The 70,909-nt window shown below is 53.9% G+C and overlaps 1 protein-coding gene across 1 annotated transcript; it reads right to left on the bottom strand.

Moving 5' to 3' along the window:
- Positions 1–11,040: 11,040 nt before the first annotated feature.
- HS6ST1 (heparan sulfate 6-O-sulfotransferase 1) lies at positions 11,041–58,673 on the bottom strand. The gene is made up of 2 exons (XM_019718003.3): positions 57,840–58,673; positions 11,041–14,484 (listed from the first exon to the last, which is right to left on the bottom strand). Exons 1-2 carry the CDS (start codon positions 58,364–58,366, stop codon positions 13,776–13,778), a joined length of 1,236 nt encoding a protein of 411 aa, XP_019573562.1. The 5' UTR covers positions 58,367–58,673; the 3' UTR covers positions 11,041–13,775.
- Between the last annotated feature and the right edge of the window lie 12,236 nt (positions 58,674–70,909).

Raw genomic sequence — 70,909 nt, forward strand, 5'->3', positions numbered from 1 at the left:
TGCTGGGGCTACCATAACAAAATGCCACAGGCTGGGTGGCTTAAACAACAGAAATTTCTAATGGTTCTGGAGGCTGGAAGTCCAAGATCAAGGTGTGGGCAGGTTCAGTTTCTCCTCAGGCCTGTCGCCTTGGCGTATAGATGGATGCCCTCTCACTGTGTCTTCACATGAGCTTTCCTCTGTGTATATGCATCTCTGGTGTCTCTTCCTCTTCTTATAGGGACACCAGTCACGTTGGGTCAGGGCCCCACCTTTACGACCTTAATTACCTCCTTAAAGACCCTACGTCCAAATATAGTCACAGTGGGGGTTAGGTTTCCAACATATGGTTATTGAAGGGACACAATTTGGTTTCTTTCTCTCTCTTTCCCTCTCTTTCTCTCTTTTTTCCTTCCTTCCTCCCTCCTTTGTCCCTCCCTCCCTTCCTTCCTCCCTCTTTCCTTCCCTTCCTTCCTTCCTTCCTTCCTTCCTTCCTTCCTTCCTTCCTTCCTCCCTCTCTTTCTTCATTCCTTCCTCCTACCCTCCCTCCCTTTCAAGGGTAGAGCACTGCCTCCTGTTTGGGGTGAGTGTCAGGGCCACGGGCCTCAAGTTGTCTACGAGCACACTCATTTTGGAGGACTTACCACTTAGTTTTATTCTCTACTACACCCTAGTTAACAGGGGGTCCCATTGCATGCAGTGGCTGCTGTCTGTGGTCCTGAATGGAGGTGACACAGCGTGGAACAGGAGTTCTCACTTTCAGTTTCTGGTGAACTCTGAGGTCGTGTGCATGTTTTCTGGGTATGTGTCTGGGCCTTTGTGTTTTCCAGATAGAACATCAATAGTTTTCACTTGATTCCTGAGGCGTCTGGTCTAAAAGATGATATAGACAGTTGCTTAGGTGGCTGGGGTCCTGGGCCTTGGTCTCGTGGCTCAGGGCCAATCTCTGAAGGACTCAGGGCTGAGCATGTGACCCCTCAGAGCGCTGTGCAATGGGACGGTCTTTTCAGGCCTGTGATGCAGAGACGGGAAACTTGCCTGGAAGTGACATACCAGACCATTCGAAATCCATTATCTTATTTGATCCTCAGCAACTCGGGGCCAGGCAGGTGTTATTGCTAATAGAACTCCTATTTCAGAGGAGGACTGAGGATCACAGAGGTTTGGGCCCAGGGCCATTCCTCTGGGAGCTGACCCCTCCGGCCCCTGGGCCTGGGCGCTGCTGTGTGCCCCACACCATGTGTGGGCACGGAAGAAGCTAACTCGCTTGTTTTGCTGGCTGGCAGGTGTTCCTTATATTTCCAGGCATGAGTTAGAACTCATGAGGTTACTTCTATTTGTATCTCATAAGTCTATCTTGTTGGTCCATTTCATCACTAAAGGCCAAAGCTCAGGCACCTAGACCATTATGGCCACACTTTCAGGTCAAGAGTAAAGTGTTAATTTGAAGCACCCATTCTCAACCTTGACAGCCCACGGGGCATCTCCTGGGGGGACTACATGCTATCTGAAAAAATGGTGTGCCTGGGCCTCCCACCAGGCCCTACCGAAATCATGGGCATCCCAGTTTTTATAAGCTCACTAAGTAACTCTGATGGACAATGAGAATTACAACCTGCTGACTTAGAAACTGAAGTGAGAACAGAAGGGAATTAGTGAGTTTGCTAACTGATCTTTCTTCATATATCGGTTTTGATTAGGTTCATCTATGAGGAGCCAAGTCATAAACAATAGAAGCTGATACAAGATAGACTTTTGTTTCTGTCTCATAGAAAAGAAGTCTGGAAGCAGACAGTTTTAGGGCCAGTATGGAGTCCTCATGATGTTTCAGGCTCTTTCTATCTACCTTCTGGCTCCCTTCCCAAGATCACCTCATTGCCTAAGATGTGTGTTACTGTACCAACCATCACATTTGTGTTCTAGGCAGCAGGATAGAGAAAAGAAAGGTGAAAGGCATGCCCTATACTTTTAAGGAGGCTTCCTGCGAATCTTATGTATGATTTATGCTTACATTTATTTGGCCGAAAAGACATAAAAAACACTAACCACAAAACAAACAAAAAATAGTAATTTAGACTTTATTAAAATTGAGAACCTGTCTTCATCAAAGAAGTTCATCAAGAGAGTGAAGCCAAAGACTGGGAGAAGGTATTCATAATACATACATTTGACAAAGGGTTCTTACAAAGAGTATATAAAGAATTCATACAAAGTAATAAAAAGACAAACAACCCAATTTAAAAAAAATAAGCAAAAGGCACATTTCACAAAAGAAGATAGTCACAAGCATATGAAAAGATATTCAACATCATTACTTATCTGGGTAATAAGAATTAAAAATCACATGCGATACAGTAAGTGCTCACTTAACGTTACCAATAGGTTCTTGGAAACTGTAACTTTAAGCAAAACGACATCTAACAAAACCAATTTCACTAATCGTATAAACAAAAGTTCCTCTAGCATATTTCTGGTCACAAAAACCAAGCTTTTCAGTAAAGACCAAAAACACTTCTAATATTAAACATTGAAACAAATGTGAGTACATTTAAGAAAAATTAAAAAAAAACTATCAAATAGTAAGTTAATGACTTTCCAACCCACTTTCCAATCAAGTTCAGAGTCGCAAGTGGCTGGAGCCTCTCATGGCCGCTCAAGGTGCAAAGCAGGAATCCCGCCCATTGCAGGGACACACACACACACACTCACACATACTCAGTCACACACACACACACTCACATGCACAGACTCCCACATACATACACATACACACACCCCCACTCAAACTGGAATAATATGGACACTTCAGTTCACTTACTGTGCACATCTTTGGGATGTGGGAGGAAACCGGAATTCCTGGAGAAAAGCACACAGAGCTGGGGAAAATGTGCAAACTCCACACAGACAGTGGCCCTGGCTGGGAACTGATTTTTTTCTTCTCATCAACGTTATAATGAAACAACATCTAATGAGACAACGTTATTCAAGGACCTGCTGTATCACTATTCAACCACTGGAATGTCTAAGACGGAAAAGATTGATATCAACAAAGTTTGGCAAAGATATGGAGCAATGGAAACTGTCACCCACTGCCTGTTGGGGTAGATTAGTTCAAACACTTTGGAGAACTGGAAGTCTGTTATAATGTTAAAATATACTTTTATATGGCCCAGAAATTCCACTCTTTGGTATTTACCCAGTAAAAATAAAAATATATGTCCATGTAAATAGTTTGAGAACAACTGCATTCATAACTAGCTACAAATTGGAAACAACCCAATGTCTAACAAAAGGAGGATGGGGAGAGAAATTGCATACATTAGTATAACACAGATGTAAAAAAGCACAAAGGCCCTCACTGCAGCCACATGTGCAATAAGCCCAGCTACTAGCACAAGCTGCCCCCCACAAAGGCTCTGGGCTGGGCCTGGGACCCTCTGTAACAACTGCAGAAGGAGGTACAGGGAGCTGAGAACTGGAGAGGGCACAGCCTGCCCCCCCACTGGCACCTTCTCCTGGGGACTGGACTCCAATGGCCAATGTCTGCGAGGAGTTGCATGGAACCCCATGGCGTATAACATGTATAGCACAGACCACAACATGTGACACACAGTGTAGGAGATGCACAACATGCAATATAGCATGTGTACAAACACAGCATATGCATATAACATGCAACACACATAGGTGTGACATGTATGATGTGTAATGCAGAGCATGTAGCACACAGTGAATATTATGTGTAACATGCAGCACATCATATGTATAACATGTAACATATACAGCATACAATGCATTACATACAACACAGATAGCATGTAACACATAATATGGTACATGCTACAGGTACATAGTGTATAACATGCATAGCACATAACACACGTTAGTCATACGTGTACACCATGTAACATACAACATTTAATGTAGCATGTAACACAGTACATAATATGCATGGTATATAACATATAGGGTATGAAGCACAAAGCATATAACATGCATAGCATGTAATAGATACAGCATGTGCACATGTATAGCACGTAACACACATAACATGAACACACAGCTGTGGTTTGCCCGTCCACAAGGCACGTCTCTCCTGTTATCTCTAGCAAGTACAACCAGACTTGTTTTGCCCCACCCCACCCCCCTCTACCTATATTTTTTTTCTTGGGGCCTGGCCTGAATGAGCTGGTCTAAAGAAGGGGGTTTTGTGATGTGGCTATGAGCAGGGAACAGCCCGGGACACTTTTCTGTAGTAGCCCCGGAACTGCATGAGGTGGTCACTCTTGGCAGTGCCAGACTTCTGGCTCCTTGTAGGCCTGAGCCTCAGGCTGGGGGTGTGAGGAAGCTGGCTTTCCTCCCCTCAGCCCTCCTGTGGCTCCATCAAGGGAGAAGCAACATGGAAAGAGGACTTCTGGAGGCTGCTCTGGAGTCAGGATCTCTAGGTTTGTGTTCCCCCAGAGGTGGACCCAAGTAAGAATTCAACAGCAAGCAGTGTATTCAGGAGCTGATTCTAGGAAGCGCCAGTATGTACATGAGGGTATGAAGGACAGTGAAGGGCGGCTTATTCTCAGGTCCCACCGGGCCACTGGGCGTCAATGCCCTTGGGATTCCAGGAGACAGCTCCTCTTCCAGCCTGGAGCCACTAATCCTCCAGCTACAGATGCCGTCTCACAGGGAGGTCCAGGCAGCTGTGACCTACTTGCATCTCAAATCTCATCTGACTGCTCATTTTACGATAGAAACACATATCAAGGAGAGGAAGCATTTTTGCCCCAAAGCTGGCATGTGGAGGGGCTGGAGGTAGAGTTTCACACCAGTTCCCAGGCTGGTAAGTTCAGGACCAGAGTGACAGTCAAGGGTGAGTGTGAAAGGAGAGCCTGTGAGGACTGGCCAAAGGGAAGTGGGGGCATCACGGAACCCCCTTCCTTCCTGAGACATTAAAACATGAGCAGAGTTGGGGCTGAGGCAGGAGCCCATGGGGCCCCCGTCCTGGCTCAGTGCCCCTCCTGTTACTCAACTTCGTGTGACAAGGTCCTACAGTGAGCCCAGCTCTGAAGGGAGGCCAGACCCCGTGCAGGAAAAGCCAGCCGCGTAGAGCTCATAGTGGCCTTCCATGGAGTGGGTCCCCTAAATGAGCTAAAAAAGAACCAAAGAGGTAATTGCAGAGAAAAGCATGGCAGTCGTCCTACTGCTTGCCTGGGCCTCAAACAGACAGCACTGGTCTTGTGAACGATGTCGGTCCTTCCTCTTGCTGGGGAAACTCAGAAAGAGCCTGTCAGGAGGAGTGATCTGAGTCGGGCTTTGCTGGCAGAAGGTGGGAGCATCGGGACTTGATACAGTTATGTTTTCCTCATATCAACTTTCTCAACACTGTGCCTGAGGTCCTTCCTCACGGAGCCTCCTTTAAATTGATCGAAGGAAATGTTGGTGCCTGTGCTGGGGTAAGAATAACCATGTCCAGAGGCAGCTTCATTGAAATAAAAATAAAATTCTTCTGGTGAGGAAGCTTTTGCTGGGAATGTGGAGTGGACATACTTTTCTCTAGTGCTCCTGCTAAGTACTACGGAAAACACTGCATATTTCGTAGAGATAGAGATACAGATATATATATGTATATATAGTGTGTGTGTACCATATATATGATAGATATTATATTATACAACATATTATCTCTATCTATCTATCTATCTATCATCTATCTATCTATGATCTATCTATCTAGACCCTAAAATGTAGATAAAAGAAGACAGAACAATGAGGGACCTTGAGGCCCAAGGAATGACATGATATGGGTTACTGGGTTTTCTTTTTGCCTCATGTGTCCCAGAATTGGAGCAGAAGCAGCCAGCAACCCAGAGATGCCAATGGGCATAGACAGAAAAGCCCCAAGAACACCCGCTCTCTTAGCCAAGACCAAACAGAAAATTCTTAGGCAATAACCACTCACTCTAGGCAAATGCCACAGGAAGTTCTGTGCCCCCCCCCCCACTCCCACTGGCAAAAGCCAAGTGGTGACCCTGGATTCTACAAGCCCAGCGCCCCTCTGGGCGGTGTCAGAGCGGGCCCAGGAGGGGGCGAGGACTCCCAATCCCACTAAGCCTCCAACGAGTGTCAATAGTGAGGCACCCACATCAGAGGGGTCAAATGAGGACCCTACCTATACTTGGGGCTCTGCTGAAGGGTCAAACGGTTGTGTGAGGGAGACTGGGCTCACAGTGGGGAGCAGCATGATCACACTACAATTCATGCAGCAAAACGACATAAATGAATGCTCAAAGCCACGTCCCTCAGCCCCACAGCTCAGCCTGGAAGTTCCTGGGCCAGGCTGTGTGTTGGGCTCCCTTCCTGTTTCAGGAGCCTGAAGCCTGAGCTGCAGCCTGAGCGCCTGCACTGCTTCACGTGTCAGCTTGTCACACGGGTGGCTTTATTTTGAGGAACATGAAACCATAAAGAGAAGTACAAAGAATAATACTACAACAACCCCCCCCATAGACACCCAGCAGTGACAGCTGTTACTCTTTTATTTGCCTGTTTTCTAACTGTAACACGTAAAATGTTACAGATAAAGTTGGAGTTCCTTTATTCCTCCAACCTGAGTACCTCCCTGTTCTTTGAATTCTGAGAAAATCATGAATTTAGCAGTTATCTTCCATTTTGCTTTTGTTTTTATTTTCAGCTGCCTATTTCATTCACATGTTTCAAAATTCAAAAAGTGCAAATGGGTATTCTGCATCGTAGCACGTCCATGTGTATGACGCCAGGAGCCTCAGGTGGGTAAACCTGAAGCAGACCGTCCCCAGCAGCTGGCGGAATGAGCTGTTGTCACTTGAGCTGCTGCCTCCAGCTGTTTCCTTTGCAGAAACACCACCTTTGGTGTCCATGCCATGGTGCCCATCATTGTGAGGATTAGGTTTAGTTGAGAGTGACAGAAACCCTAACCAGCAGCAGCTTAACTAAGATACATATTTACTGCTCTCCTACGTGAATGAAATGTCTAGGTCGGCAGCCCAAAGCTGGTGGGGTGGTTCCCTAGTCATCAGGGACCTATCTTGTTGCTCTGCCGTCCTCAACACAGGCTTCTGCTTTGTGACTCAGGATGGCTGCTTTACTTCCAGCCATCACACCCTCATCTAGCCATTAGGTAGGAGGATGGAAGGGAGAAGGGCGCACTGCTTCTCTTTCAGGATTGTTTCCCGAAGCTGTGAGTGTCATCTCCTCTTGCACAGTTGGCCAGAATTTAGTGCTATAGCCACATCTCACTGTGAGGGACTGGTAAATGTGGTCTTGACCCTGGCTGGCTGTGTTCCCACTGACATGTAAGGAAGGAGGGGAAGACAAATATCAAGGGACAAGTAGCAGGCTCTGCTGTGATGCCTGAGTTTTAAATCCTTTGGAGTGGAAAAATCCACTCCTGCGTGGAGTGCCAGCTGAGAATGGGCAGAGACTCCAGGCCGGTCCTGGGCAGTACCTCTCGGCCCACTCTGGAAGCACAGGCTGGGCTGCGCTTTAAGCTGCTTCCTAAAGAACAATGTGTGAGTTATTCAACTGGAAGCCCTCTTGCTGGAGCTCAGGGCCCTTTGTAGCAAGCACCCGCAGTGTGTGCAGCTGTCACACCATGGGCCCTCCCTTGAGATGGCCCTGTGAAAGCACTGAACTAATGTGTTCAACAACTCGCCAACAAGCCTGCTTGGAGCTCCCGGAGCCCTGCATCCAGCCTTGTGCCTCCCAGGAAGGGCAGCACCATTCAGAACAAAGCTGCGCTGCTAACCAGCTGAGCCTTGAGGAGCCAGGCTGGCTCCTAAACTCTTGGAGAGGTCAAGTCTTGAATGCTTAGCTTTTGTTTAAGAAAGAAGTGTTTCCCACAGTCCCTACAATTCCTTTCCCAGAGAAATCCCAGAGTTCCCATGAGCGAGAGAGCAGGGCAGGAGAAGGGGTCTGGTGAGGAGGGGCCCATCGGAGAAGACCGTGAGAAGCTCCAGGGGCACTGGAGGTGGGGAGCCCTCAGGCAGACAGGAAGGGGAGGCACCCTGGGCCTCAGTTCTCAGCCCATGGCCTTTGCCAGGGCCTCTCAGCGTGGACGGGCGAAGGAAGCAGAAAGGGGGGATAACACCCAGCCCAGTTGCAGGAAGGTCAGCTGCAGTGGTGTGGAAATGGCAGTGTGGTAAATTTAGACAGAGAGCGGGCCCCCCGTGGCTGGTGGGTAGGTGGAGTGGGGGTTTGTCGGGGGGAGGTTAAGAACCCCATACCCATGGTGGTGGGGGAAGTAACCTGTGGCAGGGGGAGGGGTTGGAGAGAAGGGCAACAAGGACAAGAGAGCTGAGGTGGAGGCTTTTCATTAGAGCATCAGAGGGGACAGACTGGACCTAGGAGGGACCTCTCTGCCTCACCCAAGCCACGAGGGTGACACTGAGTTCTGACTGCCCTGGACACTGTGCAGTGGAGCCATGAGCACATACTGGTGGTCATGGCCAAGGGCAGATGGCTGTCTTGACAAAGTGGCAGGGGGATGGCAGAGGGGGCCATGTGTGAGCACCCTGCCACCCATCACTGGGGGACAGGAATGTCCCCTGGGCCCCAATGCCACCCAGAGAGGACAGGGGGAACCACAACACTCTGGTTCTAACCAGGAGAGACTGTTAAGTAAAATGGACAAATTTTAAAAAATCAAATCACACTTCAGAAGGAAAGGAAACAAAGTCAGGGTGTGAGCTATTTCTATAAAAAGGGCATGTTTGGGGGCAAGTCTGGGCAGTGCTGTGTGAGTTTAGACACCACCACTTGGCCTACCCTGGAACCCAGGTCCTACCTGAAGCCTGAGGCCTGGGTGGGCTGGGCTGGGAATGGAGTGGGGTGGGAGGCCCAGCAACGTCTGGCCAAGGTGGTCTTTTGTATCTGTTTGGCGGGACAGAAGGCTGAGTGACCCATCCACCTCCTAGGGGCAGAAAACAAGATGGTGCTGACCAGGGGGGATAGATGGGGCTGGCCGGTGGAGGACCTGAAAATTGTCAAGGTCATTTGAGGGAAAAAAAAGGAAAAACAGGATAGTCCTTAGGTGTGCCCATGGGAAGTTGAATCCCAGGTGGCTTTGCTCTGCTGGTGGGCAGAGCAGTGGATGTGACTGAGCTGGTCGTGGGGAGGGTCAGGACATTGCTTCTAACAAGTGCCCTCCAAGTAGCCTGTCCCTGGTCAGGGCTGGAGACAGATGAGGGATAGCACAAGGTCTGCCTCTTCAAGGCCTGGTTCTTTCTCCAGAAGCAGGTGGATCCTTACAGCAGTTTCTCATTTCACAGAGCAGGGCAAACAGCAGGCAGTGCCCCAGCCGGAATCCAAACTCCGATCTGACGACAAAGCTGTCCTCCTTAAGTTTTCTCTGTGCTGTAGCACGGAGGGGAGCCAAGACCAGGCTCCCCACAGCAAGACGTCTCCTGGGACCACGAGGTGTAGCCCTCCAAGCCAGGTCTTGTCAAGGGAGCTGGGTGCCTACCCTGGTCCACTAGGGCAGGAGTTTGTGGGGAGGGGACCTGGTCCACCAGAAAGGGTCTGCGCAAAGTGTCCCTATGACATCCATGCAACCAGTGCCCTCCTGAGGGCTCCGAGTCTTGGAGGTCCCAGAGACCAAGTGCGTGCCCCTGGAGAGGGCTGTGGGCTTCCCTGCCCTCGGGGTTGGCCAACAGCCCCCAGGGAGCCTGAGTGCTCTGGGCGCCAGAGGGCCGGCTCCTCTCTATGCCACCACAAAGGGGACCAAGCCCAGGCGGGGCAGGACATCCCCTAGGAAGAGAGAAGTGAACCAGGCAGCGCGCCATGTGAGGGTAAGTGCTTGGCGGTGTAGATCCAGGGAAAGCATGTAGGTGGCAGGCCCACCCCAGGAAGTGGCAGCTCCTGGTCACAGCTGGAGTCTCGGGTGTGAAGAAGGGACAGCAAGGGAAGTAGGAGGTGCAGTGGATGGGGCAGGGCAGCAGCTGGACACGAGGGGAGGGGGAACTGTCAGAACCAGAGACCCAAGGCACAAGCAGGCTTGCCGGGAAGTGTGGGAGGCCAGAGGGCCATGGGTGCAGGGACACAGGGAGGCTACGTTGAGTGCAGGCCTGGGCAAGGGCTGCGCAGGGACGAGAGCCGCCTGGGCCTCAGGCTCAGGGGACTTTGAAGTGCCTCCCCTTTAATACAGGTAGGAGGATGAAAAGCCCCACCTGCGGGGGGATGTTCTTAGGACATCTTGCACCTCTGTGTGATCACACACTGGCCCTGCAGAGCGGAATGGAGCTCCCCGAGAGTGGAGGGTCCTTCCATCATGGGTTCCTGAGGACTGGGCTGAGGGAAGCAAATGAGATGTTCTCGGAGTGGTCTCTGTGTAGGTCTGTCCACACTGGGTCCTCTTTGGAGTTTGTCTCTGCTCTTCCCTTGCTCTGTATTTGGATCTGAGTGTGAGGTATAAGGGGCAGCCACGTGTGCCTGTCTCCCCCATGTAAGAGACACAGCTTTGGTGACCAGAAAGTGGGGCTGCGTGGGTACTGGCTGTGATACTACTTCCAGGGTTTCTGCTCTGCCCTTTATTTGCTTGGGAGGCCTGCCCTTCCCTTTCTCTGCAGGCAGCGTGGGTCGGAAGCTTGACACACCTGGTTCCTTCCCCCAATTCTTTGTCCCACGTGGACTTTATGGGGTCAGATTCCAGGTAGAGATACTAGGAAGGTGGAGAAGGAGGGACCCCTTCAGGCCTTGCGGTCTGAACTACTCTGAACCACTGGAGGGAGAGGTCACTGAGAAAGCAAGTAGATGGTGTCTGCATGTGTCACCCCGCCTTTCAGCTGAGTTCATCTTCTCAAGTTCTGCAGGTAACAATTAGTAAATTGTTCTTTGTGGTGATGACAATCGCATCTTTTACTTTCACAAAGCACTACCTAGTGAAACAGTGCTAACTTGTCCCTCACGGCCTGAGGGAACCTCCCTCTGTCCCTGCATCCCGTCCTGTGCTCACAGATCATTTTGAAAATCAAACCAGAAGGTCCCTGCTGCGCCACGCCGGGCGGACTATGTCACCACAGACCACAGCACACCAGTGGCTCCTTTTCAGGGTTTATTTCATCTGCTAACATTCACTCTTGCCCTAGACAAAAACAATTAGATGATTATGACTTGCTTTTCCATCAACTCATTTTTTGTATGAATAAGCAAAAGATTTCTTCTCAACACTTTTTTTGTTTTGTTTTTTTTAAGAAGCTATAAATAAATAAAGCTTTAAACGCTCCTGGGTTCAAGTTAAACACTTCCAGTTCCCCAAAAGTTCAGACTCATTGCTCGCACAATTCTGTCATCCCTGGTTCCTCGTCCAGGAGGGGACATTGCAGGCCTGTGTGGGGAATGAGTGGTTCGCTCACTGCGTGTTTCTTCTGTCTTTTCAGCCCTGGGAAGGGCCCTGGGTGGGGCTGCCCCATGCTGTTTGTGGAGCCCAGCCCTGGCATTGGAGATGTTGTAGGCACAAGGAACCTTCACCCCAAAGCAGGTGGCCTAGTGGAAAGTGCCAGACTGGAGCCCAGAAGGGCCGAGGGGCACTGCATCTCTGGGCAGCTCAGCCTGGGTGCTGCCCGGAGGACTGTTTTCTAGATGCAGCAAAGCAACTGAGGAGAGACCCATGTTTCCGTGTGAATGGAGACAATAGGCCACATGTTAAAACATTCCAGTATGTACAGAACAGAGCCTATGCTCGGGCCCGCAGTAAGGAGAGCCATCTTCTCGGCCAGGCCTCAGGCAGAAAGGGCCTGAACTCTCCACTTATACCCTGGAGTCGGCCACTTCCTGATGGGAGGCCAAAGCCCCCAGAGCTCTCGTGAACACGCCCCCTCCTCCCTGGAGCTGCCTGCCCCAAATGCTGAGCATCGGAGCAGATCTCCACCCCCACGCTGTCCTTCACTTTCTTCTGAAACAGTCAGTAAGTCACCTGGGTGCTGCCTCCTTAGCACGATGTGCCCATTCCTGGGGGTGGTCCTGGGTAGGGCTGGCACGGTGCTCATCACGGCCTGCTGACTGCTTTGTCCTTCAACTACAAGATGAAGTGGCCAGTGTAGGAAGCTGCAAGGCGGGGCCTCATGCCACACGAGCAAAGACTAAAGCCAGTTCCTCCTAGGCAGCCACCTCATCTGACACCAAGATGGCTTTTCCTGAGCTACGGAAGGTTCCTTGCTCCCTCCCTCCTCACCCCCTGGTGGGAAAGCTGGGGTGGCAGAAGGAACCGGGGGCAGGGAGCTGCTGGTGGGATCTGCCTATGAAGTTTCTGCCCTTGCCGGCCCGTTGCCAGGTGGCCTGTGGCACTTGGGGCACGTGTGCTTCCTTTTCTGGAGATGGGGCACCTGTCACCATCAGTGTTGGGCTCACACCCAGCACCCCAGAACACAGGTCTTGGGCCTCATTCGGGGAGGGCACCCCCAGATAAGGCCCTGGCCTGGCCTTCTTGAGCATAGGACAGAATGGACATGGGGAAAGTGTAACATGGCTTCTCCACTCTGCAGGGCTGCTGGAAACAGTGCATGACAGGCTTGGGGGTGGGTGGTGGTGGGGAGAGGCTAGGGCAGGGAGATGCAGGGAGAGCTCAGGGTGGGCAGGGCTGTGAATCTGCATATCAGAGAGCCACCCAGAGCCATTCCTTCCCACCCTACTGAGAATCTGAAAGCCCAAGTCCTTTCTCTTGGCCATCCAGAGCCACCACGCTTGAGGTGTGGCTCATGGCAGCAGCTGTGGTCTGTGTGCTCCTGCCAGCGGGGGCTCACCTGGACTTTTGTACACCAGGTGGTGGGAGCCGTGGGGTACGAGCCCTGAATAAACGTCCAAGTGATGGCTTGGGGCTGGGGCTTTCCACTAACAAGTCCCAGGGGTCAGACAAGAGAATGGGGTAAGGGGGCCCTCGGTTTCCATCCCCCTTCCTGTCTGAGCTGGTCTAACTGGGTGGTTACCCCAAAGGCCAGCTCGGACATAACCTTTCCACTCCTGGATGCTCTCTGCCTGCCTATGGAAGGGGGCAAGGGGCAGTGCAGTGTGAGGCCCGTTCCCTGCCCCACCCCCCAGCCTCCCCAGCCTCCTCAGTCTGAGGACAGTGGAAAGTGGAAGGGGACAGGCCAGGAGGTGTCCTCTAATCTCCTGACCCAAAGCAGGAAGCCAGAGAGGGGAGGGGCTACCCATGGGCTGGACTAGTCTTCTTGGCTTCAGACGGTTGGCCCTGACATTGAAGGTGGGCAAGCGTGGAGCTCCATTCCTGACAATATCTCAAATGGCTGCCTGTGTTCCTGGGGAAGGGGCTTCATAAACGCCTGGGGCAAGGGGGCCACTGGAGGCTGAGGGGCTGCTGGGACGGCCTGAGCCTGGGGAATTCCTACCAGTGAGTGCCTGGAGAGGGGGGATGTGCAGAGCAGGCGTGGGACACACTCCTGGTCTTGCAGGGCCACTCCCCACTCTCGGCTTCACTGCCTTTCCTTGTCTTCAAACTCTCGGCTGTTGTGACAGTGAGGTGGGGGCCTGGAGAGCAGGGACGCCCCTTGCCCCCCGTCTGTGCAGGCCTGACTGGGGCGTCCTTCAAGCGTGCTTTCCTCTGAGCCAGTGGGTGGCACAGGTTGGTTTCGCCGACCCCGGGTTGGGGAGAAACGGTGAGAACCAACTCGGCTGGGCCACCAGTTTCACTCCCAGGTCTTTGTTCAGGACGCATCTGCCTGTGGCGAGCGGATCTGGGACTCTCTTTCTGTAGAGTTCTGGGCAGGCCCGCGTACGCCCGTCTGTCTGATTCCACCTCCCTGTGCCGAGCGGGGCCGCCACTACCACTTCTCGATGATGTGGCTCATGTAGTCCTCGGTGGGCACGCGGCCGGGCTCCTCGGCGTCCTCGCGAGGCGGTGCCTCTTTGGCGCGGTGCAGCAGGCGCTCCTCGCGGCTGCGCAGGCGCTGCTCCCTGCGCTCCAGCTGCCGCTTGTACTGGTAGCGCTGCTGGAAGAGGTCCCTGGCGTAGTCATAGAGCTGCATGTCCAGGTCGTTCAGCTCCTCGATACGCCGGATCGTATCCTCGTCCACCTCCACGCCTCCCGCCCTCGTGCTATTGTACTGCATGAAGGGCCGGATGAACTTGAGGTTGAACGTCCGCTCGAACAGGTACTGTGTCTTGCGCTGGAACTCCGTCAGGCCGAAGAAGGCCATGCCCCGCAGGTTCTTCTTGGCACTGTCCAGCAGCAGCTGGGCCCGCTTGCCCTCGGGGATGAAGGACAGGTTGTAGCAGCCCACCAGGCTCAGGTCAGCCAGCATGCGTACCTGGCGGTTGTTGGCCAGGTTGTAGGGGCAGTCCATGAACTCCTGCAGCGTGCAGCCCGACCAGTCCGTGCCCTCGTAGCAGGGCGGCAGCTCCTCGGGTGTGGGCGTGCGCCCGTCACACATGTGCAGAGACGTCTTCCACGTGGCACCCCGCTGCACGTGCCGCCACTCACTCAGGTAGCGGGACACCGGGTCTCGCAGCAGGGTGATATAGTAGAACTTCCTGCAATGAGATGGGGACAGGGGGTAAGGTCAGGGTGCAAGGCTGCTGGCTGTGCAGGGATCGTTATGGGGTGAAGGAGTGAGGGGGCTGGAACCCCAAGTCTGACTGCCTGGAGTCTATACTCTGGGAACACAGACAAGTGACTTCCCCTCTGATGTTTAGATCTCAAAATGGCCACTTCTGAATGAGAAACCTAGCCACCATCATGGTTGCAGTGTGACCATCATAGTGTCCTGCAGTGCCTGGCCTCAGTGCCCTCCCAAAAGCCCAGGAGCTTCCCTGGAGGCCTTTCCCCGAGCCCCAGGCATACCCTCCTGTCTGCTCACACCTCAGGAGGGACAACCTGGCTTTACCCTGATGCTGGTGGAGCAAGGTGGCCCCAGAGCCCACACGGCCTGGAACCAGTGGTTTAAAAAGTTGTTCAGTAGCAAGGCTCAGTGCTGCCCAAACGCTACTCAGCAGAAGTCACACATAGTCCCAGGCTGCATGGGCAGGCCTGGGTCAGGGCCTCCCACTAGACACACCTTCCTACCCCAGGTTTCCAGGAGGCCCAGTGGGGGAGGACCAGCAGACCCGCAGCCCAGGACCCCAGGGTGAGCTATAATCTGTAATTTGTATTGTCTCCCCAAAACTGTTCCAGTCCCACAGAGCTGGGCATCCCTCAAGATGTCACCTCCCCACCATAAGGGAGTAGCATCCGTACCATGGAAAAAAGGACTCAAGGAAGCCTCTACCCAACCCCCCTCCCGTGACAGGAGCCAAGTATGATTCATGTCCCTGCAGGGCATGCTATGACTGGCCCCACGGCACCATGACACTGTGAGCCATGGGGCGGACGCCAGATGTTCCTGTGACAGGCCTGGTGTATGTGGGTCCACCTGGAAGGGTCTACAGCTATTCTTGGAGGCCCATACTCCAGAGCTGGCTGAGCTGGCTGACTGCATGGTGGTAGGCCTCAGGCCAAGGAGAATGAGGGCCTGGGGTGGGCAGCCTGTAATGTCCTTGATTGAAAGCAGGCAGCAGAAGCCCACTGGGCTCCACACACCACTCTCGGGGGGAGAAGATCCAGGCTGGACCTCCCCCACCCCCTGCATGTCCCGGATGGCAACATGGAAGTGTACCCACACTGCCCCCTCCTCGTTGAGGCCAAACAAGAGTGCCCAATTCATTCACTCCTCACACTGCCCTCTGGGAGAGCCTAGGGGCACAATGTCTGCTGGCATTGCCTTGACCTGACCAGGGGTAAGGGGGCCCTGGTGGGTGGGTGAAGTAACTGGCAAGAGCAAAGGTGGCAGGGCACCAGCGGAGGTCACCCCAGCCTAAGGGGAGCACAACCAGAAAACCGCAGGCTAGCTGCTCTGAAACACCTCCTTTAGAAGGCTTGGGCTCCTGAACAGGAGAGGCAGCTAGCTGACGGCTCCAGGCGGCAGGTGGAAAGACTGGTCTGGCTATGCTCAGATTGCTGAGAAGAGACAGGGCAGCTACTGGCCACTGGACAGTCTCCACGGCACCCATAGGGGCAGAGCCACTCGGGGCTGGGCAAGGCAGAGCCAGGCTCTACCACTGATGGTCTCCAACAGACAGTGGGGCCAAGGCTTGGACAGAAGGCACACCAGGGGCTGAGGGCCCACCAAAGGCTGGGGGGAGGAAGTCAGAGCTTCTTTCTTAGCAAGGACTAAAGAGCAAGATGGGTATGTTGACTCCCGCCCCTGCCCCGAAGCCTGAGTTCTGTCTGCACTCTGCCTCAGGTCTGGGCTCCACCTCACCAGCTGCTGTCTGGGCCAGGCCGAGGGGTGAGCCCGACAGGCCCCCATCTGCTCTAGAGCATCCTCCCCATGTTCCGTGCTCCAGTCCAGGCAGAGGCCACTTGTTCTGGCTTCTGCAAGTAGCTCATGTTCCAGCCCCTCCAGAGAGAGTAACTTGTGGCCCAAATATGAACCCCGCCAAGCTTGTGTGGCACACACTTCAGGGGCTCTTGTCACCCTTGGTAGAAGAACAAAGTCCCACCTGTGCCGTCCCAGTCCCTCTACAACGACTGGGACTTCCTCTTGGCCCTCTCCCTGGCTCCTGAAGACACCCCAGGGCCTTTGCACGGGCTGTGTCCTCTTCCTTCTCTACTTCATCTGCTGGCTCTGGCTCATCCTCTAGACCTTAGCCAATGCCACCTCCCAGGGAAGCCTTGTGTTGGAGACACGGCTCCCTCTTGGGCGTTTGTCACAGCAATGACGTCACATTGACCGCTGAGCTCATCCTGGGGTAGGGAGTAGAAAGGCATGGACCTGGCTCCTGTGTCTGCACTAAGCAGGGCCATGGTGCCTCCCTGGGGACAAGACTGAGAGGGGTAAGAGGGTCCAAGAGAGAGATAAGGTGTCTCAGGGTGGTCACCTCACACAGAACCTTCAGTCGCCGAGAGGTTAAGCAGCTGCCTAGAAGCCCCAAACAGCTTCAGCGCTGGTGTGGGGCGGGTGGTCAGGCTCCTCTCTGCAGATGCTGGTTTGGTGGCCTCTGGCCAGTGAGAAAGCCCTTAAGTGTGGCCAGGACAAGGAAGATGAATTCATTGAAGGGCCAATTTCCTAGAGACCAAGTGTAAGACATTTATAAATCCTGCCACGACCACCACTTCTAGAGGCCACTACAGACAGGCAGACACAGAGTAACAGATGTAGGCCATGCCTAGAAAGACACAAACGAATCCCAAGAGCAAGATGAAGGCACACACGTGTCTGCTGCCATGCCCAGCTGGCTCCTGTGTCCTGCCCTCAGGCCCCACAGGGAGGCCGGGGCTACACAATCCTGTGAGGCCCTGACCTCTCCCACAGAAACAAGCTAGTGTGACTGTTTCTCCTGGACACAGAAAATCAAAGTGACATATCAACTGACAGAGAGGTTTGTCTACCTGGCCCCATCCAAGGCCACATGGGATCAAGGACACAGCGTACACAGTGGCGCTCCCTCCCCAGAGTGTGCTGGCAGCTGGCAGTGTGGTGCCTGAGGCCCCAAGGAGGCCAGGTTAGATCTCCCAGAAGCCCTTGGCTGTGAGGCATTCCTGTTGTAGGGTGTCAGCTCACAGAGGTAAAGGTTGCCCAGTGACCTACCTACAGCTAGGACCTGGACAGCCAAGACGGAGGGGAGCCCTGCCTGAGGGGGCAAGGCCACCTGTATTCCAGGTGCCTCTGTTCACAGCCCAGAGATGGCATGTGATTTGCTCTGCATCACACAGTGAGTTATATGTGAGGCGGGCTGGATGGAGTCCATGCTGGCTGACTTGAAGCCCCACAGGCAGCTGTGCCTGGTTAGACAATCGGACTGATTATGTCAGTGTTTGAGGGCTTGAGGCCCCACCCCATGGATGGGGTCGCTGAGGACGCTGTCTGCGCTGATGTATATGGAAGGTTCCAGGAGAGGCGTATGACCCTCTGGTCCCTGTGTGGACTCTGGTAGAGCCAGACAGGCTGACTGCGCCCCCTGGGCCTCACGCTGACCCCACAGCTGCTTGTGTGACCATGGGTGCTGAGTGAGGTGGCTTCCCTCCTTGCTGCATTCCCGGATACTAGCCCAGCTGGACAGGAGCAGGGGTTTGCCCACAGCTGGAGTGCCTAGGACAGGTGTTAGGATGGGGCGTGCCATGCCTTCTCTGCTCACGACCTTGTCATGCCCTGGGCCCCTGATTCTGTCCCCCAGACATGGCCTGTGGTGGAGACAAAGGGCCCAGGCAGATTCTAGAACCCCAGGTCACTGCCCACTTCCCGCCCTGCACCTGCCTGGTTGGGGTTGGAGCCCTTGTCGGGCACATACACCTGTACTCTTCCAGCCTGCTCAAGAGCTCACGCGCCCGACCTCCACATGCCTCGTCCACCCTTACCTCATGCACTCTGCCACCATGACACTGCAGGCTGTGCCCTGGCTACCCTCTGCCCAGAAGCCCCCACTCCCATCTCTCTCTTGGCTCTTTTGCCCATTAGACAGATCACCAGACACACTGGCTATTCATGTGCCGGTTTGTTGTCTGCCAAAAGGGGGAACGAGGTCCCAGTGTGGTGTGGGGAAGACCCCCTGATGGCAGACCCCCACATCTGGCAGCTTTCTGCCCCAGATAAGACCTGATGCACTCTCTGGAGGCACTCACAGCTCAGAGATGAGGAACTGAACACGGGGCAAAGCAGGTGTCCCCAGCCACGCCACCAGGCCAACCTAATCCTGCCCTATCCCCACCCACAGGAAACTGGATGGACTCTGCCCCAGAGCAAATTTCCTCTTCTACTGACACCTGGGGTTTCCCACAAAACAGGGGGCTTTCTGCCTATCACTCTCCCACGGATCTGTTCATCCAGGTGGACCAAGTGCTAGCCAATGTTTCCAAAAAGAGAGAGGGAAGGAGCTGATGAAAGAAACAAGAACTGCATGAAATAATTCATTTAGAGTGAAATGGCCCACCAAGCGCCCAGCAAATGAATGTGGGATCAGACCCAGGATGAAAGCGATGACCCGGGAAGCTTCTGGACAGAAAGACAGACTATGTGAAGAGGACTGGTTGTCAGACTGGGACTAAACTTCGTGACAGTAACACCATGCGCTAAAAATCAACGGGTAATGGCTCCAAAATGCTCAGGGAAAATGACCAACTAGATGTCATACCAGCCAAACTATCGACCAAGTGTGACGGGAGAGTAGAAACATTTTCAGACATGCAAAGAAAGGCTTAGGAAATTTATTTCCCAAGAATCCTGCTTTAGGAAGATAATGGAGTATGTATCTCATTTAGTAAACAAGGAAAAAACAAATGTGGGAGCCAGGAGCTTCAACCTAGGAGAGAGAGCCAGGATGTCACCTGTCATCCTGCTGGGCCTGTCAAGAGCAGAGGGACACGGGTTCCAGGAAAAGGGGACATGGAATTTATTCCTCACACAACAGAGCATTTGTGGAAAAGAATGAATGGTAGGTACAAGGCAGGTCTTTGGAATCACTTGGAAAAAATCAAGACCACGAAGACAGAAAACAAAGCAAGTGAAAAAAAATAGGGCGATCATTAATTCCAGGAAAAACAAAATGTTATATAAAAAATGAAGTATACTATTAGGCTCAGAAGTAAACAACGGTTTTAGGGACATCATAATGTAAGCAGTGATTACCGACTTAGTGAAAACTTGAGCTTTAACTCTACTTGGAGGATGAGTGGGGTATGGAGAAGGATGTATAAGGCATAGGAACACTTAATCTTCATTTACCCAAACAGAAAATAAATGGTAACGTTTAAATCAATAAAGCAAGAGATAGCACTGTGCATTATTTAGAAATAAGGAGGTAAGTGCAAGTGGGTCTTTGGGAAGGTTTCAAGGCAGATCTGTTGGTTTTTACCATAAGCCTCTTGGAACTATTTTTGGTTTTTTTCAGTGTTTATATATATATTTTTAAGATTTTTATTAAAATATAGCTAACATACATTATATCAGTTTCAGGGGTACACCACATCTACATACCTAAAGAAATGATCACCATTATAAGTCCAGCAACCGTCTGACACTGTACCACGCTATCACAATATTATTGACTATATTCCCCGTGCTGTACATTACATCCCCAGGACTTACTTGTTTTATATCTGGAAATTTGGACCTCTTATTCCCCTTCACCTTCCCCCTTTTTAAATTTTTCAATTGCAGTTGACATTCAATATTACTTTATATCAATTTCAGGTGTACAGCACAGTGGCTAGACATTTATATAATTTAAGAAGTGATCCCCCTGACTAGTCCAGTACTCACCTGGCACCATGCATAGTTACTGTGTTTACCTAAAAATAAGACCTAGCCGGACCATCAGCTCTAATGCATCTTTTGGAGCAAAAATTAATATAAGACCCGGTCTTATTTTACTATAATGTAAGGCTGGGTCTTATATAATATAGATAAGACCAGGTCTTATATTAATTTTTGCTCCAAAAGATGCATTAGAGCTGATGGTCAGGCTAGGTCTTATTTTTGGGGAAATAAGGTATTACCATATTATCAACTATATTCTCTATGCTGTACTTTACATCCCCATGACTGTTTTGTAACTACCAATCTGTACTTAATCCCTTCACCCTTTTCACCGTCCCCCAACCCTCCTCCCATCTGGGATAAATCGAGTACCCATATGATCCCACATAATTATTACAATATTGACTATATTCCTTATGCTATACCCTACACCCCCATGATTACTGTGTAACAACCAATTTGTACTTCTTAATCTCTTCCCCCTTTTCACTCACCCCCTCAACCCTCTCCCAGCTGGTAACCATCAAAATGTTCTCTGTATCTATGAGTTTGTTTCTGTTTTGTTTTTTGTTCTTTAGATTCTGCATATAAAGGAAATCACATTGCATGTGTCTTTGTCTGTCTGACACACTCCACTCAGCAAACACCCTCCCCCCAGGTCCATCCATGCCGCCGCAGATGGCAAGAGCCCATTCCCATCTATGGCCGAGCAGTATTCCATTGTACGTGTGTACCACTTACTCATTATCCGTTCTTCTATTGACAGACACCCAGGCTGCCTCCACATCTTGGCCATTCTAAACAATGCTGCAATGAACATATGGAACTATTTGTCTTTAAGTATAAATTATTTTAACTTAAAAAGTAAAAGTAACAGAAGACAATAAAAAAACTGGCTAAAACAACCATATGGGAAGATGGTCCACTTCATCAGTCACTGAGAAAATGGCATCTTAGGCCCCGGTGTGACACCTACTAGAGTGGCGAAACAGAAGGGAACACTGCCAAGTTTTGAGAGGTGCTCATGGAACGTGAACTGGGGACAGCCATTACGGAGCGTCTTCGCTGGGGAGCTGAGGGCCTGCGTCCAGGCTTGTCAGTGTGCGTCCACGGCGAGATGTGGACGAGACTGCCCGCAGGACTGCTGACAGCCCCAGCGCATGTGCGTGCTGACAGTGGTCATCTGCTCAGCAACAGAAATGAACCAACTACGGCTACTCACAACTCGTGTCAATCTGAACGAGATGTTGCAGGAAAAAAGCAAATTAGGAAAATTTAAGAGTACAACGATACTGTTTATCAAGTTACCAAAAATAAACAAAACCAAAGAAAATACTATTTAGTGATACATACATATATATGAAATTATTTTTTTAAAAGGTGATACATGTGAACATTCAAGTCAGAGGGTCGCCCTGGTGTGTTTGGGGGTGGGAGGCCAGAGTGGCACTAGGTCATGGTGGCTTCTTATTCTTACGGCAGGCAGTGAGGGCACGTGTGTCTACTTTTATATTTCTTATGTACACTACGCAAGTTCTTTTATGTGTCCCACTCTGTGCAGCCCATCTGGGGCTGAGCCGTGCACAGAGCACAGGGCGGGGGTGTCACGCTTTCCGTCCCTCTGCCTCCAGTACCAAAGCTGCATACAGAACTCAGGGGGCCAGGCAGGTGTCCCCCAGAACCCGGTCAGGTAGGGGGAAACGGGGTGAAGGAGGGAGGAGGGAGCTAGTGGCTGGCACTCAGGAGGCCCAGCAGCACACCACCAATGCTCAGGAAACATGAAGCAGCAGTGCCGTCAGGCCCCGCACAAGGGACAGTGGCCATGGTCACGCCAGGCACAGCCACGGAGGCCTCCCTCCCCTTTCAGAGGATGAGCCTCGGCCTCATAGGCAGAGAACAGCTCTCAGTCACCCCATTTCCAAGAGCTCAGGGCCGGGTGGGCTGGGACCAACAAGGGCAATAGGACGTGATGGAGGGCGGAGGGCGGAGGGCGGGGTCAGGGAGGCTTCTCAGGGACATGGAGAAGGGGGTTAGTGCAAGCACAAGGTGCACGCAGGGCCAGACTGGAAGGGGTCTTGTTCCTTTTACAGAAAAACAAGCTTCGATGGGTCATGGCACAGAGTGCAAAATTCACATGGGTTTCAAAGTTAAACGTGGGACTTCAAAGAAATTTCATGTTATAAAATGAATAATTCTAGTCTGCACGGGCTGCAGCCCTTTCCGCCCTCCCCGAGGACTCGTGGACTGGATCATGCATTCTCACAGGAGTTGTGCTTGGTATAAGCGTTCTCTGGTGTGACCTCAGCTGTTCAGAGTTTGTGTGCACGGGTTTAGTGCGGCCCACAGTCATGTAAGAGCCTAGTGGACAGGAATGTGTTTCGTTCTTGGGTGCAAACACTGCTGCCAGGGAAGGGCCAGCCCTGAAGTTTTATGATCCGAGTTCTTATGGGACCACTTGAGTGCTGGCCCCGGAGGCCGCTCCAGCGGCCACACACACAGCCAACCTCTGGGAGGGTTCTGCCAGAGGCAGCAGCTGAGCCTGCTGCTTCGTCCTTGGGAGGAGGGTGGGGGCAAGTGGGCAACAGCCGAGCCATGGGGACTGCACGGCCGGCTCAGATCCAGGGTTGGGACCAGGGAGATGCCACCCTCCCTCCTGCCCCCTGCCTGTGGGCACCATGCAAGCCGAAGCCCATAATCTTGACTGACAGCTTCACTGCATCACTCACATTGGATCAGTGATGTGGAAACCGGGTTCGCAGAGGCCAGGCGATTGGTCCCAGGTCACCTGCACTGTAAAGTGGGAGCTGCCGCCCACGAGCACGGGACCCCGTCCTCGCACAGGACACACGAGCGGCTGGAGGGGCTTCCTGTTCCTTTTCTGCCCCAAGGGTGTGCGTATGACCTACATGCCCAACACACCAACTCCTGACCTCCTGCTGAGCCCAGGACTCTGCTCAGAAACCAGACTAGGAGCTGGCTCACGCCATGGGAGGCCCAGGCCCGTGACAGGGGAGCAGCCTGATCAGCTTTCTGTTCCATTCTGGGAGGGAGTCTGCTCCAAGGAAAAGGGCCGAGATATGGCAAAGCCCTTAGGTTGTTCATTTTGTGCTTCACAGGATGCTGGCTGAGTGTGAGCTCTCACAGGCTGATGAAATAAAACGAGGTGGATCATAGACACACACAGCAGACCGTCCTGCAGCCAAGCGCAGAGACACTTGCAAGACTGAAGACAGAACAAGGCTCTGCGCCCACCTACCAGTGACAAATGCTGTAACCACCACCCAGGATGGGAATGTACTATTAAAGGCTATCTAGGATGGCAGAATTATGGATTTTTTCCAGCATTATAAAAAATTTCAAGCTTAGAGAAAAGTTGGAAGTTCACTGAATACCCAATGTGTCCAAATGGGTGATTTTAACATTTTCTTCTTTAAATATTTCCGTATTGTCTGCAATGAGCATGCATTATTTAAATAACTGAAACAGAGTGAGAAACGTTATAAAACATCTCTGTTGCCTAGAATGGGGTGTTGGGTGCAAAGAGGCCACCAGACGGGGCCAGCTTTGCAAGGTTTGTGTTCATTTGTCCTCTGTGACAAAATGCCATAAGGCTGGCACACTTCCCCCTCAATTCCTCTCCCGGACCACAGGCTGCACCCTTCTTCTCCTGGGCCACGGGCTGCCCCCTCGCCCCCTCTGCTGGGCCACGGGTTCAGAGGACAGGGATTTTGTGAACAAGAGTCTAACTCACAATTCTCTGAACTCAGACCCCAAAACAAAGGTGAATTTTTCTACCAGTGCCCTCAGCACTGCAGCTCCTGAATTGCTGGGGAGGACACAGTTATTTAGAAGCAGAATTACAGTCTTTTTTCTTTTTAAAGAAATACTATTGTATTACTTCTGGATACACAGTCACTGGGAGAAAACTAATGCCATGTGTCACAAGAGTCCTAGTCAGGGTCCATGGAGACCAGCTTCAAGCAGCAACAGAATACGTGGCCACTTTCTCCCCCAGGGTGAGCTCTGGGGGTCCCAGAGTGGCGAGGGGAGCTCTGTGAGGGGTACATGGGCCTCCTTCTACCCTCACTGTGTCCTTTGGTCTCCCAGGGCCCAGGAGTCCCTTCATGAGGACAAAGCCCACACTGTGACACCAGGACGCAAATGATTATTTAAATGCCAGACTCTGAGAAGAATCTGTGTATTCAGAGGGGGACACGGAGGACTAGCCATGGGGCGCCCCCATGTGCAGGACCACAGGGGCTGGCAGGGCTCACATGCGGGCACCCTGCCTCCCCGAACCCTTGCTCTGATTACTGTCCCACCACAGGAACCATGGGGCACCTCAGGGTAGGGGAGCCAGGACCCTCGCCTAGGCTAGCGTCTACCTCAGAGGAAGGAAACGACAACCTCAGTGGTGGCCCAAGCCAGGAGCCCACGGCAGACCTGCCTTGGTTAGCTTACTGAGAAGAGCCTGGTAAGTGCTGCCTGCTGCCCACCCCGAGCCCCTGGCCCCTTATGGGGGCCCAGAACGCTGCATGTGGGTCAGGCCAGCTCTAGAGAGTGCGGTTCATGTGCGAAACAACTCAGCAGAGTCCAGATGGGGATTCAGTGCCTTAGAAGGCACGCAAGTCTGACTTTAGCTTGATTCCCACCACTTGTATGTGGCTGGCTGCTTCCTTTTCCTTCCTGTGACAGGAAGGGGCCTGCAGGCATAGGTCCCAGGGTGAGGGCCAGGCTGGCTGTCAGCTGTGTCACCTCCCCTCTATGAACCAGGACCCTCTGTGCATCATGGAGAGAGCACAGCTGAGGGAACAGGGCAGGCAAAGGAGGACGCAGGAGAGACAGGCACCCAACAGAGTGAAGACCCCACGGCGCTGGTGGTCACCCCGCCCTGTGGGGGCAGCGCTGCTCTCAGCCCCAAGCACAGTGCCCCCTAGTGCCTGCAAGGAAAACCCGGATCATCAGGTGTGGAGCTGGCAGTGCAGGCAGGGGAGCCCCTCCCCAAACGCAGTGCAGAAAATGTAGCTGTAAGGCTGCCTCTTCCTGGGCAACAGACTGCAGAGCAGCTCTGAACTCAGTCATTATTCTTGATTAATTGACTCTGCTTCCAAATATGCCTGGTTGGGAGAGCAGCCCCACCCCGTGGTCAGGTGCTGTGTGCCCGCAGGCGTGCAGCTCCACCCCTCCCCCAGAGCACCCTGCTTTGGGCTTTCCAGAGCAGGAGAGCCTAAAGCTGCCACTTCCTTGGCAGGACCCCAGAATGGAAGTTCTGGGGTGGCCCCACACTTATCCTGCCAACTGGAGAAGTGGGAGGCTGACACCCAGAGAAGCAAACGGCCGGCTCAACCATGGGGGGTGTGCTTGGAGCCAGTGCAGAAGCTCGTGCCCCAGGGCACCACCCCTTCTTCAGGGACGAGCTGCAGGGTTGGGCACGTGGGCGCTGTCATCTTCCTCCAGCAAGGCCTGCACTCGCAGGTACCTGGACCCAGGCAGGGCTGGCGGCTGCTGCTTGGCCGACCTGCCCTTCCTCCCTCCCGCAGAGCAGGGACAGCCTCCTTGGCTCCCCCAGGGAGCTGCTGTCACAGCGGGAAGAGTCCAGCTACAGGGAGCAGAACTCAGGGCGCCCCAGGTGACACCACAGGCTTAGGAATCAGCACGGAAGCCCCTGAGGAGGAGGAGCCGGGGAAATGTTGTGCAGCCAGGTGTGGCTGAGTGACACATCAGGACATCAGGGTGTTCTTACACACACCCTTCCCTGTCCTCCTGCTGCCTGGAATGACGATGTGACCGCAGAGCGTCAGAAGTTATTCTGACCGTGAGGCAGAAGCCCTGCTTGTTGGGGTGGTGGGGCAAGAGCCTGGGTTCCTGGGGCTTCCTGTGGCCGCATCACCAGCCTGCCTATGCTGAGTCCTGTTCAAAGGGAGGGGAATAAACTGCATCTTGTTTTGGCCTCTGAACCCAATCCATCTGTTCAGGGCCGACACACTCAGGACCTGGGCATGACAAGAGGAGTTCCCAGGGTGGGCCAGCCAGGTCTGGGTGAGGCCTGGGTATCAGGGCCTCAGCATTAACAGGATTAGTTAATTTAGCGAATGCTCAGTCCTTTACCCTGGTCATCCTTGACACTCAGACACCCTGTAGGATGGAAATACTCCCATTTGCAGACGAGGTTATGCCCAGAGAGGTTAAACATCAACCCTGGCCACAGAGCCGCCGGTGGCCATGCTGGGGTGGGAGCCCAGGCCTGCCTGGACCGAGACTAACTGCCTGATGAGACCTGCTCACCTGCTGAGCCACAGTCCCCAGAAGGCACAGAAGCATGTCATCTGGCAAGGCCGGCCCCCACTACCTGCTGACCACATGCCAAACCACTAACTATGAACACAGTTTACACTCCATTTTCTTTAAAGTACAGTGAGTTAGTTAAGAGTCAGAGGAGTCTGCATACAGAAAAATACACGTCCAGACCTGCAGTGAGGACAGAGCAGCACTGAGCTGAACCACTGCACCCAAAGCCGCCCTACCATGGTGGCCATCACAGGGAGGGGAAGCCCTGGGCTTGGACCCGACTTGGGCAGAACCTTGGGGGGATGCCGGGTGGGCCTCCCCTGCGCCCGCCCGGCAGGCTCCTGGTCTGGTCACGCGTGCTGCCCCAGCCCCCATCTCCTGATGGCAAGTGGCTGATGCCACCTCATAGCCTAGAGCTTGGGAGCAGTGCTAACAGCACTCCTGACCCTGCTGGGAAGCCAGATGGACGGAGACCCCAAAGCAAGAGACAAGGGGCGGGGCACGACTGATCCTCACGGGGCTCTCAGTCTTGCAAAGGCAGGGGTCATGCGATCTTGAGCAGGGCTGCTGTGATCCCATCAGTGTCTCAGCAGCTCTGCCGTAACCCCTTCCCCACCCCTGTTCCACAGTCCAGCTCCCAGGGAGAAGCCTGCGCCCCCCAGAGCTGCGACCTGGAGGATGAGGGCTAGGCCAGAGGCCTACGTGTGTCCAGGGTGTACAGGCCACATGGGCCCACAGCTCCAGACACAGGCCTCTCTGACCACCCCCTTTCCAGGGCCTCTGGATTCAAGGTCTCTAGGGACTGGCAGGGTCTGCAGGGGAATGGTGGTGTGGCCCCAGCATGCAGGGTACCCCCTTCCTGCCCTGGGTGCTGAGCTATCGCTGTTGGGAGGGGGCTGTGTGACCAGGGGCCACAGGAGGTGGGACGGGACTTCCAGCAAGCTCCCATCAGCAGAAGGCCGCCCCCCACCCCCCAGGTCTCCCTGCCTGCATATCTCCCACCAGGCTAGATCCTGCTTTGAGGTTTGGCTGTGTCAGTTATTGCCCAGTGCTGGCTCAGCCTGGGCCCTTCTCCACAGAGGGGGTGGTACTGGGAGCTGAGGCCCAACCCCTTCACCGGGCCAGCATGGAAGTACTGTTTGTCCCCAGGAGCCATCATGGTAAGGAGCTGAGAATGTAAAGGAGACAGTGGGGGGAAGGTCCAGAGTCAGACTCTGCCAGGAACCCCTGCTCCCACGCGGCCCCCCTAAGCCTGTTACCACCTCCTGGACCTCCCGGGTTCCTGCAGGATATGGTAAAGGGTGTATGTACCAGGCACCACAGCTAGAGGATGCACAAAGGTGACAACCTCACAGCTGGGCAGAGGCAAAGAGGTGTGGGCAGGTACAGAAGGTGTGAGCGGGTGACCTCCCCTGCCTCAGGGCTCAGCTCAGGCTGACTTACCCTTTCCTCCTTCACAGGAGCACTGGCCCACATGCAGGAAAGGTACAGCCCTGCCCTCCTGCGGCATCTGGAAGGGCTGGGAATGTGGCCAGAAACACCCAGATGAGCAAGTGCCAGGAAGCAGAGTGTGCCTAATTCTGACTCAGGGTGAGGCAGGGCCTCTGAGGTGTGACAGCTGAGCTGAGCTGAGAAGGTGAGGGAAGGGGTGTGTGAGTATGTTGTGGGGGAGGGGCAGCATTCCTGACAAACCTCCAGAGGACGAGAAGGGGGGACCCCAGACTGCAGTTCATGTAAGAGCAAGGTCGGTGAGTAGGGGAAAGGAGCTTGTGGTTTCATGTTGTTGGACGGTGGGAAATAACGAAATTTCTGTCCTCATTTCAAACTTCCAAGTTGTGGAGAAAATATGAAGAAAAACAAGTCTTGTGAGTTTCGGCTTAGGAAATAGCTCCACCGTTGTCTTCCTCCGCCCCTGACAACATATATGGTTATGTGGGCAGATGAAAATCTTCCCGCGACTTACAAACAAGGTTAGCAAAGTTTTAGGAAAACAGAGCAGGCTACCTCACCTCTGGCTCCACCTCCCAGAGAATCTGGGGCACTACTAGGGTCCCTGCTGGTCTGGGGGATGGCAGAGGGGTCCCCAAGGCAGGCAGCCTCTTTGAATGCATTGCAAGGGGCTGAAGCCCCCACCTTCCTCCTCAGGCAAGTGACCAGGACTTGGAGCCCCACACTGGGAGGTTTTTCCCCAAGCCCCACACTTTGTGATTTCATCAATCCTCACAAGGCCCCCTGGTGACCCATGGGGCAGGGAGCAACTTAACCATTAGGGCATCATGCACTGCAGGGTGCTGTACAGGCCTCATCCCTCTGCACGCAGGCACATGGGGAAGGCCCAGCCTAGGGCTGCGGTGCCATGAGGCACAAGAGTGTTTGGACGTAGCCGCAGACTGGCCCTGCCAGGACCTCCTGCCCGCTCCTCTGGCTGCAGGCTGGGTGCCAGTCACCCTCCCTTCTTACCAAGGTGACCCCTGTAACAGCATCTCAGTGGACACGTCCAGGACCTGGGGCTTGTAGCATTCCGCCCACGAAGATGCACGTGAGGTCACCTTCTCCAGAAATTCACTTCCCAGCTACGTGCTGGGACTGGTACCACTGTGCACTTCCAGAGACATCCTCTCCAACGGGCACAGGACTGGCTGAGGTTTTCTGTGAGCCTGCCTGCTGTCCTCACACCCACCATGTCCAGGGTCAGCCCCAGCCCGGGATTTCAGGGCAAACGTCAGAAGCCGCGCTCTGTGTGGGCCTTTGGAGAGAGGTGGGGAGAGAGGCATCTCCTCACACGCCCAGGGGCTCTTCCTCACCTGCCCCCCCCCCGCCTTCCACCCCCCCCAACGCCTCCTCACAGTTTCCCTACACCCTCCAACTGCACCAAGCTCCTGCCTGCGGCTAGGGGTTAAGCCAGCGCTGTGCAGGCGGACCCAGCCAGGCCCCACGCTGCTTACCCATGCACACAGCAGCCCATTCATGCTCCACATCCGACCGCCCGGCACTTTCTGGCTCCTGACACCCAGCAGGGGCGACTTCACTTCCACCGGAACACACAGACTCCTACCCCAGGCTGAAGTGAAGGGCTGTGCCCTGCGGCTTCCCTAGGAGGGGCCATGTGCCTGCAGACTCAGGAGACCTGCCTCCAGAGCCTCGGTTTCCTCGTCATCAGCTTGAGTCCTGGCCAACAGCTCTCAGACTCACTCTTTCTGCTTCCTGGCCTTTGAGGCTCTTCCCACAGGTCCTCACAGCCGGGAACTGCAGACTGTCATGGCTGCCAGGGCCCCAGCAGGGAAGTGGCCTGTGAGAGAAGCTGGGGGCAGTGTCAGGCCTGCCAGGGCTCGACCTGCTAATCCATCTCCACGCAAAGCCAGCCTCGGTCTCTGCCAAGGACATACTGTACGCGTAGCCAGGACTGAGCCCCGGAGGCCACGCAGCACGACATCTTAGTGGACTCTGTCCTGCAGGGTACAAACAGCCCAGGACCTAACGTGAGCTCAGGGGCCCACGACCTGATCCCTATGCCTGGCAACTCCATCCCCACTGGGGGACACAGCCCTTTGGGAACTGTAGTGACACAGGAGCGCACTAAGCGCCACATCACAGCCTGTGTTACAACTTGATGCCAGTTTTGGAAAATACATGGACTGGGCACAGAGAAAAGGTGGGAAATGCAACAAATGCCACAAGCCTTCAAAGGGGGCTTTTCCCCCAGGCCTGGAACCCCAGGCAACTTGTTCTTCTGATTCTCATTTTTTTGTACTTGAGATGTGAAGCCAGAGCCTGGGAGCTCTGGGCCTCCCCAGAAGCCACTCGAATGTCTCCAAAGCCATGAGACCACCAGCTATGTGCATTTCTACAGATGAGGAAGGCCAGAGCCTGTCTGAGGGCCACTAGGGGTATCCCAGGCTCAACTGGCTAACCCCACAACACGTGGCTGGCTCTGTGCCCCACAACACCCCTCCTGGCAGGATGCTAGGTTGATTCTCCTTTCTCTCCCATGCAACCCCATGGAGCCTGTGAACAGAGAGGAGGGGCTGACACAGCCCCGTCCCAGGCACACGCCTCAGCCCGTACATGCCTCAGCCTACACCCGCACAGTGAGCCAGGGAGCGATGGCTTCACATGCTCTTGGAACATAAACTATTTTCCCCACGACAGAGAAATTTAGAGTCTAAACAGCACACTCCGGACAGAAGCCATTCGAGACCCAAACTAACGGCAACATCCCACTTGCTGTCCTATGGTCCCTGCTGACCCAACCCTGCTCTCCCGCCTGGGGGGTGACCACCTCTGGCTGATGAACTGGAAAACTAGTCACCTCAGCAGTGACCCTTGGTCCTGGGGACTGGGATAACAGGCCTTTCTGGAACCAGGAACACCAAGGCCACTTCTGTGGTCAGGGGTGGAAGAAGGAGGTCTGCGGCTTGGTGCGGGGAGTGGGGCCCAGCAAGCATTCACTTCGTTATATTCCTACAGCCTCTGGGGTGGGTATCACCGTTACACCCCCACCGCAGGTGGGCCAGAATCTCCCAGTTATCAAGGGCATCCACGTCTGGTTTGTGTCTGCCACGGACTGACCAATCCTGGACTTAAGGCCTCAGAGGAGCTGGGGCAGGGTGCCTATAGGTACTGAGTGTGCTGTCGTGGGCATCAGGAAACGGCCTCCCCGCTTGCCATGGGCTCTGCCACTCAATGACTGTGTGGCCCTGACACGTAACTTGAGGAGTGTTTCCAACATGTTTCCTCACTGCATGATACAGACACCTGGCTTCCTAGAGTCCATAGCACAGCACCCCACATGGGGTGGGGGGGCATCCCAGGGAGCCCAAAGCCAGCCATGAAGGAATAAGAAGAGTGCTAGGAGAGAAGGGGAAGAATGGACTCTCACTTGTTCTCACCAACCGTGGGTGGAGGGGCCCCAGGAGAATATGTGGGGGGGGGGGGGGGAGAGGTAGAGAAGCCGTCAAACAAAAATACATAAGTAGCCCTATAATCTTAAAAAAAATCGAAGTCGTTAAAAATCTTCCTACAAGTATCCAAGTACTGAGGAATGCCTGCAGCCTAATTTCAAACAGTTCTGCCAAAAAGGAAAAAAAAAAGGTGCACACACAGAAGTCCATCTCCCCAGAAACACACGGACATGCAGCCAGCAAGAGCTAGCACGCACGGGCACGCGTGCCGAAACATGAACAAGCAGCATGTCTGGGGGAAAGGGACACATTTACTACTCTTTCACTACTTTGTAAGCCTGACATGTTTCAAAATAAAAAGTGTGTGTGTGAGGGGGAAATTCCTACACAGAAAATGCCAGGCTATTTTTACCAAAGAACAAATTATCCAACTTTATGCAAACTCTTCTAAACAACAATAACGAAACGAACTCCCCATCCCCCCAAAAAAAAACTCATTCTGGGGCCAACATAACCCCAATATCGAAATCAGACAAACACATGAGGAGAAAGTAAAATTACAGCCCTTTTCATTCCCAATGGAGATGTAAAAAAATCCCAAATGAAAATCTTATCAAATCAAATCCAGTAGAGTCTATAAAAGATATGACACTGTGACCACATCAGGCTATCCCCGGTACGCAAGGATGATTTAATGCGAGAAAATCCAGACAGGTGATTTATCACTCCCAACAAATACAGATCTCAGCAGGTGTGTAAGAAGCATTTGCTGGAGTGAAATACAGTGGTACCTCGGTTTTTGAACATAATCCACGAGCTCTGAAACATTCGAAAACAGTGACAGCGAGGCCTCAGCATCTCGCACTCAGTGGAAGCTGTGTGACATGTTCGACTTCTGAGGCGTGTTCGAAAACCGAAGCATTTACTTCCGGGTTTACGGCGTTCGTAAACCGAAATGTTCGTTAATGGAGACGTTCGAAAACTGAGGTACTACTGTACCTAGTCACGATAAAAACTCAGTAAAGCAGGAAAAGGAGAGGGTTCCCTTAACCTGATAAAAGTATCCAAAATAACCTAGAACAAACACGGTCCATACAAGGAAGAGTCAGATGCACTGGCTCTAAGAACAGGGCAAAGACGCCCACTCTCCCTGCTGCGAACCTGCATTGTACCAGGGTCTCTGCTCTCGACAAGGAGCCTGTCTATCACCTGTGCTGAGCACCTGTGTGCAGGCACTGGTTGGGGGCTTTGCCCTTCGAACCTCAGCCAAGGGAGGGAGCTGCTTCGCACATCCTGTGCCCTGGTGGGGGGTCCTAGCATGCCACACAGTTAAGGGTGCAGGCTGCTCTCAGACAGCGGGCTTCTGGAGGTTTGAAGCAGCCACGCCACCAGAGCAGCAGGAAGCGCTGCCTCCATCAGCTACATCTTCCTGTGCCAGCCTCTCGGGGTGCCGGGTGAGCTCAGCAGGTGCCTCTGTGGGAGCCTACAGCTCTGTGGCCCCAGGGAGAACCCCTGGTTGTATGACCCAGGGTCTCCAGAGGCTGAGCCCTTCCTGGAGCAAGGTGGACCTGGAGGGCACCCATGGAGGCCACATGCGGGGCCAGGGCGTCTCCAAGCCTGTTTCCTTGCTCCATGGCCCAGTCCTGGCTGCCTTCCATCAGCTGGCCCCTTGTCTGTCTGTGGGAGGTATGGGAGTGCTGAGAACAGGCAGCAAGCAGGGTCCTGAGGGTGGGTTCTGGACAGACCTAGAGGAGGAAGAGCCCAGCCAGCACGGTGTTAACAGCTCTGCCCAGGCCCTGAGTGCACAGGGTCCTGCAGTCTGCTCACATGTCATGTGATTTTGCCAGGGGCCCACCGGTGTTTCCCTGAGCACGCGCGTGCACACACACTGCTCCCTTTCCTCCATCTAACTCTCTCACTGCTCAGGATCTGTCCAATGCACACTTCCCTGGGCCCACCTCAGTGAACCCCAGCCAAGTTCCCTGATTCTAAGTTGGCTGCAGTTGAGGGGTCTGGCTCAGAAGGCCCCTGCAGGCCAGCAGAGGAGCCCAGGGTTGTCTGGAGAGGAGGGAGCTGGCTGGGGAGGTTGACTGGGCAGGGAGAGCGAGAGCAGGAGGCCAGTGGAGTGAAACCGAGCAGTCCCCAGGCCCAGCTTGGATGAAAGGGGTGGGACCTGAGAGGGACTATCCCCAGCTGCCCTGCCTGTCTTTCTGTGGAGTCTGAGCCTGGCAGGACACTGGGTCGGACAGGCTCCTGAGGTGGTAGGCGGGGTGGAGGTTCCTGGTACATCTCTCCACCATGCACTCAGGCTGGACGTTAGAGTGATACCCACCCCACGTGCAGAATCAGCAGCAACAGCAGCGGTGAGCCCAGCTCCATACCAGCCTGGACGCCCCAGCTCGGGACTTGTACTAGAGGGTAAAGTGTGCTCTATGCTAGGAGCTCAGGGACCTGCCTCCCAGGAGGAGCAGGCAGCAAGTGCCCATCTGCGGGGCTTTCCAGGCCCTGGGGATGGGGGGGCGACCGGGCAGGATGATGGAGGGCTTGGGTCTAGCAACCTGCCCTGGGGGGACACTGATGGTGTAATGGGGAAGCACTGGCATGGGGTGGGGAGACACCTGTGTGATGGGGGTGGTGGCGCAATGGAGACAGAGCCCTCCTGGCTGTGGGCGCCCAGCAGAGGCCTGGGTCGAGCAGTAGGGGACAGAGGCTGACACTAGGTTGGGGACAGTGGTGCCCTGAGGCAGAAGCAGCAGCATCTGAGGAAGTGAGCAGGGCCCGAGATTTGGGGTGCTGAGTGCTGTCGTCCAGGGTATGAGGGGGAGGGCAGTGACTCACCAGGCATGGGGCGGAGGCAGGCTCAGGGGGCAGGTGGGGTGCCGTCGGGTGACAGGCTCCGGATGGAAAAGAGGGCCTGAGTCACACAGGAGGGCTCCGAGATGGGGGCTTCTGAAAAGGTCAGCTTGAGGGACCAGAGCTGCGGCTGGGTCTCTGTGTGCCCACACCCACACTGCGGGCCAGCCGTGTTCCTCCTCTGTGAGGGCTCGCCCCAGCACAGACAGGCGGCCGTCCCTGGCTCAAAGATGGGGTGCGGAGCCAGTGTGCAGCCACCGCGGGGAAGGAGGGCTGTAGGCTGGGCTTGGAGTGCAGAGCACCATGGGGTCTGACTGCGGAGCGCCAAACGCTCAGGGCATCCACAGACAAGACCAAGGCCGCAGCACAGGGTTGCCCCACCAGACAGCGGGCCGCATTATACCCTCCCCCAGCCACACAGTCATGTCAAGCCTCCCAATGGACGCGTCCGTCTGCCCAAGTGTCAGGTGGGCAAAGCCCATGGCCCGGCCCGCTGGGGAGTTCAGAGGGGCCTGGAGCGAGACTGACCAAGGAGCATGCTGTCTGCTCCATGGAACCAGGAGCAAAAGCAGTCAGTGGTGGTAGCACACAGAGCGGGAGGACGTCCAGGAAACGTCCATGCTCCTCCAACCCCTAGAAAGGCGGGGCCTGTCCAGGTTGAAGTAGCAGCAGCAGATGACTACAGGCCCAAGGGAGCTGGGGAAGGACCCTCCCTGCTTGCTGAGTCCACAGCCTCACGGTGTATACAGCTCGGGGGCGAAGCAGGGTGGGCCTGGGTGTGGATGGGGAAGGCACTGCAAGATGGGGAATGAGACAATGTGCCCTGGAGGGCAACACGGAGGCCCCACCACATGTCCTCCTGGTGCGTACTGCTTCAGCTTCGGTACTCCATGGCCAGTCCTGCCTGGGGCTCTGGAGTGAGGCGGGGGTGCCCACAAGGGAGGGAAGGTGCACTGCCCAGCAAGCTTGCCAGACCCCAGGAGGTCTCAGAGTGGACACACACACACACACACACACACACACACACACTTAAAAACCTCACAAGGGGGAATAAAAACGTGGCCCAGACTGTCTGCAGGATGAGCCAGGGCTGTGGCATCCAGCCCTGCAGGGCATTGCCAAGGCCCTTCCTGCCAGCCGAGAAAGGCCTCTGCTACTGGTGGCCTGGGACGCCACGGCCCCTGCACCGTCCCCAAGATGTGGGAAGCAGGAAACAGGCATGTGAAGGCTACAGGCCTGCAGTGGCGACACCTGGATGACGAACACTCCGCCTGGAGGGCGGAGCCCCGCGCCCAGGGGAGGAGCACTATGTCTGTTATAGCCCCAGACCCAGGAAAGTACAGAGCCACCCACAAATGACCCTGTGCAGGGACCCCTCATAAATCCAGGGCCCCGGACATCTTGAGAGCTTGACACACACTCCCAGCCTCCCCCCACCCCCTGACACAGTGGCCTGCTTGGGGTCCTCAGGGACAAACAGGCAGAGGACATCTGCATGGCCCGGCACAGGGTGGCCATGCGTGCACAGCCTTAGGCCAGGGGCAAAGCAGAGCAGGTCATACAGCTGAGCACAAAGACAGTTCTTCCCGACTACCCAAGGAGGCTGAGGGATTCACATCCACCCTCAGAGGTGGCAGGAAGCTGCAGGAGGCCAGTGCCATGAGCAGGCATCTGTGGCCACCACAGGGCCCAGTTGGCCCCATGGTTGGCCTCAGACCATGAGCCAAGCAGAAGTTGAACTGACCATGAGGAAATCACTGGGGATGGGGCCTGGGCCCATCTGGGGCTCTGCAGTGACAAGGATACCATGAGGTGCAAGCGGGTAGGCGTGAGCTCTGTGCCTCCTGAAGGCAAGGACCTGACATTCCTCTCTGTCCTGCCCCCACCTCCACAAAGTGCGGTCCTGGGCCCCCGCCTGGGCCCACTGAGTCTGAACCTGGTCTTGCCAGACTCCCCCAAGGCCCCACACTTACGAGGTCTGACAATCCCGGCCGTGAACTTGCCACCGTGCACTAACATTGGCAGCCCTGTACAAACAGCTCGATAAGGTTTCCTAACCTTGGTCTATCAGTGTCTCACAGCTGTGTTCATGTCGACGTGTGGTGGTGTCTTGCTGAGTGGCGTTCATTATTGTTGTTGGTGTTTTTCTGTGCCATCATGAGAATGTCTGAGGTTGAGTTAGAGCAACGAATAAACATTAAATTTCTTGTTAAACTTGGCAAGAGTGGAAGTAAAATCAGGAACATGTTAGTCCAAGTTTATGGCGATAATGCCATGAAGAAAGTGGCAGTGTACAAATAGATTAAATGTTTTTCTGAGGGGAGAGAATGCGTCACTGATGAAGAGAGGTCAGGGTGGCCAGTAACGAACAAAACTGACGAAAACATTGAAAAAATTCATCGAACTGTGTGTGAAAATCATCGGCTGCCTATGAGAAGCATAGCAGATCAAGCAAACATCGATAGAGAAAAATCTTGGCATGAGAAAGGTGTGTGCAAAAACAGTCCTAGGGGCGGCTGGATGGCTCAGTTGGTTAGAGTGCGAGCTGTAAACAACAGGGTTGCCGGTTCGATTCCCACATGGGCCAGTGAGCTGCGTCCTCCACAACTAGACTGAAGACAATGAGCGGCCGCTGAGCTGCCAGAGTGGCGGCCGGATCGCTCAGTTGGTTAGAGCGCGAGCTCTCAACTACAAGGTTGCCGGTTCAATTCCCACATGGAATGGTGGGCTGCACACCCCGCAACTAAAGATTGAAAAACAGCGACTGGAGCTGAGCTGTGCCCTCTGCAACTAGCTTGAAGGACAATGACTTGGAGCTGATGGGCCCTGGAGAAGCACACTGGTCCCCAATATTCCCCAATAAAAAAAAAAAAAGATTTATCCTGAAGGAGCTCACCGATGAACAAAAGCAAAGGAGAGTCGAAGTTTGCCAGCACCTTTTGGAGAAGCAAGACGATGTTTTGGGCCATGTTATCACTGGTGATGAAACATGGGTGTGCCAATACGACCCTGAAACAAAGCATCAAAGTGCACAATGGAATTCAGCCAATTCTTCATGACCAGAAAAGTTATATCAGTCCAAACCAAGAGTTAAAATGATGTTGCTAACCTTTTTTGGTATCAGAGGGATTATTCATTATGAATTTGTACCAACTGGACAAACACTTAACCAAGTTTATTATTTGGAAGTTCTGGAAAGGCTGTGTGAAAAAGTTAGACAAAAACAAGCTGAACTTTTCACCAACAATTTGTGGCTCTTGCATCACGACAGTGCACCAGCTCACACGGCACTGTCTATGAGGGAGTTTTTAGCCAGTAGACAAATAACTGTATTGGAACACCTCCCTACTCACCTGATTTGGCCCCAATGACTTCTTTCTTTACTCGAAGATAAAGGAAATACTGAAGCAAGACGTTTTGATGGCATTCAGGACATCAAAGGTAATAGGACAACAGCTCTGATGGCCATTCCAGAAAAAGAGTTCCAAAATTGCTTTGGAGGGTGGACTGGGCACAGGCATCGGTGCAGAGCTTCCCAAGGGGAGTACTTCAAAGGTGACCTTAGTGATATTCAGCAATGAGGTATGTAGCACTCTTTCTGGGATGAGTGCGCGAACTTAATTGTCAGAGTGCATAGTGCGTTCTTGACTGTCCTGCTCTAGGCAGTGACACATCATTAATCAGAAAATAAGAAATGTTGGTAGAGATGTAGAGAAACCGAAACCCTGATGCATTCCTGGTGGGAATGTAAAGTAGGATGGTGGTTCCTCAAAAAATTAGACATGACTGTCACATGACCCAGCAATCCCACTTTTAGATGCACACCCAAAAGAAGTGGGAGCAGCAGCCTGAACAGCATTTGGGGGCAGGTGTTCATAGCAGCAGGAGGCGAAAGCCACGCAAGCGCCTTTCTGTGGATGAACGGATAAACACAACGTGGTCCAGACACACAACGTAACGTTGTTCAGCCTTAGGCAGGAAGGGTGTGTCTGCGGCACACGTACTATGTGGGTACATCTTGAGGACCTTATGCTGTGAAATAAGCTGATCACAAAAACACAAATACTGTATAGATTCCACTTATGTGAGGCACCTAGAATGGTTAAAGTCACAGAGAGTAGAATGGTGGTGGCAGGGGCTGGGGAGGACAGCGGGGAGTTAGTGCTTACTGGGTATGGAGGTTCATTGGAGAAAAATGGAAAAGTTCTGCAGATGATGGTGGTGACAGTTCCACAACAATATGAATGTATTTAATGCCACTGAACTGTACAATTAAGCACACCTAAATGGGAGCTAGTTTTATGTTACACATATATTATCACAATTTAAAAACAAGGCTCTTCTACAATGGAGTGTTTGCAGCCAGCCCTGGCTGGGTGAGTCCTCAAGAGCAAAATGACAGGCTTCCCATGAAAGAAGGACCTTCATTGGGTACAGCCACCCCAATGAACCGTCAGTGACAGGGTGACAAATGGAGTCCACCCAGTCTACACCTGCCCCCTACTCAGGTAGGCAGGGCTCTGCCTCAGCTCCCTCAGGGAAGGACTAAACCAAGGAGAAGACTTGAGGGCACCAGATGGGCCTCAGGCAGGGTGGAAAGGCATGTCGACATGGCCCAGGGCTCAGGGGTGACGCGAATGAGAACCCCGCTCATGTTCCGGACAGAGCGGGGGCCCAGCCAGCAGCCCCTCCCACTGCGGGGACAGGGAACACACAGCAGCCTCCTTGCCCGCCCCCACACCATGCCTCACCCCACGCAGCCTTGCTGAGGGGGCCTCACTCCATTAGCAGCCCATTAGGTGGTGCTGCCCCCCAGCCTCGGAATGAACAAACTGGGGCTCCGAGAGGCTCGGCCACAGGACCACAAGCAGGAGCAAGTCCTGGGTCCCTCGCTGCAAGAAGTCAACAGGACACACATGGTGAATTCAAGCTACAGCAACAGGGAAGCGACTGGCTGCCCTTCAGGCTCCACTAATCTCAAACTTGTGACATGCGGGTGGACGGAACAGACAGCAGGTGGTACCTTCTCCTCCAGGCCCCGTCACCTGGGCACCAGGCACCCCAGGAGGCCACATTTCCCATCCCCAAGTGAGTTTGAGAAACCAACACCAGCCCCGTTTAACAGATGAAAAAACTGAGGCAGAGAGGTCAAACATGCCCAAGGTCACACTAGTGAGGAGCACAATGAGCTGGGCTCTGATTGAAGGTCATGACCTACTTAGCAAAGCTAGGACCCACAGGTGAAAGCTGGTGGCCCAAGCCTGTCTTGAGAGACCCCAGCTGCTGATGGGATAGAGGCCAGCAGGGCAGGGGCTGTGGTAGACAGGCTCATGGCCCCTCACCCACTCCCGGCCATGCACGCACGGCCCACCTGCAGGCAGAGTGTGGGGGCTCCAGGGTGGTAGAGGAGTGAAGTCTGCAGCAGCACAAACACCTGCCCCTGACCCCTTCCTAACTACACCTGACACCCAGGTTTCTCTACAGCCAGCTCCCCGCACCCCCACTTGCGAGCGCTATGCTGCCTCTGTCAGCGTCACCAAAGCACTCCTGGGCTCCCTCCTTCTGCACCTTCAGCAAACTTCACACACACAAAAATCTGCACCCAGATCTTGACCCCGAGGTTCCCACAGCCAGAATCACAGCCTATCTCTAACACCCAATATGAGCTGAGGGCAGGGCTGGCATAGGCAAGATGACACTGGGAGGCTCCTGGGCAGGGAGGCTGGGACATCGGTGACCGAACAGCCTCAGTGGTTCCCCAAGTCACTCAACTCCCTGAGGTGGCAGATGAGCTTAGAGTGAGGGTGGCTGCCGAGAGTGCAGGCAACCTCAGAGCCCAGCCCACTACCCACCCACACGCTGACGGGACTGGCTGGATGAGACCATGTCACCTTCCCCCAGAACCTCACACAGGACCTTTCCCATCACAACAGGCAATTCCCAGGAGGGGTGGTGTCCACAGGTGTGCCTGTCCCCTTGCTCCTGCACCTCTGGTCTACCTGAGGGTTGTGTGTGTGTGTGTGTGTGTGTGTGTGTATGTGTACCTGAGGGGTCTGTTAGCTGCAAGAAAGACTGTACCTGTCAAGAAGGACTCCATGTGGTTAACTGGGCCCAAACCCATAACCACAGGTCCTTCAAGCACACTACACATCAGGGAAAAGCTGCACACTGAGCTGCCAGCCTCCTGCACTGTGTTCCTGCCATCTCAGTTCACCCTTACAAAAAGAACTTCTAGGATAGAAATTTGACCCATGGGCTGAAGACCTGTCCGGTTCAATCAGAGCTGCGCAAATACCAGAACTGACAACTAAGTTCGCAAACTTGTTGCAACAATGTTGCTAACCTTTGCTGATACCAGAGGGATTATTCATTATGAATTTGTACCAACTGGACAGTTAACCAAGTTTAGTATTTGGAAGTGCTGAAAAGGCTGCGTGAAAAAGTTAGACAACCTGAACTTTTTGCCAACAATTCACGGCTCTTGCATCACGACAATGCACCAGCTCACATGACACTGTCTGTGGGGGAGTTTTCAGTTGGTAAATAAATAACTACTGTATTGGAACACCCTTCCTACTCACCTGATCTGGCCCCCAGTGACTTCTTTCTTTACCCGAAGATAAAGGAAATATTGAAAGGAAGACATTTTGGATGACATTCAGGACATCCAGTGTAATACGCTGGCAGCTCTGATGGCCATTCCAGAAAAAGTTCCAAAATTGCTTTGAAAGGGTGGACTAGGCACTGGCGTCAGTGCATAGCTTCCCAAGGGGAGTACTTCAAAGGTGACCGTAGTGATATTCAGCGATGAGATATGTAGCACCTTTTCTAGGATGAGTTCGCGAACTTAACTGTGCGACCTCATATACCCTCACATTTGCATCTTTGCTGACCAATCACAACAGTGTTATTTGGACCAATCAAACTGTGCAGATATGGATTCCTTATTTGCAAGAAAATGGACCATCAAAAACCAGGGGGTAGGAACTTTATATAAGCCAGGCACCCCTCTCTATCTGTGGGGCATTCCCTGGCCTTGAACTGTTAGCACTAGAGCTGTTAATACTTGCACGGCTGAGCCCTCGTGCCTGAGCTGCCTCACAATTGAGTTGTTTACTGCATAAGTCTCCCTCTTCACTGCCCCCCAAATTGGGGACTCCTGTTGATGCTGAAATTGGTGGCAACAACCTTCAACCTTCAGTTGACAGGTGTATCTACCTGGGGGGGGGGGGGCGTGTGTGTGTGTGTGTGTGTGTGTGTGTGTGTGTATGTGTGTCTACCTGGGGGGGGTGTCATAGGGGTGGTGTGTGTGTATGTCAGGGGAGGTGCTGTGCTCATGGGGGTGTCTCAGCCACTGAGTAGCTTCTGTGGCTAGAGTTCTCCAGCCCCTCCCCCAGGCCTGTCCCCAAGACCTCTCCCCCGTGGGAAGGAGGGGCAGCTGAGCCTCTAAACCCCACTATCTGTCAGTAGGCCATCTGTAACTAATCTCTTCAGGCAGGCCTGAAAAACAACTGGGGAAGGATAAGCACACATACCCCACAGCCGTACGTGTACTCCCAGGCCACCTGGGGCCCTCAGTGCCAGGTGCCTCAGTCACTGTGAGGCCATCCCAAGGATTAACCTGAGGTGGCAAGTGCAGAACTAGCTTTGCTGTCCAGAGCAGCACAGCCCCCGAGCCTGCCTGTGCTCAGGTACTTCCTTCCTGTGGGAGCCCTGCCACCATGTCTCACTCAGGTGTAGTGAGGAGAGCCATGATGGCACACATAGGGAACACCCAGCATACCCACTGCAATGCCTACTTAGGACCCGAGGACTGCTGTCACTGTCTTCAGCCAGGTCCCTTCTCCTGGGAGAACAGCAGGGGGAGGGAGCCCCTGAGGTCCAGCTGTGTGAGGAGTATGGTCTCTCAGCCCTGTGCAGCCTCCCCCAAAGCCCAGCAGCGGTGCTCCCACCCTCTGTGTGGGCAGGGCACCCAAGGAGCAACAGGCTGGCTCCAGGTTGCCCCTTCCCTGCTTCTGCAGTGACAGAAAATCTCCCATGAAAACACACTTCCCTTATACCCTGGACAGTCCTGGGGGACAGGGACAGAGCAGTGGCCCAGCCACAGAATGGAAAATTGCTCAGCTCTTAAAGGGGGTTTGTGGGAAGGAATTTCAAAAGGGAGGAAATGTCCCAAAGTGCCAACCACTTGTAAGAAAAAAAGGAATTCTTGTTTCAGGATATTTCTGAGTCACTGCACGCTGCTGGGAGGGAGTAGGCGAAGAAGCGGTGGGGTGGGGGGGTAGGAGGGGAGGGGGAGAGAGAGAGAGAGAGAGCGCAGGCTCTAAGACTGGGGGTGGAGGGTCCTGTGTAGCCTGTGTCTGGTCAGCTCCGGGAGCCCCAGCCCCTTACCCTCTGGGAGGAGGGGCCGATGTGCCGAGGCCCACATAAGGTCCAGTCATACCCTGAGGCCACTGCTCTGTGAGGCAGAGGATAGCCTGTGGTTGGTGGTGACAAGGAGCACAGATTACACACTAAATACGGGTGTGTGCCACGTGGCCGGCCCCAGACGGACCGTGGACCCTCCCCCAGCATCAGTGCCTATTATCTCTTATCCTGGGTTGTGTGCATAGCCGCATGGAGTGGGAGGGGCTGGGAGCCAGCAGAGACCCAGAGGTTATCAGATGTGTGCATAACCTGTGCACAGGGTGGAGGCAGAGGTGCTTGTCCCAACCTAAGGGACACGTGTGTGCAGGTTCGAGGACTGTGGCTCTGCCTGCTGGAGCCCGGCCCCCATGGGATCCCTGGTACCTGGGAAACCATGGCTGAGTTTGTCCTCAGGGCTTGGCTGGCCCAAATGGCCTGTTCCTCCACCAGCCCACATGGTTGGGGGCCGATAAGCAGTTGGGGACAGCATGCCTCCACTGCCAAAACCACTTGGAGGTACCAGCTCGGCCAGAGGGCAGAGGCAGGCCAGAGTCAAGTCCCCACCAGAAAGCATTCCCGCCTGAGCAAGAGTCAGTCCTGGCCCTCAGAACACCTGGTAGCACCTGGAAACCTGGTGGGGATCAGGAGCACGGATGGCCCGGCCTCCCTGACCGCTCGCTGTGCAGTGTGACCACAGGCCCTGAGCTCTCAGCTGGCGTCACAGGCGTCTGAGGCCCGGGGTGCAGCAAGGAGGGCTGGGGGTCCGGTCTCGGGCCCGATTCCCTGGCTGGCTGCGGAGCTACGGCAGTTGTTACTGTCAGAGGAAGAGCTGAAGACATTTACAACGGGATGTTCAGCTCTAGCAGTAAATTTCCACGGCCCTGAGTGTCCTCTTTGCCACACGTGGGACAGACGGGGCTGCCTCTGGGCGACCCTGGCCTGGCCCAGGATGTTGGCTGTGCTCCTGCGACCGCCTCTCTCAGTCACGATGCTTTGGGACAGGACAGGGGCCCATCCTGCGCATCACCCCTCTATGAAAACTGGCTCCTGAACAACAGCTGCCAAGTGGCTGCAGCCAGGGGAGTGGACAGGGCCAGACAGGGCTCCAGAACGCCTGGGTTCAAGTCCCGAGTCTGCTGCCTCAGCCATGTGACCTTTGGCAAGTCCCTGACCTCTCTGTGCCCATTCTCCCATCTGTAACAGGAGCAGTGGAGACCCCTTCACAGCCTGTACCCAGGCCCAAGGATGAGTCCCAGCAGAGGCCAGCTGAGTGAGCAGGGGTCCAGGGTGCACCCAGAGCGAGATGAGAGCAAAATGTGCATGAAGGGACCCTGACATGATGTCACGTGGAGAAGACCAGCATCTGGCCTGGAAGATGGACAGCAGAGACGCCACCAGAGGGCACTAGGGCTCTCCGATTAGCCCTGTAAACTCAAGGGGTCCACCAGCACAACCTAAGGGAGGTGCCAAAGATCCCCAGGCCCTCCCAAACCTGGGCTGCCCACCAGACATAGCTGGGGAGTCCTGGCAGGGAGGGCAGGCTGGAGCCTATGTCAGCGTCCCTCTCAGGACTGCATAGAGTGAAAGCTCAGTGAAAACCTGCTAAAGAAATTAAAATGACTCAGAAGGCTCCATGACAGAGCCCAGGCTGGTTGAGGCTGGGTTCTTATTAGCTCAGCAGTCAATAGCCACTAGCTGGCCTGCAGGGTTGGGCTCCTCTGCCAGGTGACTGCATGGCTCGGCCAGGGCTCCGAGCTGGGCGGGCCAGGGAAGCCAGTGACCAGTACCCACACACAGCTGCAGGCCCATCTCCCCCAGACTCTGGGGTAACCACTGACACCCTGGAGAGCATTTCCTCTGGAAATGACCTGCAACAGCTCATGGGATGGTTGACTGTCCAGCAGGAGGTGGCTGGGCTGCAACACCACCCAGCCCTGCCACCCACCTGGGGCACTGTGCAGCCTGTGCACTGCAACCACCCCACCCCACACCTGGCACCACCTGAGGCCGCCTCTGTCCTGGCCGGCAGAGGGACACAGTGACCAGATGGCAGGGCTGGGGGGGCTGGGGGGCAGTGCAGAGAATGAGGGTGGGTGAGGCATGGGAGGGTGTTGTCACACAGCAGCCTAGCAGACTGTCCCCCCATGTCTTTCCTTAAGGAAAGAAGAGTCTGTGAGACTGTGCATCTCTGGAACTGTATATTTCTCTCTAGTTAGTCTCCAAAAGAGGGTTTGCAGCCAATGACGAGTAAGATTCCCCACGGGGGTGGGGGGGTGGGGGGGACGGGATGGACAACTCAAGCCAGGCGGAACCCCATGGAGACCCCCGATGAGCGGCCTTAGAAGGATGTGGGAAGGGGCCTTGTCTCCCCTGCCCCCTGCCCAGTTAAAGTGGCTGCTGGCTCTGACTTTTCCCTCTCACCTAATTTGGAGAAAAGTCTTGAGAGTGATAAGATTAAGCTCTCTCTGCTCGGCTCTGTGAAATAATTTCAACATGTGACATATATCCCTTAAAAGAGTTGTATACCTCACCTCAAGGACTTTCTGCTTCAGCTGTTTAAAGATCAACATAACTGGTTTGGGTTGTTTCTATAACGTGGTAAGTGAGTCTCGCAGACCGTGCCCAAAACACTGCTACTCCCTTGTACACTTATCAATAAAAACCTCCAGTCGGCTCTATTCTGGGCTCCAGTCTTTCATGACTGTGAGAGCCCTGGTCTTCTGAGATTTAACTGCATTAAGTCTCCGTATGTTTCTTTCTTAAAACTTAACCCAAAGCCGCCCCTTCTCACACCCTCACTGCCCGTGTTGTGCTGGACGTGACAGGAGGGGCCCACCCCCCGGCAGGGGTTCCTTGGTCTGTGAGAAGCCCCTGCAAACTCAAATCTGCTCTGCTGCTCAGAGAGGGCCTCGTGGCAAGTGCTGGCCCTCAGACAGGTGCTGTGGTGTGTGAAGGGGCCCAAGGCACTGGCCGCTGGCCTCTGCTTCTCGTCTTCTGTGCACATGAAAGGCCGAGTCAGGGCTTGGTGAGGCGGGAGGGGTCACGCATGGAACAAGTCAGAAGGACACGTCAGAACGGCAGGGCCCAAAGCCCTCACACTCGGACTCAGCTGGCCTGCAGTGCAGTCTGTGCCCCTGAGCCAGCTGCCTGAGGTCTGCTGGGACCCTTTCGACCCAGTTGCCTGAGGACAGGGTCTTTTCCTGCTCTGGGACACTCCACACCAATCCCATCACCCCCCTTCCACCCGCTTGGCTGAAACCTGACTGCCTTCTACTTGATAAGAACGGTGTTTTCCGCTGGGCACAGTGCCAGCCCAGTGTCCAGGAAAGAAAAGAAACAAACCTCTCCTACAGGGCTGGGCTTTGTGAGTGCCTATGCCTGATGGTTTTAAAGCAGGACTCATTAGGCCCCGAGCTTTCACGGGGTTCAGATGGTGCGCCAGAAAGCAGCCGTCTGTGTGAACTTACGTGAGCAAAACAAACTGCCCACATCTGCCTGCCCAGCCACCTGACTGCCACTAGGGAGCAGAGGAGAGAAGGAGGGGGCTGTACCTGGAGCTGAGGTCTGTCCTCTGCAGGATGGGGGCCCTGGGGTGCTGCCATGGGCTGGGCGGGAAGGAGGGCTGTGGGAAGGGTCTGAGGTTGCAGAGGAGAGGCCTTAGTTCTCCAGAGAGGGTAGGAACTGTGGTCTCATGCCATGGCCCACTTGTTCCCTCTCCTTACAGGTGACACCAGACGCCTTCCTCCCCCGCAGGAGACCACCTGCTCTGCCTCTCCGGGAAGCTACACATCAGACCTAAAGACTTGGCTGTTTCCAGCGGGCAGCCAGCCACTCATTCAGCTGGGCCTCAAGGAGGGTGAGCTGACACTCAGTGCCCACCCCCCCAGTACCCCTGCACCATCTTGGGCTCCTGGAAAAGCCCATCCTTGAAGCGGTCACGCTGCCCTCGCCCACAGGCAGGCAGTGTAGCCAGTTGGTGCCTGGCACTCGCTCCTAGTTGGGGACCTCTCCTACTCCTTGTCACCCTGGGGCCACAGGCCTGGGTGTGAGCCCCAGCTCTGCCACTTGTGACGTTGGGTGACCGGTTATTTTGGCTCTGTGAGCCTCAGTTTCCTTATCCATACTGTGGGGCACCTTAACAGTGAGGCAAGAATGAGGAAGGCCTGGCACTGAGTGAGTGCAGAGCGTGTCACAGCCACGCTCTGCCCCAGACTGTACCCCACGCCCCCAAGTACAATATACGCCCTGTAAGTGGCGTGCCTGGGGAATAGCAGTGCACTGCGCAGACAGCACCTTCCCCAAGATCCCCACTCCGTGAGCTGTGGTCTGGCTGGAGGACTTCTTCTTGCTGTTGCCGTTTTCTCTGACAAGAACATGATGCAGGATTCCAGAGAAGACGCAGTGCTACACGTTATACCCTGACTCACTGCCTGCCTTTGCTGCAGTGATGCAAATGAAAAACCTCAGTGTGGCAGGTCAGGTCCTCAGTTCCCCAGGACATGGAGGCTCCAAGGAGGTAAATATTTACATGTGAGCCTTTAAAACTCCTAACTCAGAGGGGTGCTGCTCATGGCCGTCCTTGGGCCACAGACATGCCCACGATTGTCTCTGGGACCCTGCAAGTCCTGTGGTGGCAGAGCTGTCTAATTCTCCATGGATGGTGACTTACGGGCCACCACTCCCAGGCCAGTGAGAGAAGTGGGCTAGGAGCAAATGCCGCAGATACGGGGTTGGGGTCAAGTGGGGCTGGTGGGGTGCATGCCAAGGTTGATGGAACGATGAGGGAGCCCTGCCCTCATGCCCCTCTACGGAAGGGGGCAGGACGCTCGGTCTACAGAGGGCCATACAGGGGCAGCCCTGGGGTGTGGCTGAGACAGGGTACAGGGCACCAGGCAGGAGAAAAAGGGACACAGGCAGCCCTACCCAGATTTCCATCGGGAGGGGCAGGAGGTCCTGTGACTTCAGAGCAGTGGGCTCCAGGCTCTGGTTTTGGTTGCAGGATCCTTTCTTCCAACCCAACCTCACAGAGACCCCAACAAACCAGAGGCAGCGGGCGTGAGATGCCAGCCAGAAGGCCCACCCACTCATCTGGCCTCTGGGCTCAGCTCCTGCAGTGGCCACCCCGGGAGCTGCTGAGGACTTCATAGGACGGCCCTGGGGATGTCCCTGCTGCAGGGAGGATGGCTGGTTTTAGTGGCCATCTGTCTACCCACTCAGCCTCCCGGGCTTCTGGCTGAGACCCCACAGGGGGCCCCAGAAAGGTACAGAGGTCCCCTTCTTCTGCTGCATGCACACTTGGTGCTGTTGGCTGGGGGATGGGTGTGCTGGCCCCCAGCCCCTAGGGTGCAGGTGCTGGTAAAGCAAACGCCCAGGACACCTGCAGTGTGGGAGGACAGCCGTGAGGAGCCTGGTATGTACATTCCCCGCAGAACTTCATCGTAGGACATGTAAGGGGACAAACCACCTCTCAGGGGAGAAAGCAGCCCAGAGACACCAAAGCTAAGAGGCGGGAGGAGACTGCAGAGTCCAGTAACCACACAATAGTATGCCCGTCTCAGCCGTCAGAAGAAAAATGTGCTAAGACCACGACTACTGGCAACGTCTGACAGGCCAAGTGGTGAGGAACAGCTGGACAGCGTGTGGGGGTCGGAGGCAGTCTGGAACGTTCTGGTCCTGTCCAGTAGAGCTGGGGACAGACCACCCACCCTGCTGCCCACGCTGGGGACGAGAGGAAGGGGGCAAGCCCGTCCCCATCACCTGTCTGTGAAATACTCCTCCCGTGTGCTCTCAGAACAAAGCATAGGGAAACAAGAGATGTGTCTAGACAAACAATGTTAAATCTAGCAGTCAATGAATTAAATATTCATGTCATGGACCAATATGGATAATTCTCAACAAGGCCGAGTGAAGAAAGCAAGTTGCAGAAGGTCAAGTACACTCTGGTGCAAGTTCTAGAAAGTTTGTAACACCTAAACAGTGCTGTGCACTGTTTATGGGATACACATCTGCCATGAGAGCATAAAAGGATGCAGGAAAAACGCACAGTGCAGATAGAGGTGATGGGGGCGGGCAAAGGGGAGGCCACAGCGGGCTTCCTGTGCCCTCTCCTGGAGCTCTGAGTCTGCAGCAGGGACAGAAGTACAGGCAACAGAGGTCATGGCAAACACCAAGTGAAAACACGAGCCTGCCCCCTCACACACTTGTGGGTGGGTGACTACAGCAGCCCAGGGCACACCCCTAGGTTTCTGCAAAGCTAGCCTCTCTGTGCCCAGCCGAGGTCACCCACTTTTCACCTCTTCCTCCCCTCGCCACTGAGCTCTTCCTGGTTGCGTTCTCAGAGGGACAGTTGCTGCTGACACAGGCCACAGACAGCAGGACCAACTGGACATCCCCACAGGTGCTGGTTACTGTGCTCCTTTCATCTGGGCTGCCGGCCAGGGGGATGGGGGTCTGCCGGGAATCCCAGGGGCAAACACAGCAAAGCCCTTTGGCTGAGTGGGCACGGAGAGGAAGGAACAGGCTGGTCCCCGGTGCCACAGCTGTGGGGTGAGCAGACCCTCACAGCTGAAGCACGGCATAGCCCAGGTCACCATGTAGGAAAGTCAGTGATGCTTGGTGCATGTCCCAGACAATGGTGCCCTAGCTGCCTGGACTTCAGCTGCTGTAAGGGAAGTACCCTGCTGGCCCCTGAGCTGACCAATTCAGAGTAGGGTTAGGAGCCAAACTCCTCGCTGGCTCTGAAGGGCCCTGCCCTGTCCCCAGAGAGAGGAAACGCATTGCAGCCACGTGTAAAGAGTCCCCAGCACCACGCACAATTCCAAGTACCATTCTATGAGGCAGGCACTGTCAGTATGCCCATTTTACAGGTGGGAAACTGAGGCACCGAAGTCACAGAGCTTGTGAGTGGCAGAACTGGGATCCGACCCATTGGTCTGGCTGTACGCCTGCACCCCCACACTTGCTCTATGGCCCCCTCTTCCCCCAGCTATGGTCATGGGTTTCCTGCTCTTGCTCTCCCATCTGTTGCGGGCTATTTTCTTCTGGCTGGCTTCCTTGCTGCTGGGCTGCCCATGGACCACCTCTGTCCTGAATTACTGTGGAGGGCGGACACACATTTCAGGAGCCGAGTGTGTCGTCCGGTCCTCCCACCACTCCACAAGGTGGGGAAGGGACACAAGGCTGAGGGAGCTCTAAGCACACCCAGGTGTGCAGCCAGGCCAGGGCTGCTGCGATGGGCGCTTTCCCGAGACACCTGGGTCCCCAGCTCCTGCTGTGACCAATGCAGCTGGGTCTGCACAGACACTGACCCCCTTCAACCCCATAGCTTTATAAACAATTAATGGTGGAGTTTTCATCTCTTCACTGTCTTCCCAGACGACTACTCATTTGCTCTGACGCCCGTTCACCGTGTAAACAAACAGGACAGCAGTGCCGCTCACAAGTGGCCCTCAGACAGGCCACGCTCAGCCATCTGAGAACTGCCTGCCTCTCACCAAGCGCCCCAGCCCTGGGCACCAGGCCCCATCCCCTGCCACCATGGCCAGCCTCCCACAGAGCCACGGGAAGCAAAGCCCCACTCCTGGGCAGCGAGGCCTGTGCTCCACGTCTGGACTGTAGAATTCTAAGGGGTTATGAGTGGCCACAGCTCCAACGAGACATGCACAAGACAAGCTGAGGCTGGAGGGACCTTGAGGTCACAGGAGGTAACAGGTCACTGGCTCCTCTATAGAACGAGACGACAAACGCCACCATTTCAGAGATGGGGACTGAGGCTCAGACAGACGGCTGCCCTGTGCCCATGACAACCCTGGCTCCAGACACAAGGTAAGAGACGCTGCCCAGGGGCCTCTGCTTTCCTCCTCCAGTTTCCCGCTGGGCCCGCTGAAGCCCAGAACTGCTGCCTGGCTGCCCGGAAGAAGCTGAGGGACTGAATCCCCACATGCCTCAGCCCTCCTCTGGAGCCTCAGAGAGGGCCCAAGAGCCCTGTGGTGGTCTTGCGGGACTTGGGGTGACAGTCCCTGCAGGTAGCCCTTGGTAAGCTGGGGCCCCAGACCCAGCGTGCTTGGCTGGGTGAATAAACAAACCAATAGCTGGGTGAGGAGGGGCCCCAAGCAGTCCAGCCACCCTGGAGACTGCCTCAAAAGGGGTGCAAGCAGACAGCACTGCAGGGTGGCGGTGTGGGGGCGCTGCGCATTCTCAGCTGGCGAGGAGCCTGGTCACAGGCCGCTGGTGGCAGTGGGAGGGAAAGGCTGCCCTAGCTGGTTTCTGTCCTTCCATCAAGGCCCCAGGCCCAAGCCAGGGCTGGGCAGGATATGTGTGGGCTCCAGCTGCCGGACGGCCTCCTTCCCTGCCTGCTCAGCTGACCCTGATGTCCTCTAAAAGTGTCCACCCAGGTTGGGCAGTCTGCAATCAGCATTTTACCTCTGTCTGGGTGTGGAGGTGTGCATGCTACACTCTTCCAAAACAATAGGCCCTGGAAACTGGGGACTTGGGACAATGCCATACCAGAAGGGTGCATTTCACCCAGGGAGGGACACAGATTAGGCCGTAAGTCCCACAGCTGGAAAGTGACAGACCTGCACTCAGGGCAGACTGGACACCAACACCTGGGCCTCTGCCCGCCCCCCTGGTAGGGCCCTGCTCTGCTCACTGTCCCGCATGCCCACTCCCCTTTTTTGCTCTGCCTGTCCCTGTGACTGGCTGTGTCTCAGAGGACGCATCTGGAACCTAACAGTGTTTGCAGAGCACCACTTCCTGTCCACACTTGTACTCATTCTGCAAACCCAGTGTGTAGGCAGCTTCTCCAAGCCCCCAGATGCTACAGGTCATACCTCCTGCTGTCACCACTCACATGCCTGCCCATTTTTGTGGCTGGGCAGCATGTCATCCCATGTGGCCTTGACCAAGCTGAGGACCTTTTTTCTGCATAACACTTCCCACCCCCACCAAAAAAAAAAAAAAAAAAAAAAAAAAGACCCAAATAGCAAAAATTTAGTGGGAAGAGAAAGAACCAACTAAGTTCTAGAAGAGGTAAGTACAAGACTCTTGAGAGATGAAAACCTTACAAACATGTCTCCCTACCTGTGAGTGCTGGCCAGGAAGGAAGGCCACGGTACGGGCCTCAGGGAGGAGGAGAGCATGGCTGCCAAAGAGAAACATCCCTGTGGTTGTAAGGAGAAGCAGTCAGACAACATGCTGTCAGGAGAGGGCTGAGCCCTAGCCGCTGGGCGTGCTCTCCACAGACCAGCTGAGTGCCCACCTGGCCTGAGTCACAACCTCCCGAAGGGGCCAGGTGGTGTGGCTGGCGGCTCTGTCCGCAGGACCACTTGAGCACGGCCTACTGCACAGGACAGGCAGGAGGCGGCACTGGCCTTGCCACCATGGTGGTCTAAGCTGCCAGCAGTGCCGACGCCATCAGCAAACCTCACCCAGGTACCATGCCAGAGCCAAGAGGATGTGGCCTAATTAGGGTCTTGCTGCTATTGCAGTGAAGGCTGCCAGATGTTTCCCAGTAAACTGAACGACACAGTCTGCCTGCGGAATTGGCCGTGTCTGCCCAGGGTCTTGGAAGCCCACACACGCTGAGCCTGGCCTATCTGCCCTAATGGCTGCCTACTGTTCTCGCCTACAGTCTCCCAGCTGGGGGACAGCGCGGGGCGGCAGCCACAGGCTGGGCGGGCACACAGGCTACAGGAGAGACAGATAGCCGAATGTCAGCTCCTGGCTCTCCAGACTGATGGACTCTGCCAGTTCCCCAAATTTTCTGGACCCTGATTTTCTTGTGTGGAAAATGGGGACAATTGTCACACACCTGCCTTGAGGAGGGGGGAACCAAATGAGACCCATTCCAAATACCTACTGACCACTCAGGGAACAAGTGCCAGCCTCCTGCATACAGTCTTCCCTCTCTGACCCCTGGCTCCCCTCACAGCCCAGTCACCCCTCACCGGACTCCAGATGGCAGAGGTGCACCCCTCTCTGAGCAGGGGTGACATGCACACATCTGTAACAAGATGGGCTGGCATTTGGGGTGACTGGGTATGGCCCCTGCCATACCCACAAAAGTGATGGGCTAAACTCAAGGGTATACTCATCAGGCAGAATTATTTCATAAAAACCACAGACAGATCCATTTTGATGATTTAAGAAAGTAAACCCTTTTTAAACCCACAACAATATTTAGTACAAAGAAGCTGCTGCTGAGATGGGCACTCAAATACCACAGGTGGCAACATTACGGGTGTAGACTTTATGAAAAGTAATTTAACAGGTATATGGAGAGCATTTAAGCATTCAGACCATTCAACTCTCAAATTCCCCTCCTAGGAATTTTCCGAGGAAATCAGAGATACGCCAAATATTTACACACACTGCAGCACTGCATGGGGTCAGAGACAGCATCTGCAAACCAATGCGGGGTCATCTGCAGGCCCTGAAGTATCGTGCTTTTAATGACGAGGAACAACCTTAACAGAGAATTTTTATTATGGTTTCAATTCCAGAAAAAAAGGATGCAGGGAGTATAGGGTGACTTCTTTTATACCTTCCCCCCAAGTATCCATCACACTCATTACTTTACAACAACAACAAAAACAGAGGATGTGAGAGACTCAGGGCCCCTTAAGCACAACAAAGTCAGGTCCCCTCCAACTGCCTGCCACTCCCCAACTGCAGCTGCTAAATCTCTCAGACCTCCTACAAAGAAAGAAACCGCTATTGATGGCGCTTCAGCGGCCACTGGGCCCCAGGGCCACAGGGGAAGCCTCTCTGACCCAGGAGCAGACAAGCCCCCAGACAAGAGGCAGCGCCACAGAACAGGGTCCAATGGCCTCTGCATGGCCCCAGGCTCCACAAGGGCAGTGCCTACAAGGACAGGCAGCCCTGGCCGTGCAAGCCCCCGTGATTTAGAGCAACTTGGCAACTTCACAAGCCAGAGCACCATTTAAAATGACTATCAGTAAGCCATTTGAAAGTTTGCTTAAAAAGAAAGTTGTCATGCATTTGCTCAAAAGTTTTGTTTTGTTTTAAATGAAAAATCTAATTCTGAACATCTTGACTTCAGATTCTTTTTGGCTTAACCCAAGCACTCTTCAGGAGATTCAGGCCATGGGAACACCCCACTCAGGTCCTTGAGGTGGCAGGGCCCTGTTCATTGGTCCCAGTCACATGCTCTGGGTGACATCTGCTCCACTGAAGGCAAATGTGGGTTTTATCCCTTCACGGCGCATAAGAAAGTGATTGTAAAGGCAAGTGGGGAATTGCTAAGTGCCATAGAAAAAAAACTGTGCCAGAACGACTCCAACCTAAGTGCCTCGGTGGTCGGGCCCACCGAGGAGATCTTGAGGTGCTCTGGGACCAGCACTGCACTCAGGGCCGACTCCCTAAACCCGACTTATTCTGGGAAAGCCAGCTGAGCGCAGCTCCTGGAGAGGCTGTGGGTCCAGGAGGAGAACATTCCCACTGGTGCCCACATGCGGGAAGCACCCACTGGCACCCAGCCTGTGCCAACATGCCACGAACATGCCAAGATGGAGAGTGGCCAGAGGGACCTATGGCAACAGAGTCCTGCCAGGGAAACAATCCTGGATGAAGGTGCAGCAGAGCAGAGGCAGGAAGGAGGTGGAGCCCGCAGAGGAGTGAGAGGAGATGAGGGCAAGCCGGGCAGAGCGCAGCACAGGCATATTTCTGCAACCAGAGGGGACTTCAGGATGGTGGAGAGAGGATGCATGACCAGAGATGAGGCTGCAGGACCGAGAAGGCACACTCATCGATGCCAGGCTTCTTGGCTCCTTACAGGAGGCACAGTCTCTGAGGGCAACATCATAGGTGCTAGGAGCCCAGCAGGGGCTCCGGGGGGCCCTGCCACAGGGAGGATGTAGTCAGCCCAGGACCCCAAGAAGGTGGCCCAGAAGCCACATTCAGGTCCCAAATGCCCTTATTGGCTCCAAACAAAGCCTAATGATTTCAGGGACATTTCCAGGGCAACCCAGGGAAGACCCTGACTGTGTCTTCTATCCCCTTCAGGCAGATGGGAAGAGAAAAGAGGAACATTCTGGCAGCTTAGGAGCACCATTCCAACCCTATGAGGCGACCCGGGAGACACTCTAACCAAAGTGGTTCTTGGCAGCAAAGTGGCCCCTGGGCAGCCACACCTCTCAAGGCCAGGTCTTCCTGGGAGGGGGCCTTACAAGCTCTCCTGGATAATGTCAGCAGGTGTGGCAGCCCCCTCGATGGGCACAGGACAAAAGAGGGACCTGCCAATGCTTCGCTCGCACACCTATCTTTCTTTTCCAAGTCAGGAAGCACTAAGAGCTGCTAGAATTTTTAAACCATATTCCAGCAAGATGCTGAAAACCTGTCCAGCTCCACTTGTCACCTCAACACGTGCCCAGTTAAGATGACCCAGGCTGACCCATGGGATGAAAGGTGTAGCTGGGAATACCCTCACTTCTTGCACGAGGCCCACTTCTCCTAGGCCTCAAAATACCGCAGATGCTGGCACCAAGAGCTGGGAGCTCGGAAGAGAGGTTCTAGAAGCGCCCCTCATGGCAGAAAGGCATCTGTCTGAACCCTGCAATGTGCTTGGCCCTGGGACCAGAGAGGAGGAAGAAAGGGTTCTCATTCCAGGCCCAGGCCCCAGCAGCACCCACTGGTCCACAGGGAGGGTGGGACCTGGCCCTGCTGGAAGGAGGGCAAGGGTGACATCTGAGACTCGTGAAACCAGGCACCACCAACCCCAGGCACCCCATGGAGGCTGGGCACTGCCAACATCCTGAGAGGGGCTGGGTGCCTACACAGATGAGAGAATTGCACCCCAACCTCCACAGACTAGGGGAGCACTGGCAGGTAAACCTCAGTGCAGATGGGCTTATAAACGCACAAACCCAACGTTACCTCGGCCTCTCAAGGAAGCTAATTAAAAAAGCCATCTACTTAGCGCCTGGAAAGAAATGAGGAGGGGGAGGAGAGCGACGTGGAAGGCGAATCTGTTACCTGCCTGCTGGCACAGAGAGCTCCCAGAGTGGAAGGCAGAGCAAGGGCCTCCTGAGGACCCTAGAAACCCCTCCTCCACCAGGCCTGCTGCTGCTGCTGAGTTCAGCAACTTCCAGGTGGGCAGGGGGGCGGGGGGCTGGTAGCCCATGCAGCCAGAGGTGGCTGGCTGAACAGGCAGGCATTTCCTGTTCTTGCTATATACACCCCCCTTGGATGGGACACTGGGCAGGGCGGGAAGGGGGCCAGTCAGTTCCATGTGATCCTCCCACTTCTGTCTGTGAGGGCAGCTGGCCTCCTATTCTGATGGACAAACTGCAGAAAAGGGAGGCCAGGGGCCCTTCACCCTACTGACCCAAGCGGAAAATCAATCTTAGGAGGTGGGGCTACAGGAGTGTCCTCGTTGCAAACTAGGCCCGCGGCCACGTGTACTGGGCAAGCTTGATTCAGGCCTTGCGGCAGGCCCCAAACCACATTCTGCACACTCTCCCTAAAGGGGCTTTCCTGCGCTAATTCCCTCTGGCAGACAGGACAGTGTATGTCCCCATCCCCCACTTCTGCAGGCAGGGATGTGCCCACCTGGGCCTATCTGAGTTCGGCAGTGCCCAATTCCCAGGAGCCCACAGTCCTGGTTGGGGGTGGTGGTAGTGGTGGTGGCTGCAAGCCCCCGGGTCAAGTTCAATCTAGCACAGAGTGGCTGAACCATGGGGGGCAGAGGCCAGAGGGTGGGTGTGACCCCAGGAAAGTGCATCCAGGCAGACGCAGGCCAAGGGTGGGCAGGAAGCAATGCTTCATGGGCCCAGGACGGGCAGATGTGTAAGCACTGGCCTTTAGGGGTGGGGAACATCACCTCTCAGGCTAGGAGCTGTTGGGGGAAGGAGGGGGGAGGGGGGCAGGTTGGGGAGGAGACAACACAGCCAAGGGAAAGTGGGAAGACACCCCCACCTCCTGCCAGTTCTAGAGCCCCAATGTCCTGACAGTCTGGGAAAGACCCCAGGAAAAGGACTGAGGGCTGAGCAGGGAGAGCAATGCATGGGCGTCACTCAGCACTGGACTGGCCAGATGCCCAACTTTCATCTCCAATGTCACCAGAGACCCTACACCTTCCTGACAACCAGTGCCCATGAACAGGACGGCCACACAGCTCCCCACCCCACCCATCCGAGAATGCAGTCATAAGGCAAATACAGAAGGTAAACAAAAAGCAACAAGACCTCACTCCTGGCCTTTCCCAACAGACATCCTGGGGAGAAGGCTCCACAGGGCACCAACACCAACAGAAAGGAAAAAATCCCAACGCTAACCAGCTGAAACCCAGCACTGCCCCCACACTGCCTTGGGGTTCTGGCTGCAAAGTGCTTCTCAGGAGAGATGCCCCCCACCACAGGCAGCCCTGTGCGCCCAACCTCCACAGTAGGGGGCCTACAGGAAAGGTGTCTGGCTGCATAGGTACCCCCGACCAGCTCAGCTTCCCCAAACCTAGCTGTTGGACCGCTTTTGTTCCTTTCAGAGCAAGATCACACCCGGTTCTGACCCAACTTAGAGGGCGGGCAGCCCTACGGTACTACCTCCTCCCCGCCCCCAGCCCCAGGTCACACTCGGGCCTTTGTTCTACCTGCACACACGGGCGGGCGGAGCCGATTCCCTTCCCTGGCAGCTCCTCCCCAGCCCCTCAAGGCACGATGACGGGCTGGGGCACCATAGGTGCAGGGGGAGAGACCCTCCACTGTTCACTTACGCTCTAGATATGAACAGCGCAGGATAGCAAACACTCCAGGTGGGCTACGCACGCACAGGAACCCACTTTCCCACCGGACGACCCAAGGCCAGCCTGGGCCTATAGCTGGCGCCGGCCCGGTGGAAGCGCAGGCACTGCGCAGCCCGGGGGAGGTGGGGAAAAGTAGAGGGGCGCGAAACAGGAGAGGAGAGCGATATTAGACCGCAAGGTGACAGCGGCCGCAGCAGACCACCTGGGGGCTTCGGGCGCCTGGCAGGCGGGAGGGGTTCCAGAAGGGCTGTGGCTACTGGGGGCCCCCAGAGGGCAAGAGAAGAGAGCAGGGAGGGAGAGCGGGTCCAGGGGCACAGCCCCGGGAGCCGCCGCAAGCCGGGTCCGGCGCTACGGTCCCGACAGCGTGGCTCCGCAGCGGGCGGGCCTCACCTGGGCGTGCGCAGAGCGGCGGGGTCGCGGCGGTCCAGCACGCCGGGCACGCAGTTGGTGAGCTCCGTCCAGTCGGCGTGCAGCCCGCAGCTCCAGCCCGTAGAGAACCGGGAAAAGAGCCAGGTCTCGCGGCGGTTGGGCCGGTAGCAGGTGCACTTCTTCTGGCCTGGCCGGCAGTCGCAGGGCACTTCCAGGCGCACGTTCTGCACGAGGTGGCGGCCAAAGGTGGTGCCGCCTGTCTTCTGGATGTGCAGGAAGACGATCACGTCGTCGCCTTTCATGTCGAAACGCAGCGAGCGCTCCAGCTCGCGCACCGGGAAGTAGTACTTCTTCTCGTAGTGCGGGTCGGGCGTCGGGAAGAGGTCCAGGTCGTCAGGCGGCGCGCGGCCGCCGGGCGCGCCCAGGCTCAGCCCCGGGCCCGCGTACTGGTACAGGATAAGCATGAAGCACGCCGAGCCCGCCACCACCAGCACGAACTTGCTGGCGCGCTCAACCATGGTCCTGCCGCCGGCGCGCCGCCGCCACATGTGTCACCATCGCCGGCGGCCGGGGCGCGGGGCGGTGGGCCTGCGAGGGCGGGGGGCGCGAGTGCAGCTGCCTCCGCCCGCGATCCGGCCTGCCTACTCGGCGCCCAGGCTGCTCGCAGCGGATCGGGCCCTGGCCCTGAGCGGCGCCATGGCTGCCCTCCGCCCGTCCCGGCTCCCCGGCCCGATCCCGGGCTCGACTCCGGCTCGGCACCCGCCCGCACCCCCGCACCCACACAGCACCGCTGCACTCGGCGAGGAGAAGGCTCTGCGCCGCCCCGCACGCCGCCGCGTCTCCGCAGTCCGCCTGCTCCGCCTCCGCCCCGCCCCCGCGGCGCCTCTTACCGTCGCCGCCCGCGCCGGTCCTCGGCTCCGCCCCCAGAGTGCGCTGAGCAGCAGGCCCCGGCTGGGCGTTCACACCCGGTCTCTGGCTGCGGAAGGCCTCTCCGACGCGGGATGCCACCCGCTGGGGACCGATTCCCGTGCGCCGAGGCGTGGGGAGCGACTGGAGGACGTGGAGCCGGGGCGCGGAGGCCCTTCTGGGCGGGAGGGGCACGCAGCGGCCGGCGCCTCTTGGGTCCGGACTGCGATTGGACTAGGCCCTTCCCCACTTCTCGGGAGAAGAGGCATTGACCTCGCACACTGGGTGCTCTGAAGTTCCGAACGCCAAAAGGCGGCCTACATTTGGAGGGACTTGAGGGCGGTGGGGGCCAGGAGCACCTCGTTAGGAACAAGAGCCGGGGAGGGAAAGGAGGGTTGCAGAGGAGGAGCCTGGGCGGGCGGCCGCGATAGGCCACCCCCTCCCCCACCCGCCGTGTCTTTGGGACAATGAGTCGAAGCCCCACGTGTAGAGATGCTTAAGTGTCCGCAGAGGCCTTCCGGCCAATTTTATGAAGTTCGTCTGCAGGGTGCATTTTTTCCTCAATGTTTATTACAACCCAATGAAAAAGTTGTAAAAAGTTGAGCCAGTATTTAAAAATTGTGAGTCCATGAAAAAATTTCCAGTTTCCAGTTTTGGTGGGTTGTTGGGAGGGTCTGGCTGCCCTGGGCCTGACTGGTCTGCGGTGGTGCCCTGGCGTGCCCGGCTTCCAGCTGGGGCCCTGCGTAGGGCTCTGGACCCCTGCCGGCAGGCATCTAGAGTGAGCCAAGCTCAAACCCACAAGGGTGGCACATGTACGGATAAGGAGGTGGGCTGGGGTGTGAAATGACTAGCGTGGAATTTCAGCGCGGGTCAGCTGGGATTTTACTCAGGACAGACTGGCCTTGGGCAGGGAGTACAGCTACCAGGCCTGGGTACAAGTGCCCACACCAACCCCTGCCATGGGGTCCTTGGTTTCCTTCTGTTGGGGGTCATGAAAGCATGGGGAGGGGTTTGTGAGGCTTTATTATGTCAATTATACCTCGGTAAAACTTTATATTAAATTATACCAGAAGACTGCTGGAAGCAAACCCAGGGAGATGGAAAAATCACCACCAACACCCCAAAACCCACTAAGGGGAAGGAACATGCAATTGTCAAAAGGATCTGAAAGAACAGCCACTCTGGACAGAAGGGTGCAGTGTCCTGAACACAATGCAGAGTGACAGAGCTGCTGGGGGTTGGGGTGGTGAGACATTGGGTCCCAAAGCCCCCACCCATCCTTAGCTGTTTTAAAACCATCCCTGGCCTAGGGAAGCTTGGGGTGACCTGATCAGACTTCCCCAGGAATAATTCCTTCTTGCCAGGAGTGGGGCTGGCACCAGGTGTGCTTTGAGATGCCCGCCTCTGCGTGCAGTCACTTGACCACTCTTTAGGCTGAGTCCTGGGGAGTCTTACTTCATTGGCCTAGAGGCTGAACCGCAGGCCTGGAAGGCAGAGATGCCATGGGTCAACCACAAGGCATTCTTACCCAGATGACACTCTTCTACCAAGTGGTAAGTCACAGTTGAGGCTGCTATTCATCCAGAATTACTGTTAGTGTGTCATTCCTAATCCCATTAGCAAACTATTTTACAGAAAACAGGCTCAGAGGGGGTGAAGGAAGGCCCTGGCCAAGGTCACGTGGCTGGCTGGTACTTCTGTAAGGTTGACAGTATTTTGCAAGATGCAACAATCTAGTTTATTTTTCTTCTTTGTTTCCTTCCCCTCTTCCCTGATTCAGTTACTCAGTTACATGCATACCTAGTTAACCTGGTTAATTGCCAGAGAACATGGACTTAAAAGAAACTGTTTCAGCCCTTAGACCTCTGGACTCCAATAACCAGGCTGCAACTCCCTTGCAATTTCCCACCAGATGATGCATGAATTGCCCCTATGACCGGGTCTGAGATTACATTATTTTGAACCAGACCCTAGGATGTGTTTTTCTGGATGTAAGCATTCAAGAATTGCTTGCCTAACTCCCCCTTTCCTTTGTTCTGCCTCTTACATGCCTATAAAACCTTCTGGCCATTCTAGGAATGGGGAGATGGCCTTTGAGACAGGAGTCCGCCATCTTCCTGGAATGCCAGTATTTTGAATAAACTTCCTTTTCTGTCTACCAACAGTTGTTTCCTGGACTTTAGTTTTCCTGTGGCAAGCAGCTGAACCTGGTTTTTCAGTAACACTTCCTCTTCCTGACCGAGGAGAGCAGGCTGAAGCCTCCTGCATGGGCACCCTACCCTCTGCCCTGGTGTCTGGGCCCAGCCTGGAGTCCTGACCCTTACCAGGGTCAGCCAAGCTCCTCTCTTGTGAGAGAGTCAGCCTAGCTGGGATTCTGATCTTGGGCAATCTGGCTCCAGAGACTGGCCCTTTTCCACCCCTGCACTCACATCAGCTCCCCCATGCTAGGGGCCAAGGCTAGGGTGGGGGGCTGTGAGAAGGTCTAGAGGGGCTACTTCTTAGCTCCTGACAACTGTCTCTGCTGCCAGATAGGAATGTGGGTCCAGAGTGTTCAGCAGAAAGCTAGAGTGTTATCCAAAGGCCACCAAAACCATCTGCTTGGCCGGTGGCTCCGTCTTGTGACGATCTCACTGTCCCAATGGAGAAACTGAGGCCCGGATTGGGAAGGTCTAATAAAGGGTCCCCAGTGGGTGGCTGCCCCTCCCATGAGCAGCCTGACCCACAGATAAACAGCCTCACACCCTCCCCTCTCCCGCAGAAGCTGTTTAATCCAACTTCGTACCTACTGGAATGGCTGATAGGGAACCCCCTACTTAGCCAGGGAGCCTTAGAGTTCTCTTAGGAGGAAGAAAATTTCCTACTCTATTTTCCCCTTTGGTCTAAGCACTGCACATGCACTGAGGCCCCAAGGCTGCAGGTCAGTTTCTCACATTCAAGTCAAGCCAGATGAGCCACTAACCCGAGGGAAGTTGCTCCAGTCAATCAGTGAACAAGCCGGAGCAGGATGGAATGCAAACTACACCTCATTGCCTGGCTGGGAAGCTTTCATCAAGCTATTCTGCATTGAGCCTTAAGTGTCACCCCCTGAAAAACTACCAGAGACGTGCACATTAAAGGGCAGTCGTAGATTTGAAGTGACATCACAGAGCACAGCCAACTCCTCGCACTCAGTAGGTCCCCTTCACTTGGCAATCTGGCTCGATTTACGTGGCAGCCAAGTTTCCCCTTGGTCTTATGGTTGTATATGAATATGAGGCGGTCTAATAGTTTACTGGAGGCAGCGTCCAGCCCGAGTGTTTTCAGAGTTCAAGCATAAACATTTGCAACTCTTCTGCTCTGTGACTATCTTTGAACCCTGAATATCCACTTCACAAATTCTTTAAAGTATGATCTCTGACTTAGTGTCAAAGAAAAAGAAAAGAACATGGCTAGTGGTGGGAAGTGATGATGAGATAAAAACAAGTCATTGTAGTACTGCTCCGGGAAAGCGCAAGCTGCGATGAAATTTCGGCTTTAGGAGTTGAAATGCAATATTCTGTGAACCTGAAAGAGCCTCAGAACACAAATGCAAGCTTTCCCACCCTACCGGACAATACGTCCTCAAAATCTGAGAACCAGGAGATCAACCCTCTCTCCCCTCCCTCCCGGGCTGCAGTCCCGCGGGAGGGCGTGCGGGGGCAGCACCGCCGCCGCAGGCCAGTCCCGGCGCCCCGCAGTAGGCGTTGCGGGATAGGCGGATTTTCCACACTCGGTTCCCTCTTCTTTTTCTGCCTCTTCCCGTAGTGGTTTCCGAAGGGGAGGAGGACAGCCACGTTTGTTCTCAGAGCTTTCTCCGGGGGTGGCCCCGATTCCCACGGCGGGGCAAGAGAGGGGTTTGATTTGTGGACAAACTTTTAAAGGGGACTCTGGATCGCGGTGGAATCGGCGCAGCCATTAGACCCGCTGGAGAGGGGGGGCCCTGGGGCAGCGAGGGGCGGCCCAGACCCCAGTGGCTGACCCAGCTGGACCGAGAGGGTGGGGCGCCAGGGCGGAGCCGGCAACCCCTGGCAACTCCGGTTTCACCTATGCGTCCTCCCCTCTGTGGAGGCCCACCTCTCCTGGGGTCTCCATGCTCACCCCCTTTGTGCCCCCTGCCTGTGCCCTCACTACTCTGCCCCGGTCTCTCGCGGAGGCCGGCCCGCCTGTGTAAGGCCACCTCCTCCTCCAGGGAGCCCTCTCACCGGCTCCGTCCCACCGCAGTGCTGTCCCCGTGGCCAGGTCCCCTCCAGCTGGACTATTGGCTTGCACTCAGGCTCTGCGAGGTAGCCCGCCCTTCCTGCCCCAGCCCCGCACAGGGATCGGCACAGTGTCATCCCAGGGTAGCTGTTTTGTGGGTTGAAGGACACAGGCTTTAGGAGGCCGCCAGGGCCACTGGGGAGCCTGCAGTCACACTTCTACCTGAATGAACTTTGAAGGGCCTGGAATGCCAGACATGGGGGAGGGGCGCTCAGAGCAGCCCTCTTGAGTTCTCTCTGCCTGTCCTGACCATTCGTGGAGAGTGGGCAGTGGCTGAAGGGCATAGCAGAGCCAGCTGAGCAGCACGGGGCTGGTGTCCTGAGCAGCCTGGGCCTCCTTTGATCTGCTTCTCACTTTTCTTTGTGCTTTCTCCTGCTGGATTTTAGGCCCCCTGAAATCCTTTTGGGAAGAAAGTGGGAGTGTAAATAAATTAATGAGAATCAGAGTAATTCAGATGGAAACAACATGGCCATGATCTTCCCCCACCCTCAAGAGCCGAGGTTTGTGACCTAGTTGTGGCTGCAGGAGAAACTAGTGTGGCCTTCACGGCCCCTGCCCTGCAGAGCCTGGGTGACTGTTCACCCTGGCTGAGCAGGGGCACTTGGGAAGTTGGCCCTGCCCTCCCCTTGGGTGGTTGGGCAGGAACCTGCTTTACCTGCTGCCGGGTGTGGACTCTGTCCTGCAGTGGAGGCCCTGTTTGGGTGTCCCTCCCCACCTGGAAGCCCACCCTCCCCGCTGCTTGTTTCCCTGCTGGCAGGGTCGTTGATGGGACAGGGGCAGGTTCTGCCAGCTTGGTGAGGCGTAGACAGGCATAATGTTATCCTGAGGGCATTGTCCTCTTTCTTATACTTGGAACCTCTCCTAAAGGGACACGCCTTTAGAAATTCCAGGGCAAAGTCAGGCTCCAAAAGTCTGTGTGGCAGGGAGAGGTAAATAGAGAGGTTGAGAGGTGTCTGTGTGGAGTGTCCAGCTCCCAGCAGGACCTAATCTCAGATTTATATCATTGTTTTTCCTTCCCAGAAGGGACCCCAACCGAGCAGAGATGGGTGGGGAGGTAGCTACCAGGGAGGACAGGGGTACTTTGGAAAGAGGCACCGATGAGAATATACCTTGGGGGCATAGTGACTCTTTTAAGGGTTAAATGGAAGAGACTGAGAAAAGCCACTGACCCCCACCCAGGGTTGAAGCCTATTGGGGCTGGGCATGGGGGTGCAGGCAATGAAAGAGTTCCTGTGCAGGGGCCCTGATGCTTTTGCAGGGCTGGGGGGTGGTCAGTGCCCTCTGGCAGGACTCTTTGTTTCGGTTTGTGACCAGCTCATGCCTCTTTCTGTGTTTCCTGGGCTCAGCTGTTCACCCCTCACTGAGGCAGCTTGCCCTCTACAGCTACTTCTCTGTAGAACACATTTGGGGGGTGTTTCCCCCTCTCACCAGCTCCCCTCACCAGATGATGGCCTGCCCCCTCCCTTATCTGGCCTGGCTTCATCTCGAATGTTTTTTACAGTCACCCTCCTCATAGATTAAAATCTGCATGACAACTTAGCTGATTTTTCTAACGGAAGCTTCTTTCTGGGGCAGGGCTACGGGGCCTCTCATGGGGTCTGGCCCTGGGTGGGCACACAGGGCAGAGAGCACTGGCAGCTCCAAGGACAGAACCAGATTTCAGAGAGGCTGTCTGCTTGTCTGCCATGCCTGCCCCAGCAGCACTGTGGGGAAGGGCCCCCTCTATCCTGGAGACCAGGCCCTAGCAGGCAACCCCCACTCTGTCCCCAGGGCCAGCAGCTGTGAACCTGGCTGGCCATGACACTATCTCCCAGCTCTGCAGTGACCACCTTTCTTTTGCTCCAAATGAGAATGTTCTTGCCATTCATTTCTCCCTTCCCCCCTTTAACCTCTTCTGTTAAAGAGGAACGTTTTATGGTAATGACACAGCCTGGTCCAAGGGTTCTGAGCAGCCAGCGGAAGGAGGAAGCAGCACCCCTCTCGGTATCACAAGAGGGGTCGTGGCAGGTAGGGAGCCTAGCCTGCAGCCAGAGCATCTATGGGATGTGATAAAAAAAATACGGTGAATGCCACTGCTGAGTGCCATCCAATGGAAAGGCAGGGATCTTCAATATGGGAAGCCATGTTTCGAACCTTAGTAACAGTGGGTGAAAAGTTTCAACTTGTTCAGTGCGGTGTGAGCTACAGTTAAGAGAAGGTGTGTTGTAAAGTGTGCCCTAAATCATCCTCCATCATGACAACGCTCGGTGTCACACACTGCTTCTGGTATACAGCAATTTGTCACATAAAAATATTGCAGTGTGTCCTCATCCACCTTATTCACCGGATCTGGCACCGTGAGACTTCTGGATCTTCCCCAAAGTCAAAATGATTCAGGATATCGAGGCAGCCACAACAGCACAACTAATGATGCTCATGGAAGAGAACTTCCAGAAGTGTTTCAGAAAGTGGCAAGAACGATGGGATAAGAGAGTTCGAAGCGAGAAGGAGTATTTTGAGGGGGATTAATGGCAATGCATCTTTTACTGTAATATATATTTTTAATTTAAATATTCACTGTATGTTTTGGTCACATCTGTGTTGGTTGTGGAGCCTCTTTGAAGGGGTTCTGGCACAAGCCCAGGTCAGCCGCTGCCTCTGCCCAGCCATGGGCTACCTGGTAGGAGCTACAGAGTCATCTGCAGTTGGAATACCTCATCTACAGGCATGCCTCATTTTATTGCACTTCACTTTATTGTGCTTTGCAGATGCTACATTTTTTACACATGGAAGTTTTGTGGCAACCAACCTGCGAATCAACCAAGTAAGTCTATTGGCACCATTTTTCCAACTTTGTGTCTTTGTCACATTTTGATAATTCTCATAATATTTCAAACTTTTCAATGTATTTGTTATGGTGATCTGTGATCTTTAAAAAAATAAAAAAAATTAAATTACAGTTGATGTTGAATATTATATTACTTTCCGGTGTACAACATAGCGGTTAGACACTTATATAACTTATAAAGTGGTTCCCCCAAAAGTCTAGTACCCACCTGACACCATACATAGTTATTACAATATTATTAACTATATTCCCTAGGCTGTATTTCACACCCCTGTGACTATTTTGTCACTACCAATTTGTACTTCTTATTCACTTCACCTTTTACTCATCCACCCACCCACCCTGCCTACCTGGTAACTATCAGTTCTCTGTATCTATGAGTTTGTTTCTGTTTTGTTGGTTCATTTATTTTGACTTTTGATTCCAAGTATAAGTGAAATCGTATGATATTTGTCTTTCTCAGTCTGACTTATTTCACTTAGCATAATAGGTCCACTGCAAATGGTAAGATTTCATTCTTTTTTATGGCTGAATAATATATATATATATTAATGCCACCTCTTTATCCAATCATCTATTGATGAACATTGCTTTCATATCTTGGCTATAGTAAATAATGCTGCAAAGAACATAGGTATGCATATGTCTTTTCAAATTAGTGTTTTGTATTTCTTTTAATAAATACTCAGAAGTGGGATTGTTGTGTCATAAGATAGTTCTATTTTTAATTTTGTAAGTAACCTCCATACTATTTCCCATAGTGGCTGCACCAATTTGCAATCCCACCAACAGTGTACAAGGGTTCCCTTTTCTCCACATCCTCTCCAATGCTGTTTGTTTGTTAATTTTTTCATGATAGCCATTCTGACAGGTGTGAGGTGATATCTCATTGTGGTTTTGATTTGCATTTCCCTGATCATTAGTGATATTAAGCATCTTTTCATATGTCTATTGACCATCTGTATGTCCACTTTGGAGAAATGTCTCTTCAGGTCCTCTGCCCACTTTTAAATCAGATTGTTTGTCTTTTTGGTGTTAAGTTGTATGAGTTCCTTATATACTTTGGATATTAACCCATTATCAGAGGTATCATTGGTGGATACCTTCTCCCATTCAGTAGGTTTTCTTTTTGTGTTGTTGATAGTTTCCTTTGCTGTGCAAAAACTTACTAGTTTGACGTAGATCCATTTGTTTATTTTTTCTTTTGTCTTGATGAAGATGTAAAGGTTGTTACACTTGATGTTGTCCCAGAGGTCCCTTAAACAATCCTCATTTTTAAAATTCTTTTTTTTTTTTTTTTTTTTTCTGTTTCTGTTATGGGTGTTTTCTGCTACCTGGTGTTCCAAATCACTGATTTGATCCTCTGCTTCATCTAATCTGCTGTTGATTCCCTCTAATATATTCTTCATTTCAGTTACGTATTTTTCATTTTTGACTGGTTCTTTTTTATGGTTTTTGTCTTCTTTTGTGTTTACTATCTCTTTGTGTAAGTTCTCACTGAATTCATCTATTCTTCCCCTAAGTTCATTGAGCATCCTTATAACCAGTGTTTTGAACTCTGTATCTGATAGATTGCTTGCCTCCTTTTCATTTAGTTTTTTTTTTTTTTTCTCCTGGAGTTTTGTCTTGTTCTTTCATTTGGGACATGTTTCCTTGTCTCCCTAACTTGGCTGCCTTCCTGTGTTTGTTTCTATATATTAGGTAGATCTGCTACATCTCCCAGTCTTGGTACAGTGGCCTTATGTTATAGGTGTCCTGTAGGGCCCAGTGGTGCACTCTCTCCGATTACCTGCTCCAGGTGCTCCAGGAGGTATCCCTTGTGTGGGTTGTCTGTGCCCTCCTGTTGTAGTTGAGCTTTGACTGCTATTGGCATGTCAGTGGGTGGAATTGACTCTCAGGCTGACTGGCTTTGAGGACTAGCCATGACTATAGTGGATTAGCTGTTGTGTGGGGGCTGACCCCATGGAGTGGGATTCGCTTTAGTGAGGCTCTGGTGCCTGCTGAGTTTACCCTTTGAGTGTTTTGTTTGTGGAGCTAATTGAGTGGTGCTATAGAGAGGTCTGAAACTGATTACAAGGTGTATTGGTTCTGGGGCCTCTTTGAAGGGGCTCCGGTATGAGACCAAGTCAGCTGCTGCCTGTGCGAAGCCAGGGGCTACCTGGTAGGAGTTACAGAGTCATCTGCAGTTGGTAGTTGCCTGTGCTAGGTTGGAGGTACCTAGGAGAGACTATGCTGCAAACTGAGCTGCCACTAGTACTGTTGGGGGCCACTTAGCAAGAGGTACAAGACATGTGAAGGCCAGGCACAGCTTGTTTGGGGTTTGTGGACCTTTCATAGGTCTTAGGTAAGTCCATAGTGTGGGCCCATGCCAGCTGCTTGTAATTAACAGCTACTGAAAGAATTTCCGGCCAGGGTGGGAGTTTGGTGGGGTGGATTCTCAGGGAATTGCCAGGGTGGGTTGTTTGATGGAGACATAGATTTGGTGCCCTCCTGCCAGTGCCTACAGACTGGGTTAAGGTCAGGGAACAATGGTGCCAACCTGGTGGCTTTGTGAGGGGAGGGCTCAACAAGGAACAAAATGGCAGAGAGAGCTGCCCTTCAGCTCTTGTTCTGAAGCCAGACAATTCAATCCTCCCTGTATTTCCCTGATGCTTTTTGAGATGCTTCACAGTTTTGGCGCTTAGAACAAGTGCATCCATCAGCAAGTAAGTCCATGCATGGGCTCTGTCTCATCCATCTGGATGAGACAGAGGGACTCCAGCAGCCCTCTGTCTCATCCAGATAAAATTCCTGCTGATTTTCACAGCCAGATGTGGGAACTCTCCTTTCCTGCACTGGTGGTTGGAGCTGGAGCTGCCTGGTGTGTGGCTGGACCCTCGCTTGTCGGGAGGACTCCACAGCTGAGGTATCCCTCCTGATTCTTAACTGCCACACATGGATGTGGGACCAGCCTGTTTCCCACCTCTGCCCCTCCTACCAGTCTTAGTGCTGCTTCTTTATATCCTTAGTTATAAAACTTTTGTTCAGCCAGTCTTCAGGTCGTGCTCAAGGATGGTTCTTCTATAATTTAGTTGTAATTTTGATGTGGTGTGGGAAGAGACAAGCACAGAGATTACCTATTTTGCTATCTTGACTGCAAGTGTGATCAGTGATTTTTGTTGTCACTATTTTATTGGTTTTTGGGGTACCATGAACCATGTCCATATAAGAGAGCAAACTTAATTGATAAATGTTATGTGTATTTGACTGCTCTGCCAACTGGCCCTCTTCATCTTGTCAAGTCTCCCTATTCCCAGAGACACATCAATATTGAAATTAGGCCAGTTAATTTCCCTACAATGGCCTCTAAGTGCTCAAGTGAAAGGAAGAGTCACACATCTCTCACTTTAAATCAAAAGCTAGAAACAATTAAATTTGTGAAGAAGGCATTTTAAAAGCCAAGATAGGCTGAAAACTAGGCCTCTTGCACCAGTTTGTGAATGTAAAGGAAAAGTTCTTGAAGGAAATTAAAAGTGCTGTTCTAGTGAGATCATGAATGATGAGAAAATAAAACAACCTTATTGCTGATATAGTACAAGTTTGAGTGGTCTGGATAGAAGATCAAACCAGCTACAACACAACATTCCCTTAAAGCAAAGCCTAATTCAGAGCAAGGCCCTAACTCTCTTCAATTCTGTGAAGGCTGAGAGAGGTGAGGAAACTGCAGAAGAAAAGTTTGAAGCTAGCACAGGTTGGTTCATGAGGTTTAAGGAGAGAAGCCATCTCTATAGCATAAAATGCAAAGTGAAGCAGCAAATCCTGATGTAGAAGATGCAGCAAGCTATCCAGAAGGTCAAGCAAGACAATTAATGAAGGTGCTACACTAAACAACAGATTTTCAATGTAGATGAAAGTGTGTCATGCAGGGTCTCAGCTCCCACTCCCCGCACAAGAACACAGGATATATGAGGCCCAAAAGGAACAACAGAGCCATAGATAGGGGGTTCATACCACTATATTCTCGCTGGTGGCTGGTCAAGACACAAAAGCAAACATCCGCCAGTACCCCAACAGGGGGTCTTCCTGCACCCCCCTCTCGCTGGCAGCCGGGCAAGACACAGGAAGTAGGATCCACATGATCCGCAATCCGTCATCCGCTTGCTAACTGCAATTGCCAGCCGCAACCCGCTATCCACTTCTGTGCCAACCCACCCAACTTGCTCGCTGCAATCCATTGTCCACTTCTCTGCCAACCAACCAATGCCCTAGCATAGCCACGGCAGCTATATTAGTGGCTAATGGCTAACCAGTAACAGGTGATGGCCACCCAGCCACAGCAGATGGCCATCTGATACAGCTGATGGCCATCTAATAACCGAGCCAGCACCTTTCCATGTGAGGCCAAGAGCCTGGAAACTGCTCTCTGGGACTCTGTTCCCACAAAGTGCCTTATATTGAAAGAAGATGCCATCCAGGACTTTCATAGCCAGAGAGAAGTCAGTGCCTGGCTTCAAAGCTTCAAAGGACAGGGTGACACTCCTGTTAGGGGCTCATGCAGCTGGGGACTTTAAGTTGAAGCCAATGCTCATTTACCATTCTGAAAATCCTTGGGCCCTTAAGAATTATGGTAACCCTACTCTGTCTGTGCTCCATAAATGGAAGAACAAAGCCTGGATGACAGCATATCTGTTTGCAATACGGTCTAATGAACATTTTAAGTTCACCTTTGAGACTTACTGCTTAGAAAAAAAGAGATTTCTTTCAAAACTTTGCTGCTTATTGACAATACACCTGGTCACCCAAGAGCTGTGATGGAGATGCACAGTGAGATTAATGTTGTTTTCATTCCTGCTAACACAACATCCATTTTTCAGCCCATGGATCAAGGAGTAATTTCAACTTCCAAATTTTATTATTTAAAAAATACATTCCAGATATCAGAGGAAACAGACTTCAAGGTGAAAAAGATAACAAGAGACAAAGATGGACATTTCATAATGGTGAAGGAGACTGTACAACAAGAAGACATAACAGTCATCAATATTTATGCCCCCAATCAGGGAGCACCGAAATACACCAAGCAACTACTAACAGAACTAAAGGG

The sequence above is a fragment of the Rhinolophus sinicus genome, chromosome 17 (assembly GCF_057876585.1).
Source record: "Rhinolophus sinicus isolate RSI-liver-muscle chromosome 17, RSI-T2T, whole genome shotgun sequence".
Lineage (NCBI taxonomy): Eukaryota > Metazoa > Chordata > Mammalia > Chiroptera > Rhinolophidae > Rhinolophus > Rhinolophus sinicus.

What these genes read in the sequence shown, in the direction of transcription:
- HS6ST1 (XM_019718003.3), bottom strand. Translation starts at nt 58,366, where the DNA reads ATGTGGCGGCGGCGCGCCGGCGGCAGGACCATGGTTGAGCGCGCCAGC. An exon ending in GCCGCTCTGCGCACGCCCAG is followed by an intron (nt 14,485 to 57,839) that starts GTGAGGCCCGCC and finishes ATCTCATTGCAG; the next exon opens with GAAGTTCTACTATATCACCC.